Source organism: Adiantum capillus-veneris, chromosome 5 (assembly GCF_014529385.1).
Source record: "Adiantum capillus-veneris isolate H3 chromosome 5, ASM1452938v2, whole genome shotgun sequence".
In the NCBI taxonomy this organism is placed as follows: domain Eukaryota; kingdom Viridiplantae; phylum Streptophyta; class Polypodiopsida; order Polypodiales; family Pteridaceae; genus Adiantum; species Adiantum capillus-veneris.
The window spans coordinates 90,386,682-90,440,793 of record NC_140935.1 but is presented as its reverse complement, the minus strand read 5'-3'; the positions used below and the strand labels follow the sequence as shown (position 1 = coordinate 90,440,793).

The 54,112-nt window shown below is 44.2% G+C and overlaps 1 protein-coding gene across 1 annotated transcript; it reads left to right on the top strand.

Annotated features, from left to right (window-relative positions):
- Positions 1 to 5,658: 5,658 nt before the first annotated feature.
- Positions 5,659 to 38,175, top strand: LOC147457706 (uncharacterized). Its single transcript, XM_086512535.1, has 8 exons — positions 5,659 to 6,703; positions 6,783 to 6,860; positions 37,170 to 37,355; positions 37,461 to 37,580; positions 37,655 to 37,710; positions 37,810 to 37,872; positions 37,946 to 38,009; positions 38,089 to 38,175. The coding sequence occupies exons 1-8, from the start codon at positions 6,380 to 6,382 to the stop codon at positions 38,158 to 38,160; spliced, it is 963 nt and encodes a 320-aa protein (XP_086368661.1). The 5' UTR covers positions 5,659 to 6,379; the 3' UTR covers positions 38,161 to 38,175.
- The last annotated feature ends 15,937 nt before the right edge of the window (positions 38,176 to 54,112 follow it).

The window sequence follows — 54,112 nt, the reverse complement described above, 5'->3', positions numbered from 1 at the left end:
AAGGTGACAATTAGAAATGTAGGTACAGGTCCAATTGTGGATGAATTTGCAGAGGCGTTTGTAGGGAGGGAAATCTACTCAATGGGGGATCTCTACTCAGGGTATGATCAATTTCAGCTTGCAATCGAAAGCAAAGACTTGACAACCATGAGGACACCTTTGGGTTTGGTAAGGATGTGTACCTTGCCACAGGGAGCAACCAACTCGGTTGCACATATGATGAATGGGATGAATAAGGTCTTACGTGACTTTATTCCTCAAATCACAATGCCTTTCATTGATAATTTGCCCATCAAAGGATGTGAAGAAAGTGACAAAGATGAAACTTTGGATCTCAAGGGATGTCGCAGGTTTGTGGTAAATCACATAAATGATTGTGATAAAATTTTGTCTAGGTTGGAAGAAGTGAATCTTACATTGTCAGGGAAAAAGTATATGTTTGGTGTCAAAGAAGTGCTCATTGTGGGGCACATGTGCGGGCCATATGGTAGGAAACCTTGTCCATCAAAGGTAGATGCCATCCAAAGAATGAAAGAAACATGCACTAGCATCACTGAGGTTAGAAGGTTTCTGGGAGCATGTGTCTTCTATGTTATTTGGATTCCACATTATGCACATGTAGCTGATCCTCTTTATCAGCTGCTTAGAAAGAATCAAAAGTTTAAATGGACAGAAGCACATGTAAAATCCATGAAAAAGCTAAAGGAGTTACTCCAGTCAGCAACGACTTTGAGAAAGGTAGACTATGAGTGTCAAAGGCCAGTGATTGTGACAGTAGATACCAGTCCTACACGGATTGGATGGGCAATAGGGCAAGATGACAAAGAAGGACACAGGTATGTGGTAAGATTTGGAGCAAAGGTACTAAGTGCTCACCAAAGAAACTATCCACAGATAAAGAGAGAGTTATGGGGTATGGTTACAGCCTTGAAAAGTGGAAAAGAGTACCTAATTGGTGCATGTGTGGTTGTAGAAACAGATTTTCTACCACTTCTTGGGATGATTACAAGCTGCTCAACACCAGACATTGCTATGTTGCGGTGGATTGCCTACATTAAGTCCTTAAATCCCGAGTTTAAGCACATTGCAGGTAAAGACAATACAGTGGCAGATATGCTATCAAGGGCAAGGTATGAAGATGAGTCACAAATGATTGATGAGGGAGATGATGTAGACACAAAATTCTATTCTATCTCTCATGTCAAAGGTAACAATGTCTGCATGACTAATTCACTTGAATTTTTCTTGAAAGATCTTTATGAAGGTGATTGGCTTTCTATTGGAAGGTACTTGAGTACTCTAACAAAACAGGATGATTGGTCTGAACAAGAATTCAAGAGGATACGCAGGAAAGCATATGGGTACTTTTTAAGGGATGGTTACTTGTGGAAGCATCCTAAACAAAAGGGTGCTACACAACGGGTTATATGTAAAAAAGAGACTCAAGTAAAGCTCATGCAAGAGTTTCATGAGAGTCTATGGGCTGGACACAGGGGTGTGTGGGCAACCTTCTCCAAGTTGAAAGAAAAATACTGGTGGAAGGGTATGTATAAAGATGTATCTCAGTTTGTAGAGTCATGTGTAACTTGTCAAATGTATTCAAAATGTTCGACATCGTGATGGATTGCACCCTACATATCCACTAGCCATGCACTATAAATGGGTTGTGGATCTAGTCACGATGCCTTTAGGACTCTAGAAGATGAGATACTTGGTTCTTGCACGAGAGGACCTGACTAACCAGGTTGAAGGAAGAGCATTAAGAGCTAAGACCACAGAAGCTGTGTGCAAATTCTTTCTTGATGAGGTGATTTGCCGTTATGGTTGTGTGGGAACAATCACTGCAGATCGAGGTGAACTGGATGCCGAAGAAGCAAGGGAGTTATTTTCTAGATTAGGGATTAAGCTTTCTCTTACTACAACTTACAACCCTGAAGGCAATGGAAAGAGTGAAAGAGGGCATCCTCCTATCATCAAAGCTTTGGCCAAGGCTTGCGAAGGAAGAGTTGGTGAGTGGCCAAAATTGTTACCATATGCTTTATGGGCTGATCGTACAACACATAGCTCAGTAACTGGCTACATGCCTGTGGAGCTAATGCATGGTCAAAAGCCAGTGATGCCGATTGAGGATACAATTCCCACATGGAATGTACTACCTTGGCAAGAGGGGCTTAGTAGGGAAGATCTCCTTGCACTGCGTATAAGGCAGCTAGAGAGAAGACCTGGAGACATTGAAGCTGCAAAAGAACGACTAAAAAATGCAAGGTTGAAAAACAAGGACTATTTTGATAAGTGACATCGACTTAGGAGCAAAGCAATTGACAAAGGTGATTGGGTTTTAGTGTATGATAGTAGCCTTGATAACCAGCACACAGTCATGCGTAAGTTCTCAAAAAGATGGTTTGGACCGTATGTTGTAAAGCATGTGCATGAAAATGCTACTTACAGCTTGTCTGAACTAGATGGTACAGAAGTAAAGATTCCCATTGCAGGAAAAAGGATTAAAACATTTAAGAGAAGAGGAGACAATGATCTAGAAGATATTGATGAGGAAGAAGAGAAAAACACAGGTGAAGATCAAAGTGAACATGAAGCTCTGGAATCATCTAGTGAAGAAGAAGACAAGGAAGATGTACAAGAAGTCTAATCTTACAAAGAGACAGTGTGGCACATACCGGAGGATGTGCAGGTTTAGAGGGGGTGGATGTCGTGCTATGACACGTACATAGTGGGAACGCATGCTACAAGATCTATCTTGTAACTTTTTAGATACATAATTATATTTCCTATAGTGTACATATGCATATTTAAATATAATAATAAACCTTCTATCTCATCCTATTATTTTTCTCAAGGGTAACCTATCCTTACTTTACCATCAGAAAATACTATGGGAAAAGCATCAATAGCTCCGCCTCTTTAACTTGGGGCAAAAAGCATTGATTCTTTATTTCTACTATTTCATTATCATCTCACACCCTAGCTAGATCCTATATCTAGGGTAAACTCCAATATATATATATTCTATGTATTTTTTATACTTTTCTTATATTTCTTTTTAAATAGCTACTAGGAGAGAATCAAATCCTAGTGGGACACTAGGTGGCATGATTTCAAAGATACACTTATTTTAATGCATTATTGCAAGCATGATTACAAAACTTTGTCAAGGAGCAATGTCATGCTTTCATATGGCATGAGGTGTCCTTTGGAATTAAATGAAAGTCTATGCTAAGGAGACCACATGAAGACTTTTGCTGCCATAAATGGACCCTATTTTGATGAATTTTTTACACAAGGTTCCAATCTGAATTGGAAAACGAGTTTAAAATGAAAATCGTAGCTAATGAGCTGAAGTTTTTGCCCATATTTTTACTTTTTTATTTGGAGCCACGGTTGAGGAGATATGATCAAAATACTGGACCCCAGTCTGTCCACATCATGCAGGGACAGCTCACTTCCAACTTTTCCAATTCCTGTTCACACTGGCTCCTCTCTTCTTGTGTAAACCCTTGGGGGTTCCTTTCACCTATAAAAGGGGACCTCTTCTTCCTTGGAAGGAACTCAAGCATTCAAGCCATTGATGAGAGGAATTCTCGAGGGAGTGAGTAGTAATGCCTAATTGTACTTAGCCATTAACATAAGCCCAAGCCTACACTTTCTCCTAGAGGGAGACTACCCATTCTTGCAACAAGCTAACATTGGAAGATCAACTCTAATCAAAGAAGGTCTTGCACTTGGTGTATCAATCAAAGTGGAATTATCCACTCTTCTTCTCTCTCCCATCAATAATGGTGCCGAAGGGTTTCAAGTAAGATGTGTTCTACATTGATGTTTTCTTGATTTCTTGTTGTTTTCATTTTCATCTCTAATCTCATCTCCTTAACCAAACCTATCTCTCTCATTCTTAGTAATTCATCCTCTCTAGGTTCTCTTGCTATAGGTACATCTCTCCCCGCAGTATCCTTATTGCCTACGGGCAAGAATAGGGCTTGGGAGGGAAACTTCTCATCTCTTCACTTCTCTCATATCTACATTTATCACATACTATCCTAGATGAATAACCCACATGATGATCATTTCTATCGCTTTCACTCTGTACGATCTATTAGAATTAACGTATGGATTAGGCGTAAAATACACTTTCAACAATGTATAGTGTTTCTCTTCGGCCCTGAAAGGCTCAATGAAATACTTCTATCATCGGATCCCATTATACTACCTCTCATAGACTATAATTTTTCTTTTGATGTAAACGTAGTTATCTTGCTATGAACCAAGAGGATTTGTACACACAATTAATCCCAATCACTAGACAAAATATATATATTATGGTAAGCACAAAACTACAATTCCAAAGAACAATTCGTAGCCTATTTGGTCAGCCAAGATTGAATGCCATTAACTCATCCATTAACCCTTTCATATTACCCATGATACGATATGACCATAACCTTAATGTTTTCATCTTCGTATTGTTTTGACATTCTCTTTTGCGTTCTTTCTTTGTGTGTGTGAGTGCAAAAGAGAAAGAGTGAGTCTTATTTGATTGCACTTCTTTCCAAACCCTATTCTTCATGGCATCTATGGTTTAACTCCTTCATATAGTTTTTGTTGAGTTCTCTCACAAACTCTCATAGCCATAAGCCCGGTGCTTTCCTGGCAAGACCGCAAATTTCTCGACAACATCAAAGGCAAACGTTTCACCAGTTGGGCTGCGCCCATTCGACGAATGTCCAAGTCAAAAAATAGAATTTTAATTGTTATCCGCCAAGTGTGACAAGGAACGAGCCCAATTCTACATATCAGGGCCCCCTCCGACGTCCCCGTCTCATAGGGCCTCATATGCTTTTCACCAATATAGCTCCACCCTACAACTCGCCACCCACTTCAAGATCTATAACCACTAGCATCCGGGTTGATGTCCTACTGTGTCATGTCTACGTTCCCACACCTCATCATGAAGGGTTGGTCCCTCTAACTGTTGCTCGAGAGCTTTCTCTCCCTTGGCTCAAAATGAAATTGTATAGGATTGGCTCTTTGGTAAGAGCGAACATGATGCATGTTGCGTGAATTCGGCATAAACAGGGGCTTTAAATTGGTGGCAACACTTGAAAACAGATTATATGATGCTCAATGTGACTTGAGAAAGGAAAGTAATTGGCGCCCAACACTGGACATTTTGATTTATGATTACTTGCCTTAAACTCAAAACACAGCGAGCGTACGTCTTAGAGGTTGGGGATCGAGATGGAGGCTAAGGAGGTGTCAATAGGCCTAGCTTGTGATCACTCTTCACTCCCCTTTCAAGTACTCGAGCAATTAGCATCTCTCTTCTTTCTTATGCAGCTAGTTGAACAGACACAGAAAATCTCAACCTGCTTGCAACTCGGACTTGTGAAAGTCAAAAGGTGAGAGTGGTCTAGCTGTACCCATCACGACTCTCAAATACCTGTTTCATTCGTACTCAGGATGATCTTCTCATCTCCAGCTTTTGCTTTAGATTCAAAAAACTTTATTTGAATGCATTAGGATTTGGCTCTATTCTTTCTACAGCTATCTAATAGCTTCTGTTTTGTAGTAAAAAATGGAGTTTGATAGCGTCGAGAGCATCTGCAATTGGAGTCCAACTTTGCTAGTCAGCTACTAGGTACAGACATGTACAGCAAGCCTTTGAAAATGCACAATGTCAATGGACAAACTTTGGTTAGCTTGCACAACTGGAGGATTGGAAGCAATTCGGAATACAACAACTATCTCACAGAGCTGCATTATATGGTTGGGTGCAAGGAAAGATGAATCTTCATCAAGGTCAGCATGCTTCGCCGTTTCTCCATGGAATCAACAAATAAAGCTCGAAACCAGCAGTTAATGAAGCCAGAGGATACACAAAAGAACCCTCAATACAAAGAAGTTCACACAACAAAGTGACATACAAATAGCACTTGAAGCCAAGGAGCAAAAGAAGGTACCTGCAAAAGCTATTTTGAAGGAGAGCTATAGATCTCAAGCAAAGATATGCAATGACAATATTAAAGACACGCAAAAATGGTTCGATAATGGTGTTGGAAGATTTTCAAGGGAGGAGTTTCTTAGTGGAAACTTAAAGAAAAATCCAGAGTTGAGGGCTGCCATAGTTGAAGTAATAGAGATGAGGAAAGGGGAACTCACATCAGTATTCATAGATAGGAAGGAATGTGCTTGGAGCATGGAGGAGCTATTTTCCAAGGTACTCACGTAAAGAAACTACATGAAAAAAACACAACCAGTAGAGAAAGGGTCCTCATCAAATATAGCAAAAAGTTTGCTTTTGCATTCCCATCATGAATAAGTCTACGTTCCAACCGTAGAAGAAAGAAGCAGTGCAACTCAATTTAAAATGACAACATCAATAGAGGACATGATTCTTCCGATCCCAGCAAAAGATGCTTCTTTTCTCTGTGTCGCCATGTTTGGTAGTTCCTTCTTCATTCCGGAGCAAGTGATCCAATTTCGCCAAGATAGGCTGGCAGCTATAGGTGCAACAATAGAGTACACATGCCTTAAAGGATTGGTTGGCTTCGGAGGCGGTGCTTTTGTTCAAAAAATCTTGACAGGTCCTTATGAAATGTGGGAGGTTGAAGTTACTGACTTAGCCATTGGTATTGGTATGAGTACTTTGTTGCTTCCGGGAACAAGGAGAGTGGCAAGTTCTGTAAGAGTGGTAAGTGAATAGCTTATTTTCTATTAGAAGAAGTAATTTTTTGATTTATGACCTCACTATGAACCAATTTTGATCATAGGGTGAGAGATTGATTCTTCTTGCTGTGTATCTTTTATTGACTGAGAGCATCTCAGAAACTGAGGTTGGGCATGTACAAGTAAGATGTCTATACTTTTTCTTGTTGTTAGTTTTATAAATGGGGGTTGAGCCATACTTTGCTTGCATATCGTTGGTTATAGGCGACAAGGTTGGATAGTGGTTCTTGTGGTAGCCAATTTGTGAGAGATAGGTGGCATGCGTATTTGGTTGACTTACGAATTGAGAAATGAGCTTGGGATTTTTTATAGGAATCAGTATTCTAGCCAAAGACATAACTTGTTGTTAAAGAGTTCTACCAATCTTTCCCAAAGCCCATGTGCATGCTCTTGTGCATAAATTTGCGATTTCACTCCATCTCACAGGTCGAGGAAAAAGAAAAGTTCGAAATACTTATCTATCAGCCTTCCAAATCAGTAGACTTGTTGATCTTTAGACCATTAAATACTTGTAATGATAGCGTTGTTTTGACCGTCGTACAGTCCAGAAGGTGGAGATCTATGTGCTCCTTTGTTTTGCAACCTATTGGGGTCTGAAAATAGGTCTAGACAGCAGTGGAATACCTTTCCATCGGATGTATGAAGCACGGACATGGGGGCCGGTGTCACTGGATGACGAAGATATTGATGTTGTTTACTATCACTATAGAAAACACAGTACAGGTTTGGCTGCATTTTGATATCCATGAAAACATAAGTAGAGTGCTGCTGCCCACCACCTACTGCTGCAGGGCTGAATTTTGTTGCTATACTAAAACAACAGTGTGCTCAAATCTCCTCGATCGATATGCCGAGGTGCGATAGAGTCCAGAAAGAGGCGTTCCTCTGGTTTGCAGTGAGGTAGGGCTGAAAAACATGTCCAAATAGCACTGTAGACTGGCTCCAAAAGTGGGTAGATGCACGCATATCTACTCCAGATTTGCAAAACAAAGCTGATGCAAAAAGCGCTGATTGTAAAGTGGTGTGCAGGGGATGGCCTTGCCTCTAGGAACCTCATGAGAGGTGTCAAATGAGGAAAACTCTTGTGTAAATTTGATCTTGATATACATATGAACCATCGTTTTCAAAGATGCTGCCACTAGATGGCCTCCAAGATTTAAAACATAGGTATAGGAAATAATCTACATTTCCTATACACCACCGCATCAAATTCACCTTTCTATAGAACATCATAGGGCACGTGGATAGACAATTCTATCCACCAATGACAACCAAGCAGGTACAAACATCATTAGTGTCTCCTTGGCTCCAAGAGCCTATCAACAGTAAAAGCTAGAGCTCCTCCGCATGTGCACCATGCCTTGGGCCATGCTTTATCAACAGTTGTAAGGTATATGGAAAAGTTGGAGGTCGGCCTTGCCTCCTAGAACCAGTCGAGCCATCTTGCTCCAAAGTCTGGCTCACAATGCAAGAAGGAAACATACTCTTGTCCCATTTTTGAGTTTCACGAAGGCCAACAACCTTTGACTCGTTAGCCACCCCATCCTCTAGAGACTGAATAGGTCCTCTAAGTCCTGCCAAGGAAGTAAGAGCCATTAGTGAGCTTGGTGCTGATAAAGAAATTTATCAAGAGTATTATTAAAATGCAACTCTCTACAAGTCCCTAATGAAGTTGAAGGTAGATTTGAAGTAAAAGCAAGAACATTTGTAGTCACCGCATCGGACTCCGAATTTGAAGTTTACTTCTTCAGACAGTTTCTCCGTATACATGATGCTACACAATACCAAATACCCCTTCCTTGCTTCAATTATGCTTCTTTTTAGATCTCAAGTTTTCTTTAGAGAATGCGGATAGAGATGATTGGGGGGGGCGGGGGGGGAGAGAGAGAGAGAGAGAGAGAGAGAGAGAGAGAGAGAGAGAGAGAGAGAGAGAGAGAAGACCACACACCAACTAGGGTCCCAATACCCTCTCAATGGCCCCCCATCCCGTTACCAGAATGGTAATAATTTTTCATTGCATAAAGTGAACATACACCCTTTGATGCTTGATGCATGACTACTACTTGACTTGAGACTAGGGAGATGATACTGCCTTGATACCTCTTCAATAAATGGGCCTTTGGGGCTGATCTGATGTACCTACGATAGACCTTTGATGTGGGCTACCTATGACCACCAATGGAGATTGGTTAGGAGGCCAACAAAACGTCTCAGATGTGAAGACCACCTTGGCTGAAAACTGTCCACACAAAAACACAATAGATTTGGGGTTCTCTGACACCCTCTGACCACCATGATAGTCGGCAAAAATGGGCTGAAACTTGCAGCAAATTGGAACCACCTCCTAGAGCCAAGGGAGGGGCTGAGTGGGAGAGGATAACTGGCTGAAAAATGCAGCAATAGGCTGGGGCTGGATTGGGGCAGCAGAAGGCCTCAATAGGTGCAGATGTCGACGACGAGGTATTGGTAAGTCTATGACAACGACGACAACGACGACGAGGTTCTGTGGATCCTTATGCCGAGCCAAGGCACAAGGGTTACTGGGTGCTGGGGTACTGTGTTGACGAAGGTAACGACGATGACGATGTTGACGACGACGACGACGCTAAGGTTGAATGCCGGGATTTTCCAGCGGTGTTGATGGCAAGGGGTCTGCAACCACGACGAGGCTAGGCTGCGGTTCTGCTGGCGCTTCAACTTGAAGTGCTGGCTGTTTTGCCGGAAAATCGCTGACCATCTAGGGCTGAAAACGCTGATGGAGAGGCTGAGAAACACTGGCTGATCTTGGCTGGAAACGCCAAGGAGATGAGGCTGAAAACGCTGGCTATCTTCTCTTCTGCTTCTGTTGATCCTAGTGCCCAATGGGCTGCCTACATAGGAGGCACAGGTTGGGCCGAGCAGGGACATAAATCAGTGAGATCTAAGAGAATCCGACATCAATAAGATCCGGTGTGGATCTAGATGCGATTGCCGAGAGACCATGGTCTGAGATCTCGATGGATTTTATGCGATATTGTGGCAAGCTACAATCACTTTCACAGGACAGTTAGTTTACAGTTGGTCTTTGGTCTGGTCGGTTCACACTAGACCGACTCGCTGGGTAGAGACACGTGGCAGGGATACGGTGGTCTAGCGGACATCGTGGCCAGGTCACCACCGCCACCCAGTGGGGATAGACTTAGATGATGTTCTTTATGAGCCGTTGGTGGCTCTTGATGATTGTACATATGAGTAGTTGTTTTGGGCCAGGGGGATTATCTTGTACGTAGTCGTCTAGAGTGAGTCTATTCACAGAGCACATCTTCACCATCCCTGCACATCTGAGCCTCGACACCCCATTGTACCTGTGAGTCCTGGGCTGGAGCTGAGTGTGCTGCCACGCCAGAGTCTGTATCAGTCTTTGAGATAGTCGAGTCATATGTTCTGGTCTGCTGTTGTGACTTTGTGAGCTCTGTTGATGTCTATTGTTTCCTTTCTGTTCAGTCTGTTTGTTCAATCTGTTTGAGTGAGATTGTCACGCACATTGCACTGAGGACCACCCACTGTAGAGAGCACGACACATTATCCGCGCTACAGGTGCTCTCATTTTGGCAATCACGGTGGGACTCGAACCCACAATCTCACTCCTTCCCTTTGCTTTCTTCTTCTCTTTGCTTGTGAGTGCCTTGAAAATACCATTAACCCCTCACCTAACCTAACCCTGATGAATTGTTGCCGTAACGGTCTTTCTATAACCACGTGGGGAAGATTGGCTATGCCATTTCCTTTTCCTCTTCAATCGCACCCTCTTCAATAGCAGGTCTTGCGTTCAACTCCTCGGCTTGATCTTTATGATCTCTGAATAGTTTCCTGCACGTTAAAACTCTCTTCTTCTTCCTCTACCACCCTCTGTTTTCATCCCTAGCCCTCCCCTTTCCCTCGCCCTAACTTATCCCCTATTCCCTCGCTACTCGCCCTCTCCCATTCCCTCGCCCCTAGCCCTAGCCCTCCCCTTCCCCTCGCCCTCGCCCTCGCCCCCCTTATCCCCTATAGCCCTCGCTACCCTTATCCCCTATACCCTCGCCCTCGCCCCTATACCCTCGCCCTTTCCCATTCCCTCGCCTCTCGCCCTTGTTCCCCCTCGCCCTCGCCTCTAGCCCCCTAGCCTCTCGCCTTGTCCCTTCCCTCGCCCTCGCCCTCGCCCTCGCCCTCCCCTTCCCCTCGCCCTAGCCCTCCCCTTCCCCTCGCCCTCGACCCTCCACCTCGCCCTCGCTTCTCGCCCTTTCCCTCCCCTCGCCCTCGACCCTCCACCTCGCCCTCACCTAACCCCTCGCCCTCACCCCTAAAGCCCCTCAAGTCCCTCGCCGTCCTCAGCCCTCGCCCTCCCAGCGCCCTTGCCTCCTTGCTGCTGCGCCAAAGGCAATCAAAAATAAAAAAAAGCAAAGACCAGAAAAGCACATTTAAAAAAAAAAGAAAACATCTAGAAAGCGAAAGCTTACTTACGTGGCTTTAGCTTCAATTTGAACGTAAATCAGCCTCCAACTTCTTCATATCAGAAGCGCCAAGCGTACTCCCGACTCCAACCTCTTCCCATAGCCAGGGTGCCTCCCAAGCTCCGTCACCCTGCTACCCAAGTTTCTCAGTGGAAGTCCTTGGCACAGTTTATAAAGATGGTTCGTACTCGGAATAGAGAAAAGCATCTCCAATCAGAGGAAGAGTCCTCTCCCTCTGGGGATAGCTCTGACAGTAAATCAGACTATGCTCCTAGTTCAGAGCAGCTTTCAGAGGAATCTTCAGAGGAAGATTCACCCCAATCAGTCACTGCTGACAGGGTCACCACTCTCCAGGTGCCTCGCCCGTCTGGTGCCCTCTCCAAGGTACCTTTACTAATGATATATCATTTACAGGCGCCTAACCCGGTACTCAAGGATGTGTTCTCTCAGCAGCAAATGATACACTTGGATCTTCAAAATTTGGCTCAGGCCGATTTGTCCTGCAATATCTCTACTGCTAAGCTAAGTTCTCTCTTGCTCACTTTTCCAAAGTTGAATGGTACTACACTTACAGTGGAGGATATCGGACAGGCTATGGGAATATTGACTGTGCTGGCACCTCTGCCCGCAACCACAACCTTCTCGAATCTCTACCTAGAGGAAACTGTAAATGCTTGTCAGGAACTTTTGCTCGACTCACATCCAGACTATCACAGGAGTCAGCAGCTGTATTCAGTGTTACAGTATTATTTTTTACTGCGCGCACCAGAAAGAACAGGGGTTCCATCTTCTCCAAGTTCTCTAGCAATATGCGATGCTTTTTTTTTTGTCTCTGCCACTGCCTGCCGTATCCATTTCACCATCTGCTGTTTAAAGCGCTACAGGACAGGGCAAAGCGTTTTCGGACTCAGCGTAAAGGGAAAGCGGAAAGGTTCAATTGCTATGCAGCCCCTATTATGAATTGGGTAGTGCAAATTATGCAGCAAAAGGCAGATGCAACAGCTGTGCTCACCCTTCAAGATGATCCAAAAGAACAAGACTGTTCCAAAATGGCCAAAGGGAAAGGCATCTTGCGCAAGAGGGCAAAGGTACAAAAAGATTCGTCTGAGCAACTAGCAACACTACCCTTCTCCGAATCACAGGTCAAAATCTTTGACGTCCATACTACAATACCAACAGTGCGTATGTCTACTTCTGTTGCCACCTCAACTTTCACACCACCTCTTGTGAGTAGTGTTGCAGTCACTAAAACACAACCTCCAGTGGTGTCGTCAGCACCATGTACTACTCTTAGTGCAGGGGCACCTAGGGGTACTGCAGGGGCATCTAGCTCTGGAACACCTCATGCTTATATGAGAATTTTGCACCTCAGGCCGACAGACTTTTAGATGCAGACAGAAGAGCCATTGCGACGATTATGAATGTAGCCCTCTCATTGCAAGGTACCAACGGTCTGCATCGGACTTGCTATGACGGTATGCAAAGGAAAGTGCAAGCTCATTGTCAACGAGCGACGGATCGAGACAATTTCACTGCTACGGCTCAAGATCGCATAAAAATCTTAACTCAACAGGTAGTGGACCTCAAACATATCGTCCACACTTAGCAAAAACAGTTAATAGAGGCAAATGATATGGCCGCAGCAGTTCAGGACCTCTCTCCTGTGGTACATACACTGTGTCCCTCATGTGCCAAATACCAAGCTGTGGCCATTTCACAGACAATTCCAGCTACAGCTACAGCTACAACTACAACTACAACCCCGGTTTCTACGCAAATTTCTGCTATGGCAACACAGATACAGACGGACGTTTCCAAAGCCCATTCAGGGGATTCTCAAACAACAGAGAAAGAAAATCCCACCAATATGGAGTCTAAACCAGCAGGATCGGTCTCATCACAATTTCATGGACCCTCTATGGCCTCCCCCTCTGAGTCCCCATCCTTTCCTCAGCACTTCTACGGCTTCCCTGGATTCCAACAACATGTTCCACCCTCTCAGCCTACTCAGTCTTTTCGTGGATTTCCACCAGCTCCACCTTCTCACCCTACGCAGCCTGCTGTTGCTCATGGGGTGGCTACTCCATACCCGATGTACCCTCCTCATGGCCATTACCCCTCACCATACACTTGGCCTCCATCTCCTTACCCACCTTTCTATCAGCCGCCTCCTCCTCCATCATCCGACCACCAACAGTAGATCGCCGATATTTCAGTTCTTCAGTTCCGCTCTCTGGGATGGGCAGCGGTCTTGTGGCGGGCAACCTGTAGCAGGCTACAATGTTACTTTCACAGGACAGTTAGTTTACAGTTGGTCTTTGGTTTGGTCGGTTCACACTAGACGGACTCGCTGGGCAGAGACACGTGGCAGGGATATGGTGGTCTAGCGGACATCGTGGCCAAGTCACACCGCCACCCAGTGGGGATAGACTTAGATGATGTTCTTTATGAGCCGTTGGTGGCTCTTGATGATTGTACATATGAGTAGTTGTTTATGGCCAGGGGGATTATCTTGTACGTAGTCGTCTAGAGTGAGTCTATTCACAGAGCACATCTTCACCATCCCTGCACATCTAAGCCTCAACACCCCATTGTACCTGTGAGTCCTGGGCTGGAGCTGAGTGTGCTGCCACGCCAGAGTCTGTATCAGTCTTTGAGATAGTCGAGTCATATGTTCTGGTCTGCTATTGTGACTTTGTGAGCTCTGTTGATGTCTATCGTTTCCTTTCTGTTCAATCTGTTTGTTCAGTCTGTTTGAGTGAGATTGTCACGCATATTGCACTGAGGACCACCCACTGTAGAGAGCACGACACATTATCCGCGCTACAGATATGATTGGAATGTGATGTGGATGTTCAGTGACTGTCGTCTTTGTGCAAGTGCTTGATTTGTGTCGTCTAACACGTCAGAACTTAGAGTTAGTGTCTACTGAACTGGTTTATGGCTTATGTCAAATTTTGCAGGTGTAATCGAGGACGATTACAATTCTTTTAAGAGGGGCGTATTTCACAAAGTGATGACGTGGCACGACTACCTGAACATCATATAAAATTGATTTTTAAAGTTGTTCCAACTTATGGTTCCTTTCGAATGGGTCCCAAGGGACACAAGGCCATTAAAATATGCCAAAAGACTAAATCGCGTGGAGTGCAGACATGGACAACTGTACGAAAACTCCCCGTTTTGCGCTAACTGTGCCACGTGGCAGGTTGAATGGATTTTTGCAATTCATGCTGGTAGCTTTTGAGAGCAAATGCTTTTGGATTCACGCTTGATCTTTCCGTCATACTGATTAAGGCTCCCCATGCTCCAAACAACGGTTCAACAACACACCATTGGTTCATAACTCACCCAATTTCACAAAGTATGACGGTAAGACCAACCATGGAGTAGTCAATCAATTCATCCATCAATTTGTGGCTCAATTCAAAGCTTCCATCCTCTCGACCTGAAGACCATCAAATCGAGCTCATTATAGGTGCATAACCAACCCACCAATTTCTCCATCGCTTATCCAAAGCATTAGAAGGAGAATTGGAAACACAGATTGCAAACCTCTTGCAGGTAGGATTTATCCGCCCATCATCCTCACCATTCGTAGCACTCGTCCTCTTCATCATGAAGGACAAGTCAGTCCAGTTATCTGTTGACTACGGAGCAAGAATGTCACAAATTGGTGACGTGGCAGTGCCCCTGGATACACACACACACACACACACACACACACACACACAACCCTTGCTGATGTGGCAGCAACAACCGAAAAACGCGCCGCAATTCTCGCCGGAAAATGGGCTGATAGGTTGATGTGGCAGGCAGTATGGACCTCCGCAATTTGTGCTGGTTTGTTGACATGGCATTCTGTATGGATTTTTGTAAATTGCACTGGCTGAATTTGCTGGCAGCTTTTGGGACAATTGCTTTTGAATTAAAAAGCTTTTGAGTTAAATGCTTTTGGGCATCCCTTGTACTTAATAAATAAGCGGGCAGGGCCTCACTTCTCAGAGCATCTGGACGCAGAGTTTGAGAGTGAGCACCGATCTGCTCTCTTGTACTTTGAACACAAATTAATACAAAAAGAAATACCGATAGGGGCCCCAGTCTTTGCAGCCAATACCTCTAGGCACGGAACTACGTCGGGCCGTGTCAATTTTGTGAACTATTTTGAAGTGAATCATTGTTGTGTCGCGGTAGAATCTTGACTTGGGGTGTCCAAGTTTGTTATAGTGGTATCAGAGCACATAAAGATTCTTCTTCTACGGAGGATCCGATCCTTTTTGCAGAGCACACAGCTTTTGGGAAAGAATCTTCGTGTCCCGACCCCGGACTTATTAGCCATTCCCACCCTTCATACATCGTGCATCGGGTGCGCTCCCATCTTCATCTCTCTGTCTTACAGGGCATAAAGCCATAAAGAATCCCAGGTTACACATGGGTTCTCGTGAAGAATCTGACAGAGATGACACCTCTCAATGGGAAGACAAAGAAAAGTTGAAAATCCGGCGCAGGAACTGAAGAAAAGAATGAAGATTTGGGCAAATTTTTCTTTGGACAAGTTTGCCTGAAAGAAGTACAAAGTCAACTGCAGATCGGTATATGTGTGAACAGTTTGAGTAAGAACTCCAGGGACCCGAGATTGGTGAAACACCTGACGAATTATCGGATTGATAAGATTTACTCGAGATGGCGTGTGGTCATTGCTTCTCCTCTCAGGTAGTGAGGAAAGCCGAAAAGACAGACAAGTGCAAAAAAGCGGAACCTGTATTAAATTTGAATCCTTTGATTCCCTAACTTAGAAGGAGTGTGTACGAACTCCTCGGCTCGCTGCTGCTGCACGCTCCCCCCCCCCCTTGCGCCATCGCTCCCTTTCACCCCCCTTCTCCTCCTAACCCTCGCGCTGCCCTTAGCCTCCCCCGCGCTGCCCCCCCCCCCCCTTCGCCCTCGTGGCACCCTGCCAGCCCGCCACATGCCCATCCTGCCCCCTCTTGCCCCCTTCGCCCTCGCGCCACCCTGCCCAGCCCCCCACCTTGCCCAGCCCGCCACCTCCTGTCCCCTGCTGCCCGCCGCCCTCCCCCCCTAGCCCTCCCGCTGTACTCGTGCTCGCCTCTTCCTTCCTTTTCCTTCCCTCCATCCCCCCCCCCTTCCCCCCCCTTTTTTTCCGCCTTATCTCCGAAGGGTTTTCTGCGCCCGGCTCTGCAACACCTTTTCTTCGGAACAGGTGTTCGGTGTTCTCGGCTGCAGATTGTTCTTCTCCGTCCGCTTCTTCGACTTAGCAGTAGACACAGATGGAGGCTCCAGCTCCATCATAGAGGGACTCACCTGAAGCCCCCTCGCCCGACCCCGCTGAGCCCCCCATTCGACTTGCTCTTTCGCCGGCAGAGCAAGCGAGCCTTGCCGCAGAGGTAGAGTGCTTGCAGGCGACTTCTGTCATTTGCAAGGTTCTCGGCACCCGTCCTAACAGAGGAGAGCTGCGAGACCTTCTCCAGGCCCACCTTCTCGCAGAGGTGGGCAAGATTTTGGATGTCCAGATCCTCGGACGGGGGTACTACCAGATCGAGTTCGAGACTTCCGAGATGGCCTCCAAGGTCATAGCTATGAGTCCACTGGCTATCCGAGCATCACGCGTCCACTTTCGACAGTGGCGACACGGTTTTGACCCGACTTCGGATGTGCTCGTAGAGGAGGCAGACATCCCCATCTCAGTCTGCTTTCCGGGTTTACGGAGGGAGTACCTTCCACTGCTCTCCAGGATTGGCTCCGCCATCGGGACTGTTCTGGAGACACCTCGTACGGCAATATCAGTAGCTGCCAAGGCGGCCGGCATCCCTTCAGTTCGAGTTTTGGTCAGAGATACCCACACGCTCCCGAAGGTCATCCTTTTGCCTCGGGTGAGTGGGGGTTGGTTTAGGCAGAGTGTGGAGTACTCGGGTCTCTTGAACCAGTGCTTCATTTGCAGACAGATGGGCCACCTAGCGAAGGCCTGTCCACGGAGGAGACCACCACCTGCACCTCAGCCTCAGTCCCAGCCTACCAAGGCTGGGCCGCAGCCTCAGCCAGCGACAGCGCACAGATTCTGAGCCACCCTCCGAGCCTGGGGCTCCAGCGGAGGAGGGGTGGCAGCAGGCCCGTGGCCGTCGACGCCAGGGGCCACAGCGACAGCCTGGCACTCAGAGTGGCCCTCAGGTGCCTACTCAGCAACAGTGGGTTCCCACGGGGAACCGCTTTGGTCCTCTTGAGCAGGAGGAGCCTCCTACGCCAGCCTTCTCTCCCGTTTCACCCTTGCCAGCCCCTCCATCTTCAGATTTTCCCTCTTCCTCCTCATCCCCTCCCCCGCTCTTTGCTCCCGCCCACTCCCCACCTCGCCCCCCTGTCTCTGTCGTCCCGCCCCGCTTCTCTTCTCCTCCGCCCCCCCCCCCCCCCCCCCCCCCGCTCCTTCCCCCCCTCCTCCTGCTTCAGTACCACAGTCGACTCAGGAGACTGGCCCCTCGCCGGCGGCTAGGAGATCTCTTGGTAGCGCTTTTGCCACGAGTCGCCTAGCGAGAGAGGGTCAGCCCTTCTTGCGGTCCCCTTTGCAGATTCAGACATCTTCCCTTGCAGCTATCCCTCGTGGTCTGACGAGCATTGACCTTCGACGCCGCTGGGACTTCTTCGATTACGGATTCACTCGCTTTCTCGGCGATTCCGCAGCAGACCACGAGGCAGCCTGCTTCAGGGTCCACGCTCTGTTCCTCGCCGCTAGGGGGACAGAGGCCTTGGACTCAGCAGTTGGTTTCTCCTTTCCTCTCTGCGGTAGGACCGAGACAGAGTGGTCCCTCGACTCAGTGGTGGGATGGTTGCATACACAGGTTCTCGAGTTCTCTCACCACATGGGAGAACTTGGAGTTACAGATTTGCTGCAGACTTTGTGGCCACTGGCCAAGTTTGCGGTGACACCCCCAGACTCAGCAGGATGTAGGCACATTGTGGTGTACTTTTTTGCTGATACACAGTGTTTGCCTTGCTATGTATACATACATGAGGACTCCTGGACAGAGGAGGTTGCTTTACGCTCGGCTCGCTCTGCTTGGGCTTGGGCCAAGCACTCACTACAGGCTCGCCTATCTAGAGGACGCTCGGATGCGGATTACTCCCCATCCAAGCCTGCCTCGAAGATAGCCCGTCTTGCTGCTGCGGCAGCATCTGTTCTCTCTCGCTCCCCATGAGGATCGTCTCATGGAACGTGCAGGGATTAGGTGGGCCCAAGTTTCAGCGACAGCGGGACCAATTGCGGCAGGAGCTTCAGCGTTGCCTTGTGGGAGGAGAGATTGATCTCCTTATGCTTCAGGAGCACCATTTGTCTGAGAGCCGCATCCGGCGCTGTGGTCAGATTTTGCGTGGACGTTATGATACCTTTTGGTCAGCTGCTTTTGGACCTGGAGGCATCCAGGGTGGGGTATGTATGACTATTGCGGACTCATTGCAGCAGGCCATTGTGGGCATAGGGATTATTGTGCTAGGCAGGGCTCAGTGGATTACTTTGCAGGTTCAGGGTGGCCTTGTGGGCTTCCTGAACATCTAAGCGCCCAATGTGGCGAGTGCTCGTGCAGAGTTTTGGTCACAGATTGTTGAGTCTTTGCCACAGGTTGACCATTGGTGTGTAGGAGGGGACTTCAACATGTTGGAGGACCCTTCTGAGAGGATCGGAGGCAGCCATGCTACTGTGCATGGAGTCGAGTTAGCAGCTTGGGAGAGGTTGTGTATGACCTTGAGGGTCTCGGATACATGGCAGCATTCTGGCTTTGTGAGGCCTCCAGAGAGTCTTGCCTTCTCTAGATCAGACCGCAGAGTGGGAGGAGTGAATCTATCGCGGATAGATCGCTTCTACACTAGTGACCACTTCAGTGACTTGGGGGGATCAGTGGGCATCCTGGCAGGGACATCCTTCTCGGACCATGCACCAGTGATCCTCACAGTGGCAGACAGGCAGAGGAGTGGGAGCACGATGCTTCGCATCCCAGAGCGGGTCTTGTTGGACACAGCACTCAGAGAGAGGGTAGAGGCTCTTTGGACAGAGGGCATGGACAGCCAGGCTCTACCGGCAGACAGAGTGGCCTTAGGCCTAGCTCAGCTTAGCCACTTTTTTCTCCAGGAGTCTTTGGCTCGACGGGCCGCAACGAGAGAGGAGCAGCAGCGTCTCAGACAAGGCATTGCTTCACTACAGAGGATGCAGGAGCAGCATCGAGACAGTCCATGGTTGGAGGAGCAGTTACAGCAGGCTCGACAGGAGCTTGCTTGCACAGAGGAGAGGCGCCATGATTTTGCCTTTCACCGACAGGCATCTCAGTGGACTCAGGTAGGTGACAGAGTGACAGGTGCCTTTTTTGAGACAGTAGGACCTCGGCACTCACATGCCGAGGTCACTCAGCTGAGGAGACCCGATGGGTCAGTTGCTTGTGAGCTTGAGGATATGCGTGCAGTTGCTACTGACTTTTACCGTGAGTTACTGACGGCTGAGCCCCAGTCAGAGAGACAGGATGCATGCAAGGAGCAGGTTTGGGCGCAGATGCCTTGTCTTGTGACTGAGGAGATGCGCCAGAGGCTGGAGATACCTCTTCAGCTTGAGGAGCTGCACACGGCTCTTAGGGCCATTCCTCGTGGTAGCTGTCCAGGTGAGGATGGGCTGACTCCCAGCTTCTTCTTGGAGTACTGGGACTTGCTTGGCCCAGATCTTTGTAGTGCCTTTCAGTACATTCTGCACACAGGAGTGATGCCGGATAGCATGAGTGAGGGCTTGATTTACCTCATTCCAAAGGAGGGTGGCTCCTTTGATGAGATTCGACAGTGGCGCCTCATCACCATCCTCAACTCAGCCTACAAAATTCTTGCCAAGGCTCTGAGTTTGAGGATTCAACCACTTTTGGAGAGCCTTATACATGGGACTCAGACAGGTTTTGTCAAGGAACGCAGTATCCTTGACAACATCTTCACTTTCTGGGTGGCTTCTGCCCTGGCACGTCTCCGTGGGGAGGACCTTGTGATTCTTCTTCTCGATTTTGAGAAGGCATACGACAGAGTTGACTGGGACTTTCTAGAGGGCACGCTTCGCAGGATGGGCTTTTCAGATGCTTGGATCAGAGGGGTGTCAGCTTTGTACAGACAGGCTCACAGTTAGGTGCTTTTGGGAGGAGGTAGAGGTGAGCGCTTCATGCTCACACGATCGGTCAGACAGGGTTGTCCTCTTGCCCCCTTTCTCTTTCTGTTCTATGCGGAGGCGATGAGCAGATTTTTGGTGTCACAGCAGGTTGGTTTGAGGGGCTTAGCACTCCCGATACGGGGAGATGAGCTTCTGGACGCTGAGTTTGCCGACGACTCAGCCTTGTACTTAGAGGGCCAGGAGGCCAATTTACACAGGTGTGAGCAGGCTCTTGAGACCTTCTGCTGTGCATCGGGCGCATTGATCAACTGGAGAAAGACAGTGGCTTTCTTGGTTGGCAGTGCTCCTGTGCCAGAGTGGATGCCAGGAGAGGGTTTCAGGTGGATTCCCCCAGGGACTGCAGTTCGATACTTGGGTTGTCAGGTTGGTTTGGATTTGTCCCCCGAGTAGCAGATTGCTCCTCTTCTCCTGTCCATCAGAAGAAAGCTGTTACACTGGAGCTCAGCACGACTTTCGCTGGCTGGTAGAGTAGTAGTTGCCAACCAGGTGTGTTGTTGGCAACTATGTGGTACATCACTTCTTGCTGGATCTTCTCGAGTTCTTGTATCAGCCAGGTAGAGAGGCTGATCAGGAACTTACTTTGGTCAGGTCGCGACACTCAGGTTGCCCGAGCCAAGGTGGCTTGGTCGGTCATCACACTTCCTTGTTCTCAGGGAGGGCTTGGGATCATTGATCCAGCACAGCAGAGCAGAGCCCTTCTTGGGAAGTTCGTCGTCAGAGGACTTCTTCCAGGCGAGGAGCCCTGGAAAGAGTTCTAGCTACAGAGGCTTCGTGCCAGGGTGCCTCAGTCAGGAGGCCCTTGGCAACCTTCGACCAAATGGATCTTTACAGAGTTGCGCCGAGTTGGTTTGAGCAGGAGACTGGAGGACCGATTCGCTGTGAGTTTGCTTCGCTCTTGGGAGCTCTTACGGCGTGGCCTAGAGCAGAGACAACCGACATGCACGGAGGAGCGCCTACGACAGCCCCTCGTCTGGAACCCCATGGTTAGCACTCAGAGAGGCCACTTGGTTGGGAGTAGGCCTCATGTTTCATGGGGTCCCATGGCAGCAGGTCCAGCGCGCTCTCTAGGTGACTGGCTAGAGTTCATAGGTTTGTCAGAAGAGGTGCAGGGTGTCTAGCTACAGGGCATGAGAGGGGTTCAGAGCATGTGTCAGGACATCTCAGAGTCAGTTCCAGCTGAGTGGCTCACGCCTCTCGAGCCAGTAGCACCCCGATGGATGGGAGCCTTCACACGACTGGAGGTTCTCATCTCAGTCAGGGCTTGTTCAGAGACTGTCCCAGCCTTGTTCTTTGAGCTTCAGGGTGGGGAACGATTACAGCGAGTTACAGTAGAGGCCCCGCAGGTAGCAGAGTGCTGTTTCCAGAGGATCCGAGTTGTGGGCATCTGTGGGAGGACTTGCGTCATAGACCCTGACCCAGCAGCTCTCGAGACAGGACATTGGAGGCTATGGGCTTGGGAGTGTTGTCCACTGGCACGAGTACAGTGGGATCTTGGTGAGTGGCTATGGGGGGACCCCTTCTCTTCTGCAGACCGCCCAGGAGTCCCTTTCTTTCAGTACACTGTTCGGCTTGGACGTCATATACTTGCAGCGCAGAGAGAGGCCCGCCCCGCTGCAGCACGTCATCGGCAAGAGGAGGGTCTCACAGTTGAGTTCTTGGCAGCTTTTTGGCAGAGGTTGTGGGACTCCAGACAGCCGAGACGCGTCACTTTGTTCCAGTGGTTGGTTGCACACAGAGCCACAACAGTAGGGAGCTGGCTTGTGCATAGTGGTCTCTCGGCAACATGTACAGCCTGTGACCAGTTGGTGGAGAGTCAGCGACACTGTCTTTGGGACTGTCCCTCGGCCCAGTAGGTGTGGCTACGAGTTCTTCGGCTGATGCGTGCCCTCTCCGCGGCTCGACAGTACACTTGGGGGACAGCGGCTTGGTCCACCCTCACGGGCCCGGCACTACAGTTTGAGCTATCTTCCACCAGCAAGATGATAGTGATACCGGGGGGGCGACCTGCACTCCAGCCTGCTACAGACCTTACTCCACAGGAGTGGTGCAGTGAGAGAGAGGAGTGCTGGGAGCTCATCAACGGCCTAGCTCTTTGGTTCATCTGGCGGGCCCGTTGTTTTCGCATCTTTGAGGCTCGCCTTGTGCCACCAGCAGAGACTGTTCGTGACATTTGGCTAGAGCTGATCCATACTCTCAGAGGACAGCTTGAGGGACTACAGGGCAGCTCCGACCGCATGCGGGAGCGCCGCGAGGCTTTCCTTCGACTCTGGCGCCCTGGGCCTTTCTACACCATGGTCCAGGGGGTGCTCAGATGGCACTACTGTCCACCTGTGTGGCTCTTCCCTCCTCCCATTTCTTGATTTAGCCCCATTGTATATATGCTGTTTTTTCATTGGGAGAGTCTCCCCATCATGCTTGTTGTAGCCCTCTCTTGCAGAGGTGGATGTAGCCCTATGGGCAGTTTTCATTAACTAATAGAAGGATCTTTTTCTTGAAAAAAAAATAAATTGAATCCTTTTTGGGTTCCGAGATGCTTCGAGGTCTTTTGCATATGTGTGAACAGATTGATTAAGTACTCCAGGGACCCGAGATTGGAGAAACACCTGAAGAATTACCCGATTGATAAGATTTACTCAAGATGGCGTGTGGCCATTGCTTCTCCTCTCAAGTAGGGAGGAAAGCCGAAAAGACAGACAAGTGCAGAAAAGCGGAACCTGTATTAAATTTGAATCCTTTTTGGGTTCCGAGATGCTCCGAGGTCTTTTGCATATGTGTGAACAGATTGATTAAGTACTCCAGGGACTTGAGATTGGCGAAACACCTGAAGAATTACCCGATTGATAAGATTTACTCGAGATGGCGTGTGGCCATTGCTTCTCCTCTCAAGTAGGGAGGAAAGCCGAAAAGACACACGAGTGCAGAAAAGCGGAACCTGTACTTGCAAAAAGACATGGACAAGCACTCTTGAAAAGAAGCACTTCTACAGAGCCAACCAATATGACTTCCTCGAAGACAAGAAAACAAAAGAGTTTAAAGAAGGTGGAAAGTCAATTAAATTTGAATCCTTTTTTGGGTTCTGAGATGCTCCGAGGGCTTTGGTCTTCATTCCGTAGTTTGACATAGCCTTCTCTGGAGGGTACTACTCAGAGCACTCCAAGATTAGGATGGCTGCATCTTTCTTCAAAGAAAATGCTCGAACATGGTGTGGAAGTCCACTCTTCTTCTGAGGAAGGAAGCTCCAGTTAAATGGTTGAAGGCTCTTTATTTCTTCTTGGCTGACTCGGGAGTACAAATGAGATATACTTGCCGCTTGGAATCATCTTCAGATGACCAAGGAGATTCTTTGGACGCTTATTGCGAGATATTTTGTGTCACGTGACACATCCCAACCCTATGTGTCCGTGGACAAGCTACACCACAGCAGGGTTCAGTCAGTCCGATCAAGTCTAGATTAGTAGTGATCTGGCACTTTTGTGAGTCTATTCGTAGACCGTGCATGCCCAATCACTTAGCATAGATGCATATCCTCCGGTTGCACACAGCATGATCATTGGAATTCCCATCAGAATCCATTAGCATCAGTTAGGGGAATTTTCCAGTGCATATAGCCTATTTTTCTATTTATTGGGATTTTCACTTATTATTTTTAAGTGACTTTCCAACAAAAGTAGGTAGGGCGATTTTGCTAAGTTAATATATAAGCAAACCAAAGTTCACACTTTCTGGCAGAAGAGGCAGCACGAGCTTCCCGCTCAACAGGCAACTTCTCAGCAGTACCCCCCCCTCATGACCCCCCATCGCCATACCTCCCATCACCTTGGCGTTTTTCATAGAGTATCCTCGCCCTGAAGTTCTCCCCTTCTTCTAGCGACAGTCCCAACAGTAGATCAGCCAACCTCGTTGTTTTTCCCGCGACAGAACCACACCAATCTCTAGCGTTTTGAACCTCAGCATCAGCCCAGCCCTTAGTGTTTTTGCTAATGCCAGCATTGCTGAATTTCCTAGCGTTTTCAGCAGTATGCTAATGCTAGCAGATCAGCAAGTCAAGCATACCAGCGTTTTTGGTTTTCAAGTGCAGATCTGCCTGGCGTTTTTGACCAGCAGCAAGAAACCTCAGCGTTTTTGATTCTCAGCCATACTGCAGCAGAAAACGCAGGTTTTCAGCAGTAGAACAGTAGCCGATCCGCCCCCATTCAGTTGCAGATTGATCCCCCATTTTCAGCCACAAAAACGCAGCCAAAACAGTCATTTTCAGCCACCGAAACAGTCCTCGAATTCAGCGATTAGAAGCCTACAGATTTCAGCCATCCACTCGTCGTCGTCATCGGCATAGTCCAACTTGCATTTGTCCATTGCATACGCATTGTACACCTTTGTGCAATCAAAGATAGACCACTCTCGCCGACGAGAGTGGGGCCTTCGGAGGAGGGTTTTACAACCTCTCGGTGTCGTATCTCTTCTCTCTCCTTCTCTCAGTCTCATTCACTTGCACGCACAATCCACTCACTTTGTTCGTGACCACAACACTCTACTGACGGAAAGCTCTCTCTTTCCCTAAGAACTAAAAGGAACCTTGAGCAGTAAAGATCACTAATCTTGAGAAAATACAACATTTATTCCGTTGCACCTAACATTGGTATCAGAGCTTTGGAAGTGTTCTGCATTACTCAAGGAAAGAACCACAAGAGTTTTTTTTTGCTTGTTGCGATCGCACGAACCCAAGTTTACTTGGGCGTGGCGATTCCTAATCGTGTTTTGTTGAAGAGTGACATGAATCCCAAGAAAGAAGGGCTTGTCCAGCCTCCCCTTGTGTCTCTTTTCACTCATTGAGAGCGGACCGTGCACTTAGCGGCCGGCCAATCGACCTGAGGTGGGAAAAAGCAACCTTGGTGTGAACGCAAGGCCCCCAAGGAGTGCGCCCGCAGAAAGGAGTAGAACTCGGGTGAAGAGAAGATCCTTCTCCAACGCGATTTGCAAGCGAAAGAAAACCTCAAGAACCCCAAGAACCCAAGACCCTCAAGACTCAAGAACCTCAAGAACCCAGGATTCTTACGAATCAAGGACCTCAAGAACCTCAAGACCCTCAAGAACCCAAGTTCCTCGCGAGCTTAAGACCCCAAGATCCTAGTGCATGGTCGTCACCCGAAGCGGCATGGATACTCCGCATTCAGGTGATGAGCATGAGGGAGGCGACGAAGGATTCTCCCCATTAGGAGATTTTTCCAACCCTCCCCCTTCGCCATCTACGCCACGAGTTGTCCTCACTCCTATGGAGATGATGGTCAAGTCGATGTTGGACATGGTTGCACAACAACAAGAAACGAATCGAGTTGCCTTGGCACTACTCGTAAGCAAAGCAGATGAACAAGCAGCAAAGGACCGTGCACAAGAAGCCAAGGACCGCGAGCGCGATGAAAGAAACGACAAACTTGCTGCACAACAAGAAGAGAATCGACTTGCTTAGGAACGTGAGCGCATTGCTCTTGCCGCAAGACAAGAAGAACAGCAACTTGCTCAGGAACGTGAGTGCCTTGCTCAGGAACGTGAGCGCATTGCTCATGCCGCAAAACAAGAAGAACAGCGACTTGCTCTCGAACGCGAGCGCGCTGAACGAAAAGAACGCAAAGCAGAAAAGGAGGCCGAGGGTGAAGCTCAAAGGAAGCTTCGCAATCAAGAATTTATAGCCCAAATCCTAGCTTCGAAGACCGAACCACCCAAAGATTGTGGGAGTTCGTCAAGTGGCGCAAGCCACGATGCGGATTCACACAATCCAGTCACAGAGAAGTTGACTTTCAGTAAGTATGACGGTAAGATGGTTGCTAATGTTATTCATTCTTGGTTGCATCAATTTAATGCTTATTTTGCGACAACTAAGAAAACAGGCAATAGCAAAGTTTTGACGGCAGCTATGTACCTTGCAGGTGATGCCATAAATTGGTACCAGGCATGGCAAGAGGCACAACTAGCCGCGCACCTAGAGACAGCTGACGATTTCACGCCCCTCTCTTTTAGTTGGGTTGATTTCCAAGACAAGCTTAAGGCGCGGTTTATGCCACCTCAGTACCTTGCACGACTGAAGGACGATTGGCGAGCTCTCAAGCAAAATGGTATGCCGGTTATGTCTTTCTCTAATCGGGTTTTGCAGCTCGGCACTCAATTACGCAAATCGGATGCGAAGCGCAAGGAGACATTTCTTTACGGATTGGACGAGTATATCAAGTATGATGTCGAGGTACTCGATCCAATCGATCTCAACAAAGCGGTAGTCATTGCTCTCGCCCACTAGATGAAGCACAACAAAGGAAAGCCTAAGAAGAACAAGACTTCCACAAGTACCTCGCAGACTTCTCAGAACCCGTAGAACGGTAAGAACGGTAAGAATGATAACTCTTCGAACCAATCTTCCAACAGTATGTCATCAAAGAATTCTTCCAATGAATCTAAGGGTAAGGCTAACACAATTGCTAAACCTAAGCTTACTCCAGATGAAAAGGTAGCACAAGGAATTGTAGGAGGATACATCACTTCGGAAGAACAAAGCACTTATTCTAAGGAAGGTCGTTGTTTTCATTGTCACATTAAGGGTCACATAAAAAGAACATGTCCTAAGCTTGAATCGAATGAATCTAAAGAACCCACAGCACCCACTACATCAGTCAATGCAATGAATGGTGACACGATTGTGCCAAAAGTTTCTCAAGACCCTCCCATTGATGATTCTATCATTAAATGTATGGTCGTACGTCGGGGCACCGTTTTGTCATATTGTTTGACCTAGGTAGTATGCATGATGTGATCAGTCCCTCTCTTGTTGAGAGAGCCCGCCTCGAAGTTAGTCAGAGATCTCCTATCGAGGTCTCTGGCTTTCGTCCTGGTATGGACGCTCTCATCACGAAGGAGTGCCTTGATGTGTTATTTGCAATTCAACAGACTGCCTTCACTAGAAGATTTGTTGTTTCTCCTCTCTCAGGATGTGATATGATTTTAGGCATGAAATGGTTCCTTGAAATAAACCCTCTCTTTGATTGGGAGGCTAGCACTTTAACTCTCAATGCCAAAAGTGATTCTCCTACTGTCTTTCACGGAGTGGATACTTCTCCTTCTCCATCTCTCATTGCTAATATGCAGGACAAGGTTGAAAGGATTCGGGATAAGGAGATTCTCTCAGTCTCTCTTTCTCCACAACATGACACACAGGATTTGCATGATTGTGTGAAGCATGATGATGATTTGATTGACCATGATTTGCATGATGATTTGGATGATAAAGACAAGCATGATGAATTGTATGAACAAGATGTGATTGTTCACAAGGATGATGTGTTAGTGGATGCTTTTCCTAGCAAAGCTAACCTCGTTGTAGATTCGATCAATCACGAAGATCCGATCTTGGCTTTCGAGTCGGGGTCCAAAGAATCCCCATAGGACGAGTCGATCATTCAAGACGAACCGATCTTGGCTCTCGAGCCTTGGTCCAAGGAACCCTCACAGGAAGTATTATGTGTTCGCATGATTGATACGCACGCATTGTTAGAGTGTTTCATTCGTGAAGGTTTCCTGTATTTTAGTCAGCATCGTTATGTGATCCCTTTTTCTAGGCATGACATATGGTATGTTGAGCACATTCTCTCATGGATGAGCACGAATGTATGCGGATTGTTCGTGAAAAGTTGAAAAGTTTGTATGTCAGGAAGTCACATTTCATGTTTCTTCCTTGGCATGACACAGCTTTCGAAAGAGCACATGATTGTATGAGCACCAAGCATGGGCATTTCCATGGTGATTTGCCACAGTTGATTGATTTCGATCATACAGAAAAGATTCGACCGCATTGTTTGCATGTGTTTGATGAACGGGTTGTCACTCCGTCTCTATGTTCATCTACATTGCATACACAGTCTTTAGCGAAGACAAGATTTTTTTCCTTCACTTTACATGAAATGGGTATGTTCATGGTTTTGTGTTGGAGATGGTTTCAGGAATTTTCAGCCATGGAGATTCTTGAAGACGAAAGAATCAGGATACTCGACGAAGTTGAAGCATCAAAGGAGATTCAGAAGACTTTGTGTCGCTTTCGGCGCGGCCCAAAGAAGCAAGCGTTGCAGATCTTTATGAAGTTCAAGTACCGCACGACCCACACATCTCAGTGGGCCGGCGAAGAGTCCCTTCCAGGATTCCGGATGCTGTTGGCGATCTCCCTCGACGCCATACAGTTCGGTACCAGTACCTCGCTTTGAAAAGGAGGGGATGTCACGTGACACATCCCAACCCTATATGTCCGTGGACAAGCTACACCACAACAGGGCTCAGTCAGTCCGATCAAGTCTAGATTAGCAGTGATCTGGCACTTTTGTGAGTCTATTCGTAGACCGTGCATGCCCAGTCACTTACATAGATGCATATCCTTCGGTTGCACATATCATGATCATCGGAATTCCCATCAGAATCCATTAGCATCAGTTAGGGGAATTTTCCAGTGCATATAGCCTATTTTCCTATTTATTGGGATTTTCACTTATTATTTTTAAGTGACTTTCCAACAAAAGTAGGTAGGGCGATTTTGCTAAGTTAATATATAAGCAAACCAAAGTTCATACTTTTTGGCAGAAGAGGCAGCACGAGCTTCCCGCTCAACAGGCAACTTCTCAGCAGTACCTCCCCCTCATGACCCCCCATCGCCATACCTCCCATCACCTTGGCGTTTTTCATAGAGTATCCTCGCCCTGAAGTTCTCCCCTTCTTCTGGCGACAGTCCGAGCAGTAGATCAGCCAACCTCGGTGTTTTTCCCACGACAGAACCACACCAATCTCAAGCGTTTTGAACCTCAGCATCAGCCCAGCCCTTAGCGTTTTTGCTAATGCCAACATTGCTGAATTTCCCAGCGTTTCAGCAGTATGCTAACGCTAGCAGATCAGCAAGTCAAGCATACCAGCGTTTTTGGTTTTCAAGTGCAGAGCTGCCTGGCGTTTTTGACCAGCAGCAAGAAACCTCAGCGTTTTTGATTCTCAGCCATACTGCAGCAGAAAACGCAGGTTTTCAGCAGTAGAACATTAGCCGATCTGCCACCATTCAGTTGCAGATTGATCCCCCATTTTCAGCCACAAAAACGCAGCCAAAACAGTCATTTTCAGCCACCAAAACATTCCCCGAATTCAACGATTACAAGCCTACAGATTTCAGCCACCATCGATTTGTCGTCGTCATCACCGTCGTCGTCATCGGCATAGTCCAACTTGCATCTGTCCATTGCATATGCATTGTACACCTTTGTGCAATCAAAGAATAGACGACTCTTGCCGACGAGAGTGGGGCCTTCGGAGGAGGGTTTTACAACCTCTCTGTGTTGTATCTCTTCTCTCTCCTTCTCTCAGTCTCATTCACTTGCACGCACAATCCACTCACTTTGTTCGTGACCACAACACTCTACAGACGGAAAGCTCTCTCTTTCCCTAAGAACTAAAAGGAACCTTGAGTAGTAAAGATCACTAATCTTGAGAAAATACAACATTTATTCCGGTGCACCTTACATTTTGGAACTCTTTTTTACCAACCTCTTCATTTATGAAGGTCTCTTTTATACAGATTGAGCGTATTGCTGCGGACTCCCTACAGAGTTCCGAGACTACTGCCTGGAACAAAAATCGAATTCTATTCAAGAATTGATGGGTCATGCGAAATGGGGTTTTGCGATACATTTGGGAAACTTGACTTACCCCACTGATGAGATCTTGACTCAGAGAACCAACAGATCTCTCATAATGAAATTAGAAAGAGAAAGAGTTCCCATGACAAAGAAAAGAAAGATACACGTCCTCGACTGACTCTTAGAGAAAGGGCTATCTATCTCAAAGAGGGGAAGTGTTTTGGTTGCGGGGAATTTGGACACATCTCCGTAAAGTGTCCCAAAAGGCATAGCACAATAGACTGAAGATAGGCCAGAGAGTTCTAGAGCAGCAGAGGAACGTGGCAGAAAAGGCAGATGAAAACAAAACTGGTACCACATTGCATGGGGCCCGATCCGAATCAGATGGATGAAAGTACAAAACTTTGCCGTACTTAGGGCAAAGTGAAAGATCAGGAAGCCCTTATTTTCTTTGATGGAGGAGCCAAGGCCAACTTCTTTTCACTTAAATTGGTGGCTCGACTTGGAATTACACCTGACAGGCTGAGGCCATTGGCGGAGGAAGTTCTCGGGGCATCCGGATGGGATGTTGCCATTACACCAATCATTGGCAAACTTTGTTTGCAATGTCAGGGTTATTTAGGGCACGAGGACTTCTACGTAATGCCCTTAGGAAGGTTGTGACATTCTCCTCAAAATCCCTTGGTACCACAAGAACAACACCATGGTTGACTATCGAGCTGAGAAAGCGACTTTGACAAATGAAGGGCAAAGAGATTGTACTTGATGAAATTCAGTTTCTTTACTCGATTTTCTAGAGAGAACTGAATGATGATTGAAGGTCGACTATGTTTTGACCTTAATAAAGAATGCCAAGATTTTTCTCCACACTCATGCCGATTGCTTTTCAGAGGGCCTACCAGGCGAGTTGCCATCATCTCGTCGTGAGGATCATACTATTGATCTGATACCTAGAAGCACACCACCGAACCGGCCACCTTAATGTGTGAGTTGAGCCCAAAATGAAGAGATTATGAACAAGTGAAAGACCTTTTGGAAAAGGGTCTTATCCACCCGAGTACTTCAACCTACTGCTCTCCGTAGTTGTTGGTTTTAAAGAAAGACGGATCTTGGAGAATGTGCATTGATTATAGAGCTCTCAATAAAATCACCATCAAAAACAGATTTTCGATTCCCAGGATCGATGATATTCAGGGATCCTCTTGTTTCAACAGGACCGATTTGAAAAGCGCATATCATCAGATCCGAATTGCGTCGGGAGATGTCTACGAGACAGCTTTTCGGACGAGCTTCAGTTTATATGAATTTTTGGTGATGCCTTTTGGCCTTACCAATGCTCCATCGACTTTTAACCGAATGATGGATAGGATTTTCAGAGAGTACAGATCTTTTGTTGGCATTTTCTTTGATGACATTATAGTCTTCTCCAAGGATGAGGCAGAACATAGACAACATCTGCTACAGGTCTTTCAGGCATTGCGAGATCACAAGTTAGTAATCAATGCCAAGAAGATTGAATTTTTCTTACCGGAGATACACTTTTTGGGACACGTCGTCTCACCACAGCAGGAGTACAAATGGACCCGGCCAAGACTTAGACTATACGTGATTGGCCCGATTTGAAGAATGGTCATGAAGTTAGAAGCTTCTTGGGCGACAATTGTGGTTGAATTCCTAAGTCCATCAGATCACTGGGTCACTAGGTAGGGACTAGATTGGTCCCAAGGTTGGCATAAATGTGCATTATTTATTTTTAGGGATTTGGTTTTGTCAAATCTCGATTTATGCATCCCCTTCCTAAAATATAAAAGGAAAACCCCTTGCCTATTTAAAGGATGCATGCCCCTCCATTTCCCAGAAGTTTGGGTGCCCTCTTTTATGGCTCATGGTTGGCGTTTTCAAAAGGGTTGAAAGCTGCGTTTTCTCGAGCAGTTGGCGATCTGCGTTTCCTGCCTTTTCCCATGGCGTTTCAGCAACCAGTAGGCGATCCATCTCAGCAGCCATAGGCGCCCCTCCTGGCTGGCCTTCATCGCCCTACGGAATGCCAATTGAAGCCCCTCATTGCAGCCCATTCACCGGCTGCACATTGGGAGCCATCTCAGCTTTCCATCTCCCATTGAGGTCACTATTGGCAGCCCATTCGTGGCTGCCCCATTCCCCTCTCATTTTCCTCCAATTCCCCATCTCGGAGGACATTCTTCCTCATCCAAATCAGGCAATTCTCAGCCTGTTTTGCAGCCATCATTGGGCCACATCAGGAGCCATTCCCTGCTCCAATACCAGTCCAGATCTCAGCTAGGTTTGCCTCTTCAATTGGTGAGGCCAATTCAGCCCGGCAATTCCCGGTGCATTCCTGGCCTCTCCATCGAGTCGCAACATCAACAATTCACATCAGCCCCGGAGGTATTCCATTTCGGAGAGTTATTGGTGCCATCTTCCCCATTCTCAGAGTCTAGAGTCTTGTATACAAGTAACATTTGTGTACATTCCATCATTGCAATCAAAAGCAAATACCACATCGGCAACGGTGTGGGGGCCCTTGAGAGGGTTGGTTGGGACCCCATCGGGTGTAAAGGATTTGTGAAGAGCATAAAGCTAGATCTTGTCAGCTATTTCTATGTGCTTCGCATGACATTTACGACAAGGATTTGTTCGCAATCGTTTCGGCTTTCAAACATTGTAAGCACTTTATTTATGGTAGAGAGCTCACAGTTAAAACATACCATCAAGCCCTCAAATGGCTTTAGAACATGCCTAGTGCTGATTGGAGCGATTGTCAAGACACATCTTTCAACGGTTCGGTGGCATGATAGAGTATATGCTTGGCAAGCACAACCCAATTGTAGATGCTCTTAGCTGGAAGTCTAACATAGTAGAGGCCATCTAGTCAGCCACAATCTTGGAGATTTAGGGCATGGACTTGGATAGCATGAAAGCGGAGTATCGTGACTCCGTTGAGTTTAGCACACTCTACAATTTGGCCTTGGCAGGAGAACCAGGTTATTACACTCTTCAGGACGGTTGGCTCTTATACAGGGGTCGCCTTTGCATCACAACAAAACAAAGAGCGGCTCTCCTTCATGGTGCTCTTGATTTACTTGTTGGGGGTCATCGAGGTATCAACAGTACTTTGGAGAAGCTTTGAGAGGTCATTCTTTCGGCCTAAATTAAGGAAGGATGTGTATGACTATGTCCACAAGTGCCCAATTTGTCAAAAGTTGAAGAGTTCACCCTCAGATTGTCCCTCGAAATGTCTCTCGGAAATTTTTGAGCTAACTTGAGGTGTTCTGCAGATTTGCTCTATAATCGCGGACGATTACTTTCTTTCAAGAAGGGGGGATGTCACAAACTCCTGACGTGTCAATGTTAGGTGCAACGGAATGATTGTTTGCGCTTTGCTCAAGATGAGTGCTCCGAACTGTGCTCAAGGTTCCTTTTAGTTCTTATGGAAGGGAGAGCCTTCCGTTCTTAATGGAAAGTGCTATGATCACAAACAAAGTGAATGGACACTGTGCGTGCAAGTGAATGAGACTGAGAGATAGAGAGAGAAGAGAGATACGACACCAGAGACGTTGTAAAACCCTCCTCCGAAGGCCCCACTCTCGTCGGCGAGAGTGGTCTACTATTGATTGCACAAAGTGGTACAATGACGATGCAATGGACTGATGCAACCTGGGACTATGTCGGTGACGACGACGGGGATGACGACGACGGGGATGACGACGACGACTTTAGGGCTGAAATCTGTGGTCTTCTATCTGCTGAATTTTGGGGCTGATTTTAGACTGCTAAAAAACGTTGGTTTGCTGCGTTTTTGGGATGCTGAAAATGGGGGTACCTGCAGGTGCTTAGGGCTGAATCTGCTGCTATTCTTAAGGCTGAAAACGCTACTGCATTTGCTGCACTTAAGGCTGAAAATGAGAACGCTGGCAGATCTGGGAATCGTTAGCAAAAATGCTAGGCAAATCTGGGAAGTGCTGGCGATGGTGGTAAACTGGAAACGCCAGGTCAGGGGGAGGTGCCAGCGATCTGCAAAAACTCTAGGGCTGAGTGTGGGCGATGAGGGAAAACCAAAAACGCCAAGGGATGCTGAGGGTACTGCGGGGTTCTTGTTGAGAAGATGCCTGTTGAGCGGGGAGCTCCTGCTGCTTCTTCTGCCAGAAAGTGCTAACTTGGGTTTGCTTATATATTTTCTTAGCAAAATTGCCCTACCTACTTTTGTTGGGAAGTCACTTAAAAATAATAAGTGAAAATGTCAAAAATAGGGAAAATAGGCTAAATGCATTGGAAAAATTCCCCTAACTGATTCTAATGGATTCTGATGGAAATATTGATGATCATGTTGTGTGCAACCAGAGGATATGCATCTACACTAAGTCACTGGGCATGCACGGCCTACGAATAGACTCACAAAAGTGCCAGATCACTTCTAATCTAGACTGACTGGAGTGATTGAACCCTGATCATGCTGTAGCTTGTCCACGGACACATAGGGTTGGATGTGTCACGTGACAATCAAGTCACAGAAGAACGGAGCCAACCTACAAATCCCGGCTGAGGGGCCTAAACCCTAAGAAGCAGGAACAACAGAAGAAGAAGAAGCGGAAGAAGTTCCCACCAACTTGCAAATCCCGGCCGAGGGGCCTAAACCCTAAGAAGCAAGAACAACAGAAGAAGAAGAAGCGGAAGAAGTTCCCACCAACTTATGAGACCCCGTCCGATGGGACCCAAGTGACATAAAGGCATTAAAATAAAGCAAGCCCACACACACACACACACACACACACACACACACATGGAGATGGTGATGTGGCATGACCACCCAAGAGCAGAGGACAATACGGACGTTGGTTGATAGCTGGTAGTACGGACGCATGCGAAATGCACTGACAGGCAGCAATATGGAATCCTACAAAACGTGCTGGTAGGCTAACGTGGCAGATTGTACGGAATCCAGCTTTTTGCGCTGGCTGATGATGTGGCTTGTACGGATTTTTGAAATTTACACTAATGTTTTATCTGGCAATTTTTGAACCAAGTTGCTTTTGGGATAATTTGCTTTTGAGTTTACTGCTTTTGGGGCATCCCTTGTAAGAATAAATAAAGCCCAAGGGGCCTCACTCTTCAGAGCATCTGGACGCGGAGTCTGAGAGCAGAGGACCCCTTTCAGTAATTTTACTTTGCTCAAGCATTAATATAATAAAAAAATACCGAAAGGGACGCCAGGTTTTGGGGCCAAGATCTCTGGGCACGGAACTACGCCGGGCCGTGTCGACTCAAGTTTTTAAAGTTGTAAAGTATTTTAAGTGGTTCTCTCGTGTGTCATGTCGGATTTCTCGACTTGGGGTGCCCAAGCCTGTGATAAGCAGGGTGGGAGGGGAATGGCAGCGTGAGGGAGGGGAACATGTAGCAACAAGGGGGCACAAGCAGCAGACAGCGGGGGGCGTTGTACGACACCGCACAGGGAGGAGGTGAGAGGTTGGCAGTGCAAACAAGGGGGGAGGGGGGTGAGGTTTAGTAATGGCAAGGGCAGGCAAAGGGGAGAAGCGCAACAACAAGAAGCGTTTGGCTTCCTCCTTGTACACATCTTGTATATGATGATGAAGTTGTTCCTTGTCACAATCTCTCTCTCTCTTCGCTTCTCTTTCAAGCTTACACATGTGCACGGAGTCCCAACCACCCTTCAGAGGTTTGCCCCACCTTGCTAGATTGGCATTTACTTTACTTTTGTTTGCAAATCATTGGTTTCCGAAAGAAAGCCTAAAAAGGTTTCTAAATGGAGAGACTTTAAAGGCCTCAACTATAAGTTGGATAGGGGAGAGGACAGGATTGATAGCCTTGGCAGGACCTAAATGGTTGAGTTTTGGTTGGCTGGGAATCGCAGCCTCCTTCCCTCCTCCTAGCCAGCTTCCTTCACCACTCTCCCACATATCTGTCAATTCCTAAAATCAAATATGTGGCAGGCTTCTAATGTGGCAATTCTCAGATCTCATGCGGCTCCTAATTCAAAATCCACCATTGGTCCCATCGTTGGAACCTCACACTAGCTATTGATGAGGCTCTCAAGGCCAAGGTGGTTGTGGTATAGGCACCCTCAACTGGGGAATCAACTGGTCTGTTGAGGCTGATCTCACATGCAAATTTATGCAGATACGTTTGTTTCTAGACATGTGTTTTCCTATATTTGTTCTCATTGTAAGTGCTACAAATGTTGCATTGCATTCTATCTTTGGTTTTAAACTCATACCAAAAGGCCCTTGACGTGAAGATGTCTATCAAGACTATCACCTATGCTTGCAACTTGAAGTGCTTTGGCATTATGTTGTATATGCAATGGAAAAATATTCATAATGGAATGTTAATTAAAACTACATTTTGATATAATAAATACTTTCATTTTGATATGTTACAGGAAAATAATGAAACATGTGTATGTTTAAGTGATGCCAATATTGACAAACTTGAAAAGGAGGAGGTAATAATACATGTAGTTGTTGATTATGGGAAGTGCTACTCAAGTAGTATGCAGCTTGCCAAAGTTCATTGTTTCTAAATGTGTAAAATTACATTTGTACATTGCATCGTCCATGAGAGGGTAGGTAGGATATTGCACAAAGCAAGAGCAATTTTCTACTTGCTTTAAACCATTAGATACATCTCACATGTTAGACATGAATGCAAAGTGTTTAATGTTTAGATATTGACCGGCTTGAGCGAAAGTGAAGAAAAAATGTCGAGCTATGAAAGTGTAACAATCAAAGAGGTATTGCACTTTAGCTTACAGATCTTGATTTCATTGTTTTCTTGGACAAAGCTAGTTGTTATAAGTGCTTTGCAAAAGAGTTTGTTGTGCGAGGATAATCTTATATTAAAGATGGTGATAATGCTATTTGTCTAGGCTTTTGATGAACCGAGCATTAATGAGAATGCTATTTGTCTAGGCTTTTGATGAACCGAGCATTAATGAGAATGAGAAAGAGAGCTTCCCTCATTTGCAAAATAATGAGATACGTGTTTCAAGTGGTTTCTATCTCTTATTATAATGTGAAAAGCAATAATATGTTTACTCTTATATTGTTTTGCTTATCTAGTTACTTGTCAAACTCTTGTTCCTTTATTTAGGACGATCACTTCACTCATGGTCAAATGAGTATCACGTCTCCGTGTGCACTCATAGCTTCAAGGACTTGTGAAGAGAATGTTGTCAACGACGACAATGCTAAGTTTGCCAATACTTCAAAAGTTATGGAGAAGCAAATTGGAAGATCAAACATCCTAGTCGATGAGCTAGTTCATGAATATCACTCGGTAATGTGTAGCATGCATGCAATCATGAATTACAATATGCTTATTTGGGTTGATTTATTGTCTTAGTTTCTTTCAACATCGTGTGTTTTTATTTCTCTTTGATAGATTGATATGACTTCTAATCTCGGAAGACAAGCAACACTTTGCAAAAAAGAGGCCTTCAAGACGAAAGAAGATGATGAGAGTGCAGCTCAAGAAATTAAAGCTTCTAGTGATTTTGAGAATGTATGTTGAAGAGTATGTACATCTATGTAAAGTGTCTTGGAACTTTACACGATTTCTTGCTTTGAATCTTGTAGGACATTGAAGTAGACGAAAATTTGAGGAAAAAGTTTTTTCACTTAAACTCTAACCTCGAAAGAATTCTATCTTATTGTATACATCAAAATTTAGAATCGTATGTATTTAAATACAAGGCAACTCTCTACTTGAGTCTTGTCACATGTCACATGTAGGTTGAAGGTAGCTCCAAAAAGAGGACAAATTCAAAAGAGCTTGAAAAGAGTGTGAAGAAAAAGGTTTCTACTTGTAGATTGAGTTTGTTTCTTTGGTTTTCAAGTGCAAGTGGATTAAAGTAATGTTTAATTGTGGGCGTTGAGTGATATCACAAATGCTAACAACAAGGGTCTTCAAAGTTCCAAACAAGATACTAAGGTGATTGCTCATTCTCTTTAAGTTGAATATAGATTGTTTTGTATAAGGAATGTTTTGCAAGTTATCCAATTTTTTGCAGGAATCACAAGTATCCATTGTAAGAAGAAGACGTGGACGTCTTGTGGAAGCTCCTTCTAGATATAGAGATTGAAATTGGAGTTATCTTTATGGCTTTTTACCTTGGTTTTTTGAGACTTGACTTGTATGAAGGATATATTTTTAGTGCGTTTATAAATGAGGTGCTCATGCATGCTATAGTAAATTGCCACTTGTGCATGCTTATACATATAAGCTGAATTCTCACTCCTTTTGAGTATTACATTTATGAATTTATACTTAAACGCTCAAAGTTTTAGAGGTTTCTTCTTTAAGTAAACTTATGTAACAAGAATTACTTTTGTAGTGTATTATGGAGCTTTGATTATAAGTGTTTTGCTTGAAAGTTGAAGGTTAAGCTTACACAAATGTCTTTGATTGTAAATATTGACATTACAAAGCAAACAACACTAAAACAGAAAGTGAGACAAGAAAGACATAGAGATGCTCAAGTATGGAAGTTATCTTTTTTTACACAGGGGTGTGATTTGATTTGTGTTTAGTATTGTTATTTATGTGTTTATTTACTTGGTTGCTATCTTCAATTTGTACAAAAATAATTACTTCTTTGGGTGTTTATTAGGGTGACATCAAAAGCAAGAGTAGTGTTGATTTAGATGTCCTTACAAAGGAGGACAAGGAAGCAATTGTCATGAAGTACTTAGGGAAAAATGATGTGGATGCCATGTATGGAAGCCTATCTTCTAAGGTGAAGCTAATACAAGAAGCAAACAATGTACATTTTGTGGATGTACAAGGGTCTACATCAAAGATTGTCATGTTGGACACATTAGTTTCTTGGGTAATTGCATTGGGAAAGGTACATGTAAATCAACGGATAGGGCTTGTTGCCACTCAAGACGTGATTGTTTTATCTTAATCAATTCATAGTAAGAATTGATGTTGGAATTGAAAGATAGTTATAATGTTGATTTCAGTTTTATGGTATATCTTCCAACTTTGTTACGGTAAATGTTTTACAATATATATTGCTTTAAATTACCAATCAAACTTAACGTACTTCTGTAAAATTGTGTTTCACTTTTGGTTTCTTTATCTTGTAAGATGTTAAATGGTGTACTGAAGAATCTTATGAAAAGTAAAGAGTGCTCATATTATTGAACAATTTTTAGGTCTTAGGAGATTTTGTTTAGATAGGTAGAATATGTAAGATGGTTTTGAGGAAATACATACATAATCCATAAAAGCATGTGTGTGTGTGTGTGTGTGTGTGAGAGAGAGAGAGAGAGAGAGAGAGAGAGAGAGAGAGAGAGAGAGAAGAAGAAGAGTATTTTAACGTCGTGGGAAACTATCCCAAGAGACCTTAAAGATCTATCCGATGCGATGAGAGTTGAACTCAAGACCTGTTATTCAAGTGGGAAATGGCATTACCAATCTACCACACATTTAGGTGATAGAAAGGTGTGTGTGAGAGAGATTGTTATTCAAGAGGGAAGTGGCATTACCAATCTACCACACTTGGGTGATAGAAAGGTGTGAGAGAGAAACTGACTTTTTTGGTATCAAAATATATAATTTTAGGGTACGGGGGCTAATAATGGGATGGTCCCTTGTAGGAAAACGGACAGGGCTTAAAACAACTTAAATAAAAGCACCAATTCTAAGACATCGAGTGCTATTTGGTGGGATGGTTTTTGAGAGCTAAATCAACCTCTTATTGGTTGAGAGCAGGCTCGAGTCCACATGAGTCCGCATCCGTGAATAAGCCTATGCTTGTCTTGCATCTTGAACCCCTTTATTTTTCACGAGAAAATTTTTGCTTTTTGTCGTCCATGTTTGTAAAGACGCCATCATGGCCCAAATCTTTGTAGCAACATGACCTTTGTCTCATTGGCCTTTTGGGCACAAAGTCATCAAAATCATGTAGCAACCACGTTTTTCGCTCGGCACCACCGTAAAGGTTGTTAATATGGCCCCATTTATCCTAGCTAGTATATTATTCAAGAGTATAATTTTAAATAGAGAAAATTATTTTAATCATAAAAATAGCAAAATTGTATCATCATAATGAAATTTTTCTTGCGATGATGAGAATATGATGTTTATGTTGTGAGAAAATGACTTTATTATCTTAGAAAGGTCTTATGAATTTTTCTCATGTTAGTCACTTAGCCATGAAAAGTTTACTTTCTAACCATGTAAAGTAGGTTTTCTTACTTAGAATTTTAAATGAAAAATAGTAATGATCGTAAATTTTTCTCATCGTATGAATTACTTTCTCACAATGCAATGATGTTTCTAAGAATGAAACGTCAAGGGAATATTTCTAACTTTAGAACAAGCATTTTTATGAAGGAACTAAAAGATTCATTTTAAAGTTTCTAAATTGTGATTGAACTTGATCTTTATGACTATGAAAACACACATTCTACCCTATTTTCATATCATGAGAACGTGTCTAAAACTCCTGGTGTCATGCGAAGCAACGGGCGGCCATGTGTATGAAGGAGTAGCCATTCTTTTGAAGGGGAAGCTCCGAGGGAGCCTTGGCAAGGGATCAAGAAAGCCGCCAAGGGCTATTTTGCATGGAAGAAAGCCATCATGGCTTGAGAAACTTGAGGACTGTAGGTGCCGGGCTGGTAAGAACAAGGTGGGCTAATTGAGAATCCAAAGAGAAGCTTCAAGTGACCTTGCATAAGAAGGAGGCCAAGGTGAAGAGGGGAGGTTGAGTGTTTATAGGCTACAAGCTCCCCTTCGTATCTGTTTTGGAATCGACACAAGTGACGTGACAAGTCACACATGTGGAAAGTTACGTCTACATCGGCATAACTTGATATTTAAATGAATATTTTTTATCTCTCTCTCGCTCTCATGTCTACGTGTATGTTGTGTATCTGAATGGTTCTTGTGTAGTCTAAGGGTATGTTGGGTACACCCTTTTATGGTGTAATGATGAGTGAGTGAGTGCTATTTATATGGCTGTGTACATGCCTTGAGGATAAAAAGTTGGGGTGAGCCAATGATCTTGGGGTGTCTGTGGGTATTGGGACTACTTATATGTGAGTGTATGGTGCTATCAAGGGTCAAAGGTCAAGATAATTGATTTCATGCTTTGCGACTGGGTGTATACAGTTAGGGTTGGTCCGGTTTGGGCACGGACAACAGCTATTAGCAGATCAGGTCTTTGTGTGTGTGTTTATTAGGGGATAGGGGTGCTGTGAAATCCTTGGGCTATAGAGAGGCTTTCAGATTGTGTGTTGGTGGTTTTCTCATTTCCCCCTTCCCATTTTGTGGTGCCCCCAGTGAGGACCCACTGATTGCTTCTTGACCAAGTGTTCGTGAATGAAGATGAAGCAGGAATTTGGTCCTGTGTTCAAAGGAGATGAAGATGCAGATGAATGGATTGCCGATCTTGAGCTATTTATGCTGACAGTACTGCGGATGCCAGGTGATGAAGCAAAGGTCCATACTCTACCTTTGGTGTTGCAAGGTAAAGCAAAAGCTTGGTTGATGGTTTAGAAGATGCACACAAGCAGAATTGGATTGGATTTCAAGAGCAATTTCTACAAAGGTATCGAAAGGTGATTTCGTCTCCAAAAGCAGATGCAAAGATCAAAGGTTTGCAGTAGGACGTAAGTGCAAATTTCAATGCCTTTGTTGATAGATTTGAAGCTTATTGGGGGGATTTTGCGGATGCTACTCAAGAAACCAAGGTGGGATATTTTAAACTGGAAAGGTTTCTATCTTGCTTGCATCCCTACATTCGTGAGAGAGTGGACTATGAAGATCCAAGGACCTTTGATGAAGCTGTCAAATTTGCCAGAGCAAAGAGTCCAAAGATGAAGAAGAAGATAGAGGTAGGATTGCTACAGTCTACAATCACGGCAGCCAGTAGACCTAAGCTCAAGCAGATGGATGAGCCTCAAGAGGTAAAAGCTCCTTCTTTTATTGATATGCATTTGATCAAAGCATGTGAATTTGATGCCAGGCTAGAGGAGGGTAGAACAAGTGGCATTGAGGTGTCAAAAGATACAGAGGCAAATTCAGAGTGCCAGCTAGCTTACTTGCTCAAGAGGACGAGGTGATAAAAGGCCTTGATGAAGAAGTGTTGGTTCCAGAACCACGAGCAAGAATGATAGTAGAGGTGCAAGAATCGACAAGTTCAAAAAAGGAGTCCGATAGTTCTCATAGCTCTAGTAGTGCTTTGGATGCAGACACTACATGGGAGACAAAATCCATGTCTTCTAGGTATGAAACTTATGATGTTTTTCATGTGGAGGAAGAGATGAAAGATGTATACAAGTTGCCTATCAGCCAACATAATGCAAGTGTGGAGATGCTTTGTGTGAACCTGCCAATGGAGAAGCCTTCTCTTGTGTCTTGTGGTGGTGAGTTCTTACTTGAGGAAGAAATATGGTTTGATTGTGCATCAGACCTAATTGAAGAGCAAGTTTTTGAGGATGACTCGCAAGAGCTAGAAACAGAAGCAGCGGTATGTCAAATTAATTTATCTATGCAGGGGGTGGGGTAACTTTGCCTTGATGGGCATGTCGAGGTGCACTTTGAAGTTTTAGACGTGGTGTGTAGCCATGGAGAGCTAGCTCCGACAGATGACTCTATGGAAACCGATGCAGGTGCAACCTATAAGAGAGAGGCTCCATGTAGAGAAGAAGGTGCCACCAACCTTGTTAGTGATGATGTGTTTGAAGGACATGTTGAAGCTCGAGCACTTCATACTTTAGGGTACGAGGAGTTGATTTCAGAGCCTATTATAGAAGATTTGGATTCAAGTATGCAAAGCAAACATGTTTCCTTGGCTATGCAGTAGGTGGCGGCAAATTGCGGGGTTTTGCTATTTTAAATGATTATGTGGATACATGTGTTATTGGATGTTGATTTACAGGTATCTTTGTATCAGTTGCAAGGCTTTTTTGAGGTGGATTATACTATGGAGGGTTTTGTAGGAGATGACATGATAGCGGCTTATTGTACCAATGCTTCAAGTGATCATAAATATGCTTATAATGGGCATGAAAGCACATGCATGCAGGCTGCTATAAATCCATGCTATAAAGAGCTATCGAGGTGGCCTGTTTTTGGGATTGCACATGCAAAGAGAGGCTTAAATATGCATGCTTTACAGATGGATGACCATGGCCAATGCTTTACTTTTGATCTAGGTGGACACTACACCATGCTCGGGGAAGCTTCGAGCTTTCCATTTGATCCTGGACGATGACGCAGCAAACACTCTTCTCTTTATCTCTATCCAATTTATATAGCCATTATATCATTTTTCTCTTATGCACTCTATGTATCTATCTTATAACATTCTCTCTATACATACTTATTTTATCTAAATACTTCTATGGTTGAGCATAAATGCTCAACAAGGGGGTGGGAAATGATGGTGCACCCAAACTGTGTCGACCCATGGAAGTGCCAGTAGCAGCGGTGTGAAAATCAGTAGCCTGACGGGGAAATGCTTGACCATGTGTTAGATGAGGATAGCAGCAAATGCAATTGGGATGTGTATGCCAAATGCGGCATTGTATAGGTCATTCATGGTTCTCAAGTCTTATAAGGCGAAAGGTGCTATGATGTCTTTGCCGAGTTGGACATCAAGGTCAGCTAGCTTGAAGGTATTTATGTGCCAAAGGGAGGTGCATGGCAGGTTGAGAATGGAGCATCCTAGCAAGTTTGAAGTGGCACAACCATGACGCTCATCATTTTTTGGCGGAAATATCCTTGGCAGAGAATCATTGCGGGGGTTGGCTTTTGATAGGGACGGGATCATGACCATGCACGAGCTTGAGATTTGGGCAAGGGAATGCCGAGTTCAACATGACAGCAATCAATGGGACTTCTTCGCTTAGGAAGCTAGGCAAGGATGGCATTTTTGTTTTTTATATATTAAAAAATCCAAGCTGCTATGGGCGGCACTACAGATTGCATGGGATAAACGCCATCTGGTGGAGCAAGGGACTGGGTCTTTGGCGGCATAAGGGAGTCAGAGGGGCTGTCGCAAGCGAATGAGAAGGCCTTTGCAAGGCGCAGGGAAGCTCGGCCATGAGCAAGACGGGACGCCAGTTGCAAAGGAGGTGCCCACTAGCGATATCACTAGTGGCCAAAGCAAGGAAGGCGGGGGGAGGACACATGATGGAGGGCGCTTTGAAGATCAATGCAATTCAAACCATTATGATGTGCAAGTGTTGGGTCTTGAGTAATTAACTCAAGGATTTATGATGTCGAGGTTTTCTATTGCCATCTTCCAAAGAGAAAATCTTGTACCTTATGTGCTCTCTGCTTTATTGTACCATCAGGATGCTTTGGTACGCTGATTTCCTGAGCTGTCGGTATCAATAGTGGTGGTTGTCGAGAGTTTATCCGACATTCTTGGTTTGCTTTGGTCCGAATGTTATGATTGAGTCTTTTGAGACTTAACTCTTCACTGCCTTATTAGTTTTACAGTTTGCGGAGAAGATAAGTGCTCCTTTTTCTTCCAAATCTATTTTGTTCTAGGTTCCCTACTCAAAGATGTTGCTCTTTGTGTTTTGGACTTTGGAACCTTCTTTGGTACAATAGATGATGTTTTGGGCACCCAAATTTGAATCGGCTTGTCCTTAAGCTATGCTTTTGGTACCCCAATTTTCCCGACTCCTTGCATGCTACTTGTAGCATTTGCTTGTCTATAGGATGGAGAAGATTGATTGCTTTGTGTTTTGCTCTACTGGTAACATTTTTTCCATTCCTCCTTGCTTGGTGCAATTGGAACAATGAGTTGTCTGTCTTTAGGTGATAGCTTGAGATGATTGGTATCCCAATTTGGTACAGCCTTGTACGTCCGCATCCATGAGATTTCAAGAATCATTGTTTTATTCATGTGTTCATCTGGTAAGCATACAAATTGATGAGGGCATGAACATCCATGTACTATCACATTTAAGTTGACTACTCCCAATGCCGGTGATGGGTTCTTGTTGCATCCTTTAATAGTCGATATTCCTGCTGTCAAAGACTGACTTGTTGCTTTCTTGTACGTGGAATAACCGACTGCATTTACCCGAGCTCCTGTATCGACCAATGCATTTGTGCTATGATTGTTCAACTGTACTTTGATGTGAAGGTCCATTCCATCTAGCCATCCATCATTCGTTGACATTGAATCCTTCTGTAATTCCCTTAGTCGTTCATCTATTCAACAGTGTTGATGGAAATAGGTATTTGTTGATTTTGGAGAGCATCTTTCCTTTTGAGTACTCAAAAGCCAAGCTTCGTCATGAGATTCATCAATAACCTGATGTCATTTTATCTTTCTTTGATTTGTTGCATGCATCTTTTCTAGCAATTCATTGGTTAGTGGCGAATTGTACTTCTTTAAACGGAATCCACTAATCCAATTAGCCATTGGTTCACCATCTAGGGTGGACAACTTAACTTCTCCACTTGGAGATACATCTTCAATGATAAATGGTCCGTTTTTCTTTTTCTTAAACTTGGGAATGTGTTGATTAAGGGAATAGACTAAAACTAAGTCCCCTTTTTTGAAGATTTTTGTAACTAGATGGAATCAAAAAACAATTTTTGTTTCCGCTTTTTTGCATAGATGTGAGCTACAACAATTAGCCGTTGCTTATCAAGCTTTTCTAAATCTTCAAGACTCTCTGACAATTCATGTCCAGTCCATTCAACATCCTTAGCTACCTTTAGTGTCGGCAATAGAAATTCTATTGGTAGTATGGCATCAAGACCATAAACAAGGCTAAAGGGTGTAGCATTTAAAACCGTCTTGAATGAAACTCTATAAGCCCATAGAGCAGCATGGAGATTCATTTCCCAATCTTTCCGTCTTGAACTACCCACTTTAGTCAATGCGGAGCTAAGAATTGTATTCATATTCTCAACTTGTCCACTTGCTTGGGATGATAGGGAGCCAATTTGTTATGGGTTACCATAAATCTATTAAGTAGATACTCAATTACCTCATTGAGAAAATGAGCTCCCCTATCACTAAAACAATTTCTAGTGGCAGTCCATATCTTGTGAACACCATCTCATATAAGAATGCGGTTGTGGTTCTGGCATCATTCTTTTGAGTTGCTTCAGCTTTGGCTCACTTGGTCAAATAGTCCATAGCTACAATGATATATTGAGTTTGGGTTCTATAAGCAGGTGGCTGTATTGGCCCAACAAAGTCTATACCCCATTTTGCAAAATCTCTTGCCCCCATCATTGGTCTTAAGGACATGCTATCTACAAGGGTTGGCATTTTAGCTCATTGACATGCATCACACCTTTGAACATATTCTTTGGAGTCTATAAAAAGTATTGGCCACCATATGCCTTCCATTAAGATTGCTCTTGTGGTGGTCTCACTAGAAAAGTAACCTCTAGCTAATCCAGCATGTGCCTGTTCTATAATGGGAAAATATTCGTCTTCATTTCACAAAGACACAAATGTTGATCCTTTTCTTTTCAATATAATTGGCTTCCAATAAGATCATAGTATCTTGCTTCAGTTTCAATTGCTCTTTGGTGGCGTTTACTCATATCCTCTGGAAATGTTTGACTTGATAAGTAAGTAACTAGATAGTTACTCCACTTAGGAACAAGTGATATTTGGAACAATGTCACATGAGGTGTGGGTGCTTGTTTTTGGCATTGAGGACATTGTTTTACAAAAGAGTGAACATCCCTCCTCATAGTTAGCCAAAATACTTCAAGTCTCAAGATTCGTTGCATAGTTTAGTCTTCTATAAAGTGAATTCCTACTATGGTAATATGTGCTTGACTTAGGTACTGGATGTTCTCTTCAGGATTAATGCACAAAAACAATATTTCATACCGATTTCTTTTGTACAACCTTCCAGCTAGTAATTGATACATAGCTAATTGCTTAATTAATCTAATTGTAATAGAAAGTTGTATTTGCAAATCCACTTGAGCTATGGTCATCAATGATATCATATTTTCCGACCAACGAGGTATCATTTCCACGGAGAACCGATATGCATTTGGTAGATCATTGTCTACCCCTTTGGGTGGTTCTCCTGATATAATCCTTGACAAATGATTTGCTTTTTGATGAGTGGTGCCCTTTTTTACCACTACAGTGAAATCAAATTCCATCACTATTCTTCTTGTGTTGCATGGCTTGCTGATCAACTAGAATAAGGCTTGTTGGTCCACAAAGAACACAAATTTGTTAGCTAATAGGTAATGTCTATATTTTTTTACGGCATAGATCATTCCAAATCCTTCCCTTTCTGTGGTTGTGTAGTTTTCCTAGTTTTTCTCTGCCATATTCAACTGTCTACTAGCATAAGAAATAGAAAAATCAGTTTTCTCGTCTCCTGGTTGAGCTAGGATACACCCAAAAGAAAAAATGGAAGCATCTACATGTATGTGGAATATCTTATTTCAATGTAGTGCTTTCAATATTGGGGCTAAAGTGAGAGCTTGCTTAAGATTCATGAAGGATTCTTCACACTCATCAGTCCATTCAAAGTGTGTAATCAGGCTATACATAGATTTTGCAATTATAGTGTACATGTAAATGAGCCGTCTGTAATATCCATAATGTCCCATCAAAGCTTGAACCCTTTTGACTGTTGTCGATCTAGGCAAATCAGCAATAACATGAATTTTGTCCATGTCAGTAGCTATGCCATTTTTAGACCCTATATGTACAAGATTTTTTCCTTGTCTACCCATAAATGTGTACTTTTCAGGATTTAAGCAAATCCTATAAAGTCTACATTTTTCGAATACCTTTTTGAGGTGTTCAAAATGATTAGCCCGGATTGATGAATGTACACATAAATCATCCATATATACTTCCAAGAAATTCCAAACATATTCTTTAAAAGCATGGCTCATTAATCTTTTAAAGGTGGATGGAGCATTAGTTAACCCAAAATGCATAACTCGATAGGCACAAATACCCCATTCAATAACAAAGGTAGGTTTATGCTGATCTTTGGGGTCAACCAAAAGTTGATTGTATCCCAAAAAGCCATCTAAAAAGCTATAAGCTTCTTTTCCTACAACTCGTTTTAAAACATGCTCAGTGACTGGAAGAGGAAATTTGTCTCTAATGGTAGCTGCATTCACTTTCTTGAGATTGACACACACTCGTAATTTTTTATTTTTCTTGGGTACTACCACAATTGGAGACACCCAATTTGTGTGTTAAATTTCATAAATGAATTCAGCCTCCTTTAGCTTTTCTATCTCTTCTTTGATCTTTCTAATAAATTAATTATAACTGTATGGTCTTTGTCTGCTTGGTTTCACATCATCTCTCATTGGTATGGTATGTTAACAGATTTCTGGATCAACACCCTTGAGATCCTTATAAGACCAAGCAAAGATATCTCGGTATTATTTCAGTAAGATGATCAAAAACTGTTTTTTGTCTTCCATCATGTCGTTTGCAATGTAGGCAGGTCTAGGCTCTTCTTCTAGCTCAACCAAATCTATCTTTTTTGCGTTTTGAGATCCTTCGTAGGACTCACCCTATTTTCGTAGTTCCGTGACAAGTTGTTTGACTATGATTTTTTGGTCTTGGAGAGTATATTTATTGTAATGGGATGGAACACTCATTAGATCTTTATCATCCTCCTCAGTGGTTTCCATTTCAGTTGTATATATCTCCTTTAGAGCTTTCTTCAACTCCTGATACTTCTTTCTTCGTTCAACTTGTGTCATGGTTAAATTCTTGTCCTGGTATTTAGGTTTTGCTTGAGTTTCCTTCCTCGTTTTTCTTGATGTTTTTGATAATTCTCTCTTTTTGTTTAAAGAATATCTACCAGTGACTTTGTCTTTGACACAGTCATGTGCATCTATCTGCATCAGAAACTGTGTTCTACTGGAGACTGGTGGCATAGGTCTAGCTTTCAAGTTTCTCGTGTCTCTTTTTCTTCTATACCATTTTTGTCTTCTCGATTTTTGGTTTGGAAAGTCAAAAAACTTTTCCCCCCCTCCTTTCATGAGTAGTTTAGCTCTCACATATTATTTTTCTGACACCGAATCATCTGAGGTAGCAGTGTTCTTCTAGCTCATCTTTGGCATCATAGTAGGGGACTGAAAAGACTTGTTGAGCTTTCATCATCCTTGGATTCTTCAATTTTGTCTTCAATGTGAAGGGTTGAGATAATTTGTATGGGAATTATGTCATAGCCGTTCTCATCGCAAAATTGAGTAGGCATAGACGTATTTACACATACATCCATTGTTGCTAAAATTTGAGTCCAGTCAAATGGCTCAAACGACTCTGGAAAGGGTTTAGGTGCATAGGCTTCGTCTGTGCAATCCCTTTCTACGATACATTCTTCTCATTTTAAGCTCCTATTTTTTGAGGCTCCGCACATCCAAATAGGTGTTTCTTTGTTGAACCAAAATGAAAGCTTAGTTTTAGCCGAAGAGACTGAGTCAAATTCTTGTATGGGCATTCTCATGACATCTCTATAAGTGTGATCCTTTCGATTAACCCTTGTTATTGATCTCACTTGCTTCAAGTACAGATAACTATTTCCCCAATCCTTGATAAGTTGTACTTGTCGCATGAAAGGTCTTCCCAAGATGATTTCATAATTGAGTTTCTTTCCAAAGTCCACTATTGCAAAGGTATGTTGAGAATCAATCCCACAGGAGCTAACTATCACCTTTTCAAGCAGTCCTAAGGGTTTGTCGATATGTCTATCAGCCAACTACAATTTCATTTGAGTTTTTTCAATGGCTGGTTGTCCCCCATGATTCCCATACTGCTTTCGTGGCTATGGCTATGCCTGCCCAGCTATCCAGTATTGCCAAGGTTTCTATATCATTATATCTCACTGGAAGAGTTATTTTTTCTTCTTCTTCTTGTAGTATTCTTCGACTTTGTTCATTGAAATGGATCAAATCTCTTTGTTATCCATTTCATGTTTCAACTTTTCCAAAATTTTCACGATTAGCCTTGTTATCCCCACCTTCTTTAGAGTTTTTTTGTAGATCATTCCATAAATATGGTCTGATTTTTAACAGTCCTCCTAAAGTAAGAGTGCATTGAATGGATGTAGACATGATTGCATGAATGTTGTCTACCTCTAGGGTCCGTTTCGCTCTCTTTACTTGAGTGGTTTTACATACTATGAATTCATCTTCGTTATCTCCCAAGTACGAGGGTAATGTTTTCAGAGTCATTGGTTTAGACATTCCTGAATCTTCCGAACCACAATCCTCATACAAGGATTATACATCCATGTCCATATCAGGAGGTAGATTGTCTAACCAAACTTACTCTATAGGAGTTGACTTCAAAGTTAGGCTCCCATCATTCATCTCTCTAAATTTTTCCCATAAGTGTACTAACCACTCTTCTTCTACTAATGGAATTCCATCTAAGGCATCTTCAGTGTCAGTCACTATGAGTTCTAGCTCTTTAGTTTCAAGGTGGGATTCTACCACCACTTTGGATTTTTATTTATTGGTTCCTACCACAAGCTCCTTAGGTTTTTCCATACTTTCAAGCTTGGTTTTTGTTTCTCCATCATCTCTTGAGTAATTCTTCCCAAATTTTGATAAGCTTCAAGCTCAGTTGATTCCATATCTGGAGAAGGATAGTTTTGCCATTTGTTTTCCATGTTTTGGCCTACTTTAAGTCCCGCTCGGTAAGCTTCCAAGGCTGCATTAATTGGCTCAAAAATTCTGTCTACCAAAATTGATCCTCCAGATTTCATTGGTGTTTCCTTGATTTCACTTCCAATTTCTTTCACTTTTTCCTAGAATAGTTTCTTTGCTTTCTCCTCGATATCAGCCCTTTTTTTTGTTGTCTCATCTCATACCTTTTGCTTCTGCTTCTCTTGGTCTTTTGAGAGAAAATTTTAGTATTCTCTGAATCATCAGAGGAGTTATGTTTTTTTTTATAGCCTGGGCTCTGGTGATTACCTTGATTGGGACAATCGGTCCACTCACAGATGAGCTACTAGGTATCACTTGGACTATGTTCACTACTGTTTTATCCTTGTTTAAAGGATTTTTAGGACAATCTTCAAGGAAGTGTCCTCCCTTTTTGCAACATTGCATACAGAAACTTCAACTACATTAATGTTCTTGTGAGGCTCTGGGTATTCATTTTTCTAGCAATTATCTGCACCACAGTTGTGACAGTTTCCAGTACTTGGCTTAATCATGGGTGTTACCATAGGAAGTCTAACACCTTCATTAGCTACATAGTATATCAGTGCAATATCTGGTGTAGGATAAGTCACAGGTTCTTCCATTGGTGGTGGATGTGAATTATACCAATCTCCTTCTATCATTATTGTGGATGGACTAGGCTCAGCATAGGGTGTAACAAGTAGTAGTGCTTGTTCATCTATGACTCCCTCTGAAAGCATGTACTTTACAGGCACTGCATTATGTTTAGGATATGGAGGTTTTTGACCCAACACGAGTTGATGTTGAAGCGGTCCGGGGTGGGCAACAAGAAGAGCAACCTCTAGACACCCTTCAAGGCTCCCGTGCTGCTCAATTGGGTTGGGGTTGGAAAAACAACAAACACACACACAGACCCGCAACCTAACCCTACACAAATTTGGGGCACCACCTAGTTTTGGATGCGAACTAGGACGCGTAGAGAGAGAGAGAGAGAGAGAGAGAGAGAGAGAGAGAGAGAGAGAGAGAGAGAGAGAGAGAGAGAGAGAGAGAGAGAGAGAGATAGTGCTCGGGCTGCTTTGAAACGTATCGGCAATGATCAAGTAAACACAATTATATATGTAAGAAAGAGAGAGAAGGGGGAGGGGGTGTTTGTTGCACTAATACCTTCTTACAAATCTATCATGACCAATCAAAGTGATATTAGTATTTGTTCAATATAGCTTGAGTAAATTACACCACAACACATCACAAGAAAAGCCACCCCACTCACTGTCTTAAGGCCAGGGGAGTCCTCTCCACCCTGTCGCCCTCTTACAGTATGTGGGATTTATGGCTAAATTGATGACAACACTAGAGACAAGCTATCAAGAACTTAACAAAAAAAACACCAAGACACTTACACATCATTGTTGTCCATTACTTCACGTGGGAAGAGAGACAAAGTATCCAAGTTTAGTCCAAATCCACCCTCCTTGATTCAGCAAATGTTGGGCTTACACTAGTAGGAGAAATGATAGATTTCCTACTCTCAATTGAGTGATCACTCTCTCTCTTACAATGGCATAGAGTTCCCTTGCTAATCTCCTATTACAACACATGCACATGCATAAGACAATGAGCTTCCACTCAAGAGCTCCTTCTAGAGAGGTTGAGCTTGGCTTCTCAAGCTATAGCATAGTGCTCTTGCTTATGGCTCCCCCCTTTTGTGCTAGCTACACCCTCCTTTTATAGCAATTTTGAAGGCTAGGGTTACTCCTCTAACCATGGTTGGGTTAGATTTTCAGCAATTTATCTAATTTCTTTTGCTTGGAATTATCAAGAAGTTGGTGGGGAAAGAGAGAGGAGAGAAATGGAGGTGATAGGACTTTTCATAGTGGGTTAGTGTTAGTAGAGTTAGTATTAATTTACAAATGGAATTGGATATTTACAATGGGAGTATCCATGTAGGATACAAATAAGGAAGAAAAACTCTTAAGAGGTAAGAAAAGGTGGATTTCTTACAAGGTTGATGCTCCAAGTGTCTTGAGTAGGGCCAATTTTGACGCGTGTTGACGGTCCACTAGCTTTGACGGTACATTTTTTCTCCACTCTTGACCTTCCTTGAGAGACAAGGTAATTGAAGCTGAGTAATCAACCACCATGATGCTGTCTTTTAAGAGAAGAGGCTGAATTTTGTGGTTTTTTTGCTAGATATGGGTAATTTGGAGGAGGAAAAATGAGACTAGGTGGTCAATTTTGGAATGGAATTGTGTGTGGGAGGTATGAGTTCACCATGGTTTCTCTTATTCTTCAAGGTTGAGGAGAAGGTGAGTAGGGTGCAGAGAGGAGTGGTGAGAGAGGTGGGGATGATGAGTGGAGAAGTGTGTGTGAAAGAGGAAAATGATAAAGTGGAAGAGAGAGTGTGGCTGCATAGCATGGGAAAACTGGGGTCCACTAATAAAATCATAGCTCACAGCTCGTGGCTCAAAAAAATATGAAAAAATTTGAGGCAAAAGTTCAGCCCACGAGATACAACTTTTGTTTGTATCACCTTTTCAAATTCGGAGAGCAAGTGAACTTTAAAAATTCAGCAAAACCGATCGTTTTTTTCCACTGCACAAGGTCCTTGTGGGGTCATTCTTTGGATGATTCTTTTGAATACCTCCAAGAGTGAGCCCTCCATAGTGCATGTATGCATGCCACCTACCCTTGACCTTATTTGGTAGGTCTATAATTGAAGATATTGTTGAGATTATGATATAAGTGAATAGTACAACTAAGAAAATCAAATATTGAGGGGTCTAAAAAATATGTACATGTCAAATAAATAATATAAGTGGAAAAAATATAAAGGGGTCAAAAGAAATCTCTCTCATTATGAGGCTACCATAAAAAGATAAATATTTTTGGTGTTCTAATTTTTAAGAAAAAAAAACAAAATAGATGTAGGAAGGGAAAAATCACAATAGTGAAAAAAAATACACATAAATAAAACTAGTTTTTTTGGATTTTTGTTGGGATGGAGTTACACCAAAAATAAGAGAAGCTTGCATGAAATTATTTTTATATGGAATAAAGAGTATGCAAAATGATAAGAAAAAATATGGTAATGGTGAGTCAATGTACATAGCATAAATAACACACCATAGGTAGAAATATTTAAATAAATACCACAATAATTATGAAAAATCCTTTTATTTAGGCCCTATATACAATGAAATATTTACACACAAATGGGCCATAATATACTTATAATTTTTATTTTTAAATTTTTTTTTTGGCTCAACTAGCCTAGTGACTAGCTAGCTGAGGGTTTTAAAGAAAATATGGAGAAAGTTCCCTAACTCACACACGCCTATATATAGTGAAATGGTAGGGATAGCCATAGTGTTTGAGTGATTTGATAGGGTGAGGTAGCTTACTAT

Coding starts and splice junctions, on each gene's coding strand:
- LOC147457706 (XM_086512535.1), top strand. CDS start 6,380: ATGACAACATCAATAGAGGACATGATTCTTCCGATCCCAGCAAAAGAT. Junction 6,861..37,169: donor CTGAGGTTGGGCATGTACAA/GTAAGATGTCTA, acceptor TCCTTTATTTAG/GACGATCACTTCACTCATGG. Junction 37,356..37,460: donor TAGTTCATGAATATCACTCG/GTAATGTGTAGC, acceptor TCTCTTTGATAG/ATTGATATGACTTCTAATCT.